We start from the raw sequence: 72,089 nt of genomic DNA on the forward strand, positions 1-72,089 counted from the left end.
GCTAATTTTGTGGGAATATATATAAATTGTTAACAAGACATTGCATTACAAATACTGCCTTGTGCCAACGGTTGGGAGAAGCACCAAAATGCCATCACCTTATAATTTAATCCTTTTCGACAAATTGTCATAACTTTTAAAGCAAAGGATTTTGAGTTTACAAGAACGGGAGGAGAAAGAAGGACAACCTGCCGCCGGCGTCAAGGTACAAGAACAAAAATGTCAACATCATGATGGCAATCTATTAAAAAAGCCAGATTAAATACTTGAATATAGTGCAATGGATAGAACTAAACATCTAGTGCGGGTATCAAAAAAGATGCACACAAAAAACCCTGGCTAGAATATCAAACTTAAACATTTCGATTAATAGGCTCAGGACCTTGCATTGTCTCTCACTGCATTTACTGTTGCCTTCAAGTACAATTCAAACATTCATCATTTAGTAGCACTAAATGCTCCCCTAAATGACATCACAAGTATAAAGTCAACCAGTACCATCATTTTACACAGTTATAAGACATTTGAGATGTTCTGATTGACACATATCAAGTATTTTAACCATGAAAAATGGTTGGCTTTACTAAGCCAATATTTGACTCAATATGTGTATGTTGCGTGTTGCAAATACATTCAGTTTACCATGTACAGTAGCCCTGGCATAATGTGAGGCATTTATTGTCCCTTCCATTATGTAACTTCACAAGCACTGGTTCCACTTGGCCAACTGTCCCATGGCTTTAAATGTTCTTTTACTGTGAGCTCTTGTTTGCAACACTTTACAAACGTATTGCACTTCTATTATGGAAAGTCATAAATGACAAAAATGTCATGGGCATGCCAAGGTGCAACCATGCAGACAACTGTGCATCTTTCTGCGTTAAGTCGTAGGGCACACTAATATCATCAGTGGCCACATGGTATCCTGGTATTTAAGACGTAACTCTTCACTAGGAGTTTATTGTAGTAGGCTTTGACATTTAAAAGCCTTTCGCTACATACCACTAATATTTTGCAAATCATTGTTCTGATACTCCTAGGAAAACATTGCACATAGTGGCTGTTGCAATGGAGTAAACATTTGGTTTCCTTTAATCCAACACATTTTTCTTTGTCATCTTAAAACAATGAATACTGAAGGCACTTTTTCACCAATTGGCCACAAAGATTTTTAGCAATTTTAGTGTAGTGTCAATACTATAATAAATAAGGTTGATGCAGTTTACTTTGCTATAAAGTTTAAGTGAAACAAAAGTTGCCAACAGAGGTATGGGGTTATCGTTGTCCAAGTTGCATAGTGTTGTGTTGTGTGATGTCGGGTTGTTTTGTCATTGTGTTGCAGGGAAGAATTCAAAGCTTCTGACTGCAGTGACCTTGCCCAGTAAATGCCTTCAAGAACATCAAGCGTCTCATATCAGCTTCCCATGCCTGAGAAACAGTCATGGTTCCGGGGCCACGCATCACCCACTTTTATTGCACTGGTTGAAATATCAACTCACAAAATCGTGCTCAAACTGAGCATACCTCTGTTATTACTAAGGACACTACGCCCGGTTGTGGTTTAAAGAGGCAGCAACACAGACTCCATGAGGAATCCAAATGAATTCTCACTTGTAAGGTTAAATCCTCAAGGTGGTTTGTGTTTACAACATAAACACACTGCATGTTGAATGATTGGAAAGTATGTTTTCCAGACATTTATATTTCTTTAATTATCCACAAACAAACCAAAACAACTGAGTTTGAAGGTCATTTTTTAAGGATGCAGCTTGGAACAAGCAATACCACATTTTTTTGTTTTTGTATAAGTGAATAACTGACTAAAGGTGGTTTGTAATCATAGAAACACTTCCCTACTGCTGTAGCTGTGACTTTTACTCAGAATTAAATCAATGCAGATGACGGCTACGCCGAGCTCAAGAGATTTTGCAACAATGAACATAAATCTTATTACCTGTGAAGCTGAACAGTAAAACAACATAAACCAATAAAGATAGCCTGTGGCAGTGAAGTAACGATAAAAACAACAACAATATTAAGAACAGTGACTTCTTAGAGGAAATTATTTTAAAAGTAAAAGTTCAATTGAATGCAATTTAACCTTTGGTTAATACAGTTGAAAATAGCCACCTTTGTGTCTGATGTGATCAGGATTTTCCACATCTTTACATAAAACCAACAGCCATGTGGTTATTGTATTCCTAATTTGTTTTATATTTCTAAATATATTGCCAAAATGGAGGCAGTAAAACCACAGTGTAGTATCTATACGTGTATAACTACTTAATGTAATTTATATTAGTAAAATAAAGCATTAATTCCAAGATGACCAGATATTTTGTAACATTAAAAGACCAAAGAAAGAAAGAAAAAAAGTATGGGCTGACATCTTGTGAGGATCTCACAATGTTGTTAATGTTATAATATTCATCCAAGACTCTTTTGACACCCAATAAACACATTGTATTTTGAGTTGGTTTCAATAAGAATCATTAGTGCATCCAACCATTTATGAAACATTTTGTTGTTCTCATAATTCCATTAGAGTGTCAGCACAAGCATACTTGGTTGTCAACACTAAGCTCTTGTTCCAAGCACGACAAAACTGGCTGACATGACTAACAGCCAAAAGAAAGACCAAACACAAATGGACAAATAAACCCAACCTCCACATCCCTCTGTAGCTTAGGTTTAGCTCGCCTAATTCAGAAAGTTACCTGCAAAAGTTACAAATAGTTAGGCCAAATTATTTGGATATCGAGAAATCTTGAAGATATAAGAAAACAAAGTCAGCTTAAAAATCAATAAGTATACGGGGCAACACAGCATCAATCATGACAAGTATAGGCTTTATTACATTTTTCAGAAGTTATATTTTTATCATCAGACCACTCGTACTGTAAGGAAGCTCACGCATGTGTCAGAAGATCCAAAAGTCATGGTCATCCCACAGTGCGCCTTGAAAGCCTTGGCTTTCTCCCCCTCCCCTTTGCAAGAGGTTATGATTTATGCCAAAAACTAAAATGCAATCCCTTTCTTGGCAGGCACCCTGTCTGACAACGTATGTGCTTGTCGTAGAGTCATTGGCATTCCTCTTAGGATGTAATAGCTTAAAGACCAGGGAGGCAACACTCCCATAATCAGACCGGGAAGCAGCACCACTCAAGGATCACAGGAGTACTGAGGTAAGGGCATCACTCATCGTTTTACAGCACCACTCTCAGATGGAGGTGTTAAGAATTCAGAATTGGCTATAGTTTTGAAAACTAAACTAATCCTCTGGTTTATCGACTTTTAAATCCAAAGATAACATTGAGGAAATGTGGCCTACTGTAGTGTGTAAGGTGTTGCCTTTAAACATTTGCAGCCCTATTTTATTAAATTGGTTACCTATTCCAATTGGTACAGTTTCAGCTTTCGTTCATCAGTCATGATTTATGTTATATAAATGCTTGGTCATATTGCTTTCAGATTTTGCAGCATGAACGCTTACTTAAATGTGTGCATTTTGTATGAGTGTTAGGTATAAACTGTGTGCAAATTTAAATCAGATGTCATAAGGTTAAGTTTAGAAATGCAAATATATGCTAATGTACTATTCAAATATCAACAGTGGCTTCTTACAACAGTTTAAATTAACTGCTTAGTTTGGTGTGGTAACTTTTTATCAAGTTGAGAAATGAAAAGGATGCATTCATATTCATAATTCTATATTCGCATTCCACCACATATATATATATATATATATATATATAAAGTGAGATAATTCACACATAAGCAGTAAAAAAGACATTAACAAGTACAGTCTTTCACTGCTTATCCTGGCTGTGACAGCTTAAAAATCCCTACTTTTTAGGAGCATCATCCTCCTTTTCAAAACTCCTAGCTATCTTTTTATTTAATACAACATTGCCCAGGTCCAGCTTTATGTTTCAATAAAATAAGATCCATAAAATCTTTCTAACACTAAGAAGAAAAGAGAGCTACGTAATGACCCAGATTAAGCAAACCTGTCACGGCACATGCATGCATCAACTTCAACTCCTTAGATAGTCATATCTTTCTGTAAATGGCCTTGGTATGGTCTTGCTTTGAATAATCTTTATGATGCTCTCAGACTATGGGCCACATGCTTTACTCCAGCACTGGTCACATGAGCAGCTGGTAGCGTTAACAGTGGCGTGCAGCACAGGCCACATGAACCCCATAAAAAGACTCTTGCAGCGAGGAAGCTGTTGGCTTATGTCTAAAGTTGAATGCAACACAAACCAAAGATTGGAACAGTCTTAAAGCTTACTGTAAGAGCAACTACCTTTTTGCTGAGCAGGAGAAATCTTCTTCAACTTTATCTTCAATTTCTCACATCAGCATTTAAAAGGGCAATGTGTGGATAAAAAACATATGCAACATTTAGTCATGCCATTAAAAATAGTCATGAGGTATATATATGTTCGAACTTGCTTTACTGAGCAGGTTCACTCATTACGACTCAGTCATAATGTCAACAGTGATTTACAAGCATATTAAGATGTTCAAGATGGGATGTTCGCAGGTTTATGTGGCATGTGACATATCGGGTGTCAATCCAGTTTTCTCATCTTCCAACAGCCGTGGACCACCGACACACGAAAATATCACACGCATTTACTGGGTGATGCTAGATTTGTACAAATACTTTACATGAGAGAGGTCAAACATGTCAGAAATGAAAGGTCAACACTGTGGCCACAGCGCCAACAGTTTTGTAAAACAATAAATTACGCTGGGAAATCTCATGTCATTGTTCAATTCATTTATTTTAAATTGTACGGATGTCAATTAAAGGCCCTCTTTTCTTAAACGTGATGTACCTATTCAATTAACCGGCCTCAATTCCGTTGAATTCAACAAAAGCTTTATGAAACGGCGGCAATAATGTGGTAGGATATTTTATTTTATTATTTATTTTATTTCATATTTTATGAAGTCATGTATTGGAAAGATGTTCAGTTGAATACTTTAGATTGAATTCAAGGTTTAGTTCTGAAATGGTTAGCAGGAAGCTGCAGTAAGTATTATACAGTACAGGTCACACACTGACCTCAGTCAGGTGTGTGTCTTTTCTATTCACTGAGGTATGAGGAGCTTAAAGTGGCTGCTGTTCACACCCTGCTCTGCTGTTAAATCATAGATTCATAACTCATGCTCAGTTCAGCCCTGTCATGCTTTACCTCTAATGTTGATCCAGTTGGAATTCACAGCCTATTTTGCAGATCAGTAGGGCGGGTAGTTTACCGGCTATTGTGACAAGGAGAATTGTTTCAGAACAAAGAGCCACCGAGTTAAGACAGCATCAGCAATATTTGCTGTTAGGACAGAAATGTTTCGAAATGATGACTCAAAATAATCTTAAAGATAGAAGAGTATACTCACGTTGCTATGGATACATAATAGGATTGTTTTAATCAGTTTGCAATCAAATCTATAGTATAACTCTATTAGTGCCTGTGTGTGTGGTGTTGATGTTAGCCATCGGTGCGTTTTACAATCAATATTTGGAAATGTGAGCTTCTTCCCACCAAAGCTATTATCCAAAAAGCTAGGAGAAGAAAGAGTACATGGAATAACAGGAAAAGCTTGTAGTTGAATCAGGAAAATATTTTTCTTGGTCCAGGCAATGCTCTGCCTGTTGTCTTTAACTAAACTTGCATTTGAATATACACTATATTTATGAGTCATGCAATAGAGAATGGTTTTGAAAACATGATAATTCAAGCAGTTAACTGCTGCTCGACCCAGACAAAGCCTTTTTTTTATTCTCTATTGGGAGGTCTACTATATTGATTGACATTCCTAACGATGTAAACATGATTGTCCCGGCAGACAGGCTGGCTAATAGCAATGACTCATCAAAACAGATTGTGTGTATCCTTAAAGGTGGGGTAGGTAAGTTTGAGAAACCGGCTCGAGATACACTTTTTGTTATCTTCCATGGAATGCTCTTAACATCCCGTTAGGAATGAATATCTGAAGTGCTTTGACAAAAAATCCATCAAAAAAGGTCATCAGCCGTAGTGCTGTAAAAAGCACGACCAATCATTTTAGCCGGCTAAAGTAACTGGCCTACCTGCCTGTCAGCCTTCCATCTGTGCACAAACTTATCTCGTGCCCTCATTGGTCATGTGCGCATTCGTGTGTGTTGGAGGAGGGGCTCTGTAAGGAAGTGGCAGATTTTTTTCGGCTGTGTATTTTCAAATTCGAGCGCACTCGAGCTGGTTTCTCCAAAATGACCCACCCCACCTTTAAGGTTTTTAAAAATGTTTGATGTACTGAAGGATACTATTCCTTCTTCATAGAACATAATTATGTAACGCTACCTTTCTTAAAATGTTTGAACCAGAAATGGTAACCAACAGAAAACACTAGACTGACTCATTCACAATTAATGTTCCATCAGTCTATTTTAGTGAAGTGACATTTGTCATCCTACCTACCATGTGGGTGGTAGTAAAGATTGCTATATCCTAGTAGAGACCCCTGCTGCGACTGGATCTGACGGATCATAAAAAATAATGAATTAATAAACAATTCATCCTTGAACATCACTCCCTCATGCTGCCGTTTAAAATGACATCAGAAATTACATGAAGAAAAGTTAAAGAGGAATTTTGGATTCTATTAACTGTGACTTTTCCTAAGGTTTTGCATTTTGGCAGAAAAAGAAGAAATTACTCAGGAAGTGAAGCAATGCTTGATTAAAACTATTGTATATTTTTATTATACAAATAAAGAACAGTTTACAGCCCAAGTTTACATCAAGAAAGACAGACTAGTTATACGCTGACTGAAAACAAATCAGAAGTATCCATTTCAAGCCTGGTAAGAAATTACAAATCACGATGTTGAAGAAATACTAGACTCCAGTCAAATTTAAAGAGGATTTAAATGTTGGGAAATTTGATAACACAGTATTGAAAAAGCAGCTGCATGGCGTGCGGCCACAGATGATCATGTTTTGAGTATTTTACTGTAGTCTGAGTCAGCAGATGAATGAAGGCCAAAGCTAAATGTTAGCCAGTGCAATAAAAAAAACATTTTTGACAGGTTAAACATTTGCTTCCCCGTTTAATTAGTAATCTTAATTCCTGTTTTAGAGAAGCTGTTACTGTACGTTCTTAACTTTATTGAATGTATGCGTTTCCCTTATAAGTCTCTCCAGGTTGTTGCTTATCTTAACAATTAACAAAAAACAAAATAAAATGTAACTAATCCAAGTATAACTCAAAGGAATTTGATGTTTCTATTGTATCCCCAATATCCCGACTAAGAACTGGAAGAGTACATTTGCAAATTCAGCCAAACACTGAATTATTATGCATAAGATGATCGGGAATCAGTGTAAGTCAAACCTCACAAAGTCTAGAGTTGTTCAACGTCAACAAATATTCCTTGACATCAATTGTGACTGCCAGGCAGGGCTTCTGCTGCTGAAGCTGAATACCTAAACAAATACACTCTCTTCCAACAACAACAGCAACTTTAAAGCAAAATAACTCCTGGAGGCTGCCAGTCAATTATTAATGGTGATGTTGTCAATGAGACTTGCCACATTGACTTTAATCGCTTCTATTATCTATTGCAGTTGAGAAAATCTTGCTGAATCTCTCGAGGAACCAAAGGACTCAAGATGTTCAAAAGATCTAAAGTGGCGGATGCGTCGGCCACTGGCCAAGGTATGCATCACATTTTATACAGGAGAAACGTCTTCTATCAAATGTACTTTTTTCTTTTCCTCCTAACTCTGATGATTAGAAGCACAGCGGTGACAGGTTTCAGTGAGATTGATTTCCAACATTCTCGACTAAGTAATAAAATGACATATTCCCAGATCAGAGTCTAACAGAACTGATAGAATGAGGTTGGCGAGGAGATCTACTAATACATCTAAGAAAGGTTCACACTGTTTGCTTATTTTCTATGTCTGTATGATGTCTCGAAACGTAAGTTACTTCCTATTTGCAGGGCTTAAAGTTATGTCTTACTATGTTTTTACCTTGGAGGTTAGGGTAGTATTTCTTTTTTTATTGAATTCTTCTTTTTTGGTTTTGGTTTGTGAAGCACTTTCTGTCACCCTTTGTGCGGGAAAAATACTTTAAAAATAAAGTTTGATTTGATTTAAAGGCTACATCTCAGTCATAAAGACTTCAGGAGCCTTTCCCTGTGATTCTACTCCAATCACAGACTTTATTCAGAAAAACGTTAAGGCTGCAATGTGTCCATTAGCAACTATATTTAAACTCTTCAAGAGTATATGAAGGTCTAACAGTAAAGTAGTTAGATATACACACTGATCATAACACTGTGTACACTGGAGGAGCAGAGCAACTCAACAGGGTTACTAATCCAGTGCACCTGTGAACCAGATATTTATCATATTTGTTTGTGTGCATTGATAAGTAACAGCACACACATCCCATTGTATAACTTTGTAACCTTTGAGCTTGAGTGTTATCTATAATAAAAAGTTATTTCCATTCTGACATGTGATGTATATGCTCTTTAACTTTTGCCTTATCAGATCCTGATGCAGATTTGAATAGAGAAGGTAGGTTAGGAGACAACAGATAAGCTGTCAGCTATCTGTTTCCCCCCTGACTGCTCATGAAGGCATGAAGAACTGATATACAATCAGTTATTTATAAACCGTACATGCATACATATGTACGCTTAGATATGTGGGTGCATCACTGCATATCTGTTCTCAGGTTGAATTTTGGGCATGGATTCACGGATGACAGGATAAAGTTATTGAAATGTATTGAATATTAAAGTATATACACCAGAGCAACGTACGTATATCTCTGAATGATAAACTGATAAAGCGAGTAACACAAAACATTCCAATACATTATATATTAGAAGGGGCTTCAGCATGTTTGGGAAAAGGGTGATGACCTCATTACAAAACATCAATAGATTTTGAAGGTTGGATTTGATCATGTTTTTCATTCTGTTCCCTTTTTGAGTGTCAAATGCGTTGTCACTGACATTTCATTTTGCAAATCTGACAGTGGGGATCAAGAAAAAATCTAGAGTCCCTGGGGTGATGATAACACAGTATATCGAGGAGCTGCCAGAGGGAAAGACCCATCCAGACTTCACCCGCAAACCAATTGCTTTGACCATCCAAGAGGGTAGGACTGATAGTACAATAATTATATTAAAAATGTATATCTCAAAATATAAGGAGGGGAATTTTCCTGAATCTGTACATGAATTAGATCTGCGACTTATGCATCTGTATATTTGCAGATGTATAATTTATTTTATGATTCAACCTTGTTTGTCTTTTTTTTCAGGCAAATTTGCTTATTTTAAAGCAATTGTCACTGGAGACCCACAGCCGACAGTAACATGGAGCAGAAATAATGGAGATGTGTCTGACACAGCAAGATATCAAACTAAATACGACCCCAATACTAATGACCATACATTTGAGGCAAGTAAAATGGGTTTTCAAATTTCAGGAATACTATACAGCAAAATAAAGATGTAAGAGGGGCGTTAAAAATAGCAAATGATTAATAGAAAGAGAGGAAGAGAGGGGAAAAAGAGGAAGCTATTTTGATCATGTCAGTGCCATCCAGTCTTCTTTTGCTTTGACAATTACTTTTTCTATAATAAGGTGATTTCACTCATCCTGAGAGGAGCACACTGAAAAAGATATGTTTCACAAAAATAAAAAAAACAGAGGACCTTTCAACTGACAGCTGTTTGAGATTGAAATGTAAAATAAAAGGTATGCGGCGACGCATCAGGAGGCCATCTACAAATCAAGCAGTGTGCAAAGCCTTTAATTTTTCAACATCATTAGTCTGTCATGCTCACGTTCTCACAAAGGGAAACATATCTATGTATAGCCCTATTAATTGGATTCTGCAAATCAGCGAAGGACAGTTTGGTTAAAAAAAATCCATTTGACATACAGTAGCTGTGAAAGTCTGACATGACTTGATGTGTGAGCACAAACCATAAAAGCATAGGCTAAAATCTACCAAAAAGGATCCAGGAAACCAAAATTCATTATCAATGGATATTTGGTTTGCTCTGATTTCTTTTTGGTTACATAACAAAAGACAAACAGAATGGTAATCACTGTACAGTATAATACACATTTCCCCTAAAGAGTCTTGTATTTGAAGCATGTATTATATCTTCCAGATGCCAAATGTTATGCCGGATCAGGCTGATACCTATAAATGCTTTGCTAAAAATGAATTTGGTCAAGCCGTGGTCACAGTTGTCCTGAATGTGATAGAAGGTGAGCACTGCCTGTTTTCATCATAGTGTATCAAGTAGTATGTGAGAGTCATTCATTCTGGAAAATTACACAGGGACTCTATTTAGTGTACTACAAATTGAGTACACTTGGAATTCAATTTGGACAGTTTATTACTTTATACCCTTGAGTGTAATGTATCGCCCTGCAGTTCCAGTAGTATAATGACTAATTATATGATTGTATTAATAACGTGGTCACCCTCTTTCCTGCTTTCAGTTGGTTTCAATAAGAACGCTGCCCAGAAACCAGCAGCTGAGGCCATCAATGGGAATTTTAAGAATGTACTCAAAAGGAAAAGGTTGTATGACGTGTGTTATAGGTCTTCTGTGTACAGTAGAGTTTTTTTTTTTTTTTAACTAAACGCCCCCCTCATTTTAATTTCCAGTAAGGTCCTTCCGAAATCTGAACAACCTGAGAGAAAAGATGGGGAGATCGATCCTAGATTTTGGGAGCTTTTACTTAGCGCTAAAAAGAAGGACTATGAGGCGGTTTGTGCAGAGTTTGGAATAACTGACTTTCGCTGGATGCTCAAGAAGCTTAATGAAATTAAGAAAGAAAGGGAGGAAGAACAAGCTGAGGTTTGTTTTGGTGTTGTTATTTATTTATTTTCTGATCAAGGAGTTTGAAGCTGTGTAGTTACATTACAAAATTGCATATGAAGCAATTCTGTGACCATGTTAATTTTTCATTTTGTTTTTGTTCCAGTTCGTCAAAAGCTTGTCCAACCTGAAACCAATGCAGTTCAGTTCAGAATCTTCTGCATCCTTTGAGATAGATATGGACCTTATTGATCCAAGCAGCTCCGTATTCATATACAAGGTTAGTGTGTAAACAAATTCAAACTCTCACAGCAAATCTATGAATCCTAGAAGCCATACTCTAAAGGAATTAAGGAATTATTCATCCAATTATTAAACAGCAATCTGGCCAAAACTTGTAAAGATGAATCAAATATGTTGCTGTAATAACTCATTGATAATTAAACAGATGGACCAACATCATTGGACAAATCTGACAGTAGACTATTTCTTACTAGGATATTTACAGCACAGGAATATGTATAAAGCTTATGGTTGTTGATGAAGTCCGATGATGCTTTCCATTTTAAGTCAAAAAGGGACATTTCTTACAGCTATGTTTTAGAGACACAATAGAGTGGTGCTGGAAAGAGTATAAGACCTGGAAATAAGTTAGCATGTTACCACTTCCGGTCTCAAATTCAACGTTCTTTTGGAAGTGTTTGCTTCGAAACCTTAAATGAGAATTTCATGTTTTGTTATACGACATAAAATGTGTCAGTAAATACACCATTTGTGAATGGTGGGAGCTTTTATGTGACTTGACAACACGGCTGTTGCTAACAAGTTCCTAAATGAGACTACTTGACACCATGACAGCGAGTCAGCCTTAAGCCTTAAGCTTAGTGGTGTTGCAGTGAAGTCTTGTTCATAGCCTACGTGAGCTTTTTACTGCGGCGATTGCATTTACGATTGAAATATCGGCAGTTAATATGCTGTACAAAACGTGTAAGTATGATAAACTTGTTTTTGCCATGGATCTTATTTTCTGCAATTTTCCAAATCCTATGGAAGAATCCCCTTGCATTTTGGCTGGTGCTAGTTTTTGCCTTGTGCTAACTTCCGGGTCAGCCTACAAAAATACGTTATCAAGCACAACTCTTTTTAAAGCATTCCAAAAGGATATTATGTTAATCGTATATTTGCCCCGCAGGATGGCGTAATGATTCCGTACACAAAGGACATGGGAGAACAGATGAAGCACACCCTCAAACAAGTGGGGAGAAAGTTTATTTTCAGCATGAAGGACCTTTTGCCAGACGATGCTGGACTGTACCAGTTGGATGTAGAGGGGGTGAATATGTTTTCCACAGATTTTAAAAGTAAGTTTCACACACAACACATTTGTATCCCTAATTAAAACAAAGGAAGACAACTGTGTTTGATGTTTCCCTTGAAATAGCCATGATTGAAACGTTTTAATTAGGCAGATTTAACGTAAGAGTTTTAATCTAAAATACTTTGCTTCTTGTTTTTCAGTCCCCATGGTGGATTTCTTGTTGAAAATTCAGGAAGTGAAGGCAGTAGAGAGACAAGATGCTGTTTTTGAGTGTGTCCTGTCAAATCCCTTCTCCAAGACATTGTGGTTTGGCAAGAATTTGCCACTGGAACAGGGGGATAAATATGATATCCTGGTTTCAGATGACAAGCTCATTCACACACTGGTGGTCAAAGACTGCATGATTGTAGACAAAGGAATTTATTCAGTCTGCGCGGGAATCAAGTCTTGCAATGCCTGGCTTGTTGTTGAAGGTAAGGTATTATACATCACCGAACTCTTCATAATATTGAATAACGCTAATAGTTTTTAGTGGAATAATAACAAGAAAGAATAAGATGCCTGATGTATCCTGTCTATTATTGCTTTTCATATCATAGTATGGCATTTCAAGGTCAAACTAACAGCAGATCTATATTATTTCTTTTTTAATTCAGCCGATAAAGATGCTCAAAAGGGAAAGAAATCAGTAAGGAAAACAACAAAGGCAGGAGGATCAGGGATGGACCTGAAGAAGTTAGCCGAAGAGCAGCAGACGAAATTAGTAAAGGACAGAGAGGAAATAAAAGAACAGATTAAAGCTGCTGCACCTCCACCTCCACCTGCACCTGAACCAGAGCCTGAACCTGAGGCACCCAAAGACCCGGGTAAGAAAGCTGACCACAAGGTTTATGGAAATCAGTGTTGAATTCACAAACATGGGCGCCATGTTAGAAATCTTGAATTGTAGGCTTAGTCTCTGTGTGTTTCCTTTCTGTTATTTATTTTTCATCTTCATTAATTGCAATATCTTTATTTCACAAAATGGTACCTTTCGCAGAAACAGCATTTGTATTTCATTTTAGTTGAAATAATTTGAGAAGTTGAAATGGTCTCAGGGAATTACAATAATGGGCGCATTTGCTGTAGACATTTGCATATAACACTTGCTGTGATCATCATTTGTTGATATGGCAACCACTAACTAGTTTTGATGGTTGATAGAAATCGTGAAGGAACCAGATCCACCCGTGGTAGAGGAAGTAAAACCTGGTAAGAAGCCTGAATGTCTGTGACAACCCCTGCATGCAATATGAACATTCATGGCATTTTGAAATACAAAACTCCCGTAAAAGGGTTCTAATCCTGATATACTTCGACATATAAAATCTGTTTCGCAAAGTTGTTTACTCCGTTGCTGAGGTCACTGTAATGTTTTGGCTTTTTTTTTTCTGTTGTGTTGTCTGCTCATTATGTGATTGCCTGTCTCCTTAAGGTCAGGTTTTGCCTGATTGTATTTAGCTCATTTAGATTAACTGCCAATATGCTAAGCATGTCTTGTTTCTACATAGCTGTATACTGTGGTCTTTAGTGTACTGAGAAATGCTCAAATGAACTAAATACTGCAACACGGATGAATAGATGCAGATTTGGTATACCTCGTTACAACTTACTCTCTAAAGCTTGCATCCATTCGCTTTATGAGATATAAGGTTTTCCCTTTAGCAACCACACCACACTGTAGCTTACGGATGTTTTAGCTCAATTTCTTTACTTTTTTTTCCTAGTTTTTAAAGCACGCTTTATTTTGTATTTTTGTATTAATTAACTCAATATTGCTAGTGATAGCTGATCGGTGTCAGTATTATGTTTGTTCTTATATTAATGCTATTATTACTTTAGTGCCTGTGTATGTGCAGACCTGTTGAAAGTTATTCATACAGACATGATCTTTACATTCAAAAGTAAGGTCTCTGCGACACAATAAAACATGAAGAAATGTAACTACTTGAAATGGATCAAAAATCAACCCCTCTCTCTCAAGCCCACAACACTGTTTGAAAACTATAAAAAGACAATTTTCAAAGGAGCATATCCTAGAATCAGCCAGCTCCACAAGCCTATGGCCTGCTGTAATTACAAAAACATTGAATATAGTTTGCCACAGGGGTATGCTTTGCAATATGGTAAGGAGTAATTATGACTGTACGAGATTTGTAGAAAGTTTCCTGTGTTACAACATTCATGAACACAAATTAAAAGGTACAAATCTCAAATGTTCTTTAGGTCATTCTGTCAAAACATCACCAGCACCAGCTGGAGAGTCGGGAAGTGGTAAGACACACAACAGTCGTTCAAAAATAATCAGTAAATTTACAATATCAAGTTAAATTGACTTACTAATGTTATTGCTGTCAGACTGCTCAGCTGAAAAAGCCACTTGCGCTGAAAGACTCGATCCAGTAGAGGATGTGGGAGTTGGTATGCCAGATAGTGAATACTGTAAGAAGATATTAACATATGTATTAAAAAGACTAATTAAATAAATTATTTTAACAAAGCGTGCAAATGTTTATGTTTGTTGCTATGGCAAGCTGCGGAAAAGAAGAGTAAGTGTAAATGATCTGTCGAAAATGCACTAAAACATTCTAAAGACTATGACCCTAAAACATAACAAGCTTTATGTGTCTAAATGAAATTAATTAATGAAAAAACTCAAATGTTGGATACAATGTTTTAATGTCTGTGATCGCTGATAGGACATTCAGACAAAACATCACCAGCACCAGCTGGAGACTCTGGAAGTGGTAAGAGAGACACAGCCGAGCATATGAAATTCGAAGGAGTCATTTTTTGAAATTGAGTTTAATAGACCTACTGTACTAATATTATTATTGTTATGCCGCTCAGCTGAAGAAGACATTGTCGATAAAAGACGTGACCCACCACTCGCAGATGCAGGAGCTGGTATGCCAGACAGTGAATACTGAAAGAACAAAAGTAACACATTTAAAAAAAAAAAACTAATTGTTTGCATTAAATCATGCAGAAAATTACGGTTTGCACTAGTAACAAAATATAGTTTCAAAGTTAACACATTTATATCTAATCAATTTATTGTATTCTCTTTAACATCTTGGTTGTGTACATTTAAAAAATGTTCTCTAATTTAGACTGCAAAATTAGAACTGAGAGGGAATGAAATAATAAATAACACATGGATTTATTTTTTATATATAATACTTACTTATACTAATTTAAGATGTCTTCTTAAAAAGTTGTGAGCTCACTGTTATTCTGTTAACAAAGCTTTCACAGTTTGCTGCTTGTAATCATGTTTGCTTTTGATGTGTGTCTTGTATATCTAACCAGATCACCCTAATGTAACAATTGAACATTGCACTAGGTTGGTTATTTGAATGTGTCAAGACATATTTTGTAAAAGTGTCTCACTTTTTATACAGTGGTAGAATTCACAAACCTTTAAACGAATGCTATATAGTTACATTAACTTTTTTTCTTAGTGTTAAGAACTATGATTTTATTTATTGTAGGGAATTGATTTTGACGTAACATTTACAGAACCTATTTTTATTTTTAAGTTTATTTATAAGTAAGGATTTGAAGCATATGTGTAGGTAATTGATTTATTGGATTGTAAATGTGTCGTTTTATCAGTATATATGTAGTCATAAACTGAAAGCTTCTGCACACTAATTTGCGTGCAGCAGAGGAGAGTAACTTTATTTTCAATGTTTCCCAGAGCCTGTAATTACCTGCAAGCTGTCTGACGTCTATGTTCTTCGTGGAAATCCGGTTGACTTAACAGTGAAGATCGACATTGACTGCGACAGCTCCTGGTTCAAAGATGGAGAGCAGGTACTGTAGAGCCCTTTGATAACAACACACTTACAATATGAAAACTATAGAGATTGATATTTTCCCTGACTTAGTAATTAAAGTAGTTTGGGACTATAAGCAGTACAATATATTTTTAAGGGATTTTTTTGCATATTTGATAATGTAACAAACAAATAAAGTTTCCTTTTCACCTTTAATGTGCTAGTTAAACTCAAGTTCTGAGGTCAAAATAACCAAAGCTGGAACCTCTCACAACCTGTCGATTCGAAGCTGCAGTGAGGACGACTCTGGACTTTATCGTTTTGAAACAGGGAGTGTCAGTACACAAGGAAAAGTCACTGTTGGAGGTAGAAATAACATCCCTCGGTAGCAGAACATATAGTAACTGCCACAATATTTTCTGTGGCGTAAACTGAATTACTCTTTGTGCTTCATAGTCGTACCTGAATTTGACCCAGATGACCTTCACAAATTCTCCAAACCTGTGATCGTAAGAGTGGGGCAGAACGCTGCCTTCAAGATGCCCTTGACTCCTCAGGAGGGTTTGGTGGTTAGTTGGTTCAAGGATGGCGCTGAGCTCAATGACGGAGGAGGAGTAAAGATCGTGAGGGAGCCCAATCACAGCCGGCTGCTTCTCAGAGACTGCCTGCGGACAGACGCGGGGGAAATAAAGATCCAGCTCAAAAACCCATTTGGGGCTGTGGAGGCCACATCTAGGCTTATTGTGCTTGGTAAGAAAAAAAAGGGATCCAACAAGAAAAGTGAGAAATACTGACGGATAAATATATCACATTTGCTGTAATCGTTTGCCCCTACACTCACAGCCAACACATAACACATCAAATGTGAACGTACTAATCATCAGGGTAAGCATTTAGACTGCAAAAATGCAGTCAGAAGCGGGTTCGACTTTTATTCTCAAACCTACATAAAGTACATTACATTTATTCTTGTGTTTACACTAAAAAATAAACCAGCCATTTTACCTAAATAGGAAATGTGAATAATTTGACAAACATATTTTTTGGTGCCTTTTACTCAGATATACAACTTCTCTTGGCCGTTTAGATTTTATTCCAAAAGCTAAACCAATTGAGCTCATCTTTCACAATGGAGATTATGAATTACCAGGGACCCTTCAGCTAAAGGTTGAAAGTCGGAAAAATTCTCACACAAATCGATCAGAAGTCAGCAGGACTCGCTAAACATTGTATCTATAGAGATAGGGATAGTGGTGGTCTAATGGATAGTGAGGTGGGCTGAAGATCGGAAGGTTGTGAGTTCAAATCCCTCCAGGAACACCACCACTAGTGTGCCCTGGAGTAAGGCACTTAGCCCTTAGTTACTCCAGGGAGAATGTCCCTGTAATTTGTCATTGTAAGTCGCTTTGGATAAAAGCGTCAGCTAAATGTAATGTAATTTACCGATCCTGCAAGCGATCAATGCACCGAGGAGCAAGCCTTTCATCATGTGCTTTTTTCCAAATGACAGACATGCGTCAAATAAAAAACGTGTCATCGTTGAAGATATCGATGAAAATAGCTACCTCAGATAAGCATCATATTACTATACTTTATATAATTACATTTTAAATGTTGCCCCATCTTTTTGTCACAGATAAACCAGGTCCACCGGAGGGTCCAGTGGAAGTTGTTGAAAGCACGTCAACCATGATTGAGATTCAATGGAACCCTCCCAAAGACGATGGCTGCTCCCCTGTCACCAACTATGTTATAGAGCGTCAGCAGGAAAGACAAAGTCACTGGATGAAACTTGGCGATGTCTTAGCTGACAAGACCTCCTTCAGAGATAGGAATGTGGCTCATGGGAAGATATACAACTACCGCATCTACGCAGAAAACCCACAGGGCGTCAGCGACTCCCTGGAGACGGCTGATAGCATTATGGCTGGAATATTGAGTGAGAAAAGAAAAAAACCAGTCTCATTTAGCATTCCTCAGCGAATACCATGTTAATCTCCCTCAGGGTGTAATACATGAAAATGCCTCTGTATAGTTGCACTACATTGTCACTGTAGAAAGCCCACATTGTAGCATTGATGTAAACGTTGCCCTATGTACTAAGTAAATGCCCTTTAGTGATGTGGATGTCATTAATGTATTCAATGTCTTTAATTAATTCTTAATTATTAATAATGAACTTACTTGATTAATTAGACTTCTTGTTATTCCTTAGTTCTCTCAGGTCCACCCGGTGCCCCCACACTGGTGAGTGCCACCAAGACCTGCATCACGTTGACATGGACCCCTCCTGAGGACGACAGAGGAGTACCAATCATCGGTTACCAATTGGAGAAACGAAAGAAGGATACAAATAAGTGGATTGCCCTGAATGCAGTTAATGAACCTATTGAAGGTTGGTCAGACAAAAATACGATTATGTTTTTGATTGAATAAAAATGTGCTTAATGTCATTGTGTCCTGCACGGCTATAATTGTGTTTTCAGGTGTGAACTATGCAGTGAAAGATGTTACTGAGGGAGCAGAGTATGAGTTCAGGGTCGCAGCGATCAATGAGTCAGGAGCGGGAGATCCAAGTCCCCCCTCTGAAATGGTGTGTGCAAAGAATCCCAACAGTAAGTTGTTAACTGTCTCTGTTGTGTCTATTAATTATTTAACTATCCAGAACAATTTGTTTGTTTCCATCAGCATGTCATGTTTAATGTGTTTTCTTCCAGGGAGACCTTGTTTTAAAGACCCAGAGGACTTCATTGTTGTCAGAGCAGGAAACTCTGTACGTGTGAACATTTGCTTTGAGGTAAGGACAAGCCTAAAAGCTGGTATGTATACAGCTTCTTTCTTCCATGGTGTGAATCCTAAATCTATATTTTTTCACTCATTTAATAACCCATTAACCAATTGCAGGAATGTCATATTCTTGAGTGATGAGTTTACTATAGTGTGATGTGACTGCATATTGAAGGTCTCACACTTTATCAAATGTATCCAATATTGATATTTCCAGGCTGAACCTCCACCTCAGATCACTTGGTTGAGGAATGATGAGCCAATATCCCCGTGGATTAGTGTCATCAATACAGAGGGAATGTCTCAGCTTGTTATTCCCTCATCAAAGCGCTCAGATTCAGCCATCTACACTATCCATGCCAAAAACTCAGTTGGTGAAGCTTCATTTGACATTGAGGTTAGAGTCACAGGTAAGGACAAATAATGATACACTTTTAAGCGCAGATCAATTTTTGTACTGAAACTACTCATAGGAATTATTTTGAGCTGATATTAACTGCATGTAAGTCTCATGTCTTCTAATGAGGAATTCATGTCTCATTTGCCTGCATTTCGTTCCCCTGGTCAGAGGAAAACCTCATTAATATTGACACCCGACAATATTCATTGAGTAATGTTTAGCCAATTAAACCTCAATGACACACTGATGTATTAGTAAACCAATGCCAAACCCTAATTAACTGTGAACAACTTCTAAATAGAATGAGAAACATAATTCTTACTGTGTAGCATGCAGTAATAGGATATGATTAATTTAAAAACAGCTGTTTTTGCAAATGTTATACAAAAACCCAAGGGGAAAGGAAATGCCTCTTGAGTAAGATTATAAGCCTAGAGCAATTGATCTTGGCTTCTCTTAGTCAATAATCAGATTGTTATATGTTTTGTTATTAGATGAACCCAAGTCTCCAGGGCCAGTGGAGCTGGAGCAAACAGTCCAGGACAAAGTGATGATTTCATGGGCTCCATCTCCAGACCAGGAGCTGGACGACCGCCTGTACTACATGGTGTCTCAACACGACTCTAACACCAGAGTGTGGCGGAATATAGCAGATCGCCTCTTCACTAACACATACACAGCCAGCAAAATCTATCCTGGGAGAGAGTACCATTTCCGGGTCTACGCCAAGAATGACGTGGGACTCTCAGATCCATCCGAGTCTCCCACATGGGGTGCAAACAGCAACAGAGGTGGGTATTACTAGCTGTTCCAGTTTAGGATGTTTGACAAGGTTTGAAAAATGTAAATGTTATCGTAAAAAGTTGTATTTTACTTAACAAATGTTGCATTCTCTGCACTAGATAAGAATATAAATATATTTTCCAACTTAATTATTGATTTTTGTTTGTTTACTATTGGCTTGATCATGACTCCATTACACATTAGCTAACTTCAATGCTAGAAGAATATTCTAGTACATTAACTACGAAAACGACCAAAAACTAACTAGACTTCAGAACAATCAAGCCCTTCCAACAGTTTATGTTCCCATATAGCCTAAAGTGTGGTTTAAGTACTGTATAAGCTTCCTAACAGCTCTGGTGCACAAATAATATGCCAAACAGTTTAAAAGAGATTCAATATATTGTGGTGGTTATAGATGTATAGAGCTTTTACACCAACAAGGACATGTCAGTCAGCCAATCGATCAAAACATCTACAGAACATCGGATGGATTGCCATGAATCTTTTTCATTGCATATTGTTGAGATAAGACTAAATAAAACCTACTAAAGTTGCTAGTATCGCTGTAGACAGTCTTATTTTTACTTCCAAAGTATAATCACAATAATGGAGCACTGAAAGAAGATTGCAAAAACCCTACATGTTTATTTATTTCAAACTTGGGTTATGCAAGCAAAAGTCTGAAACAATCTTCCTCTTTTCATGTTTCTCATCAAGTTCCAATATCTTCATATGGAGTTGTTTCGTCAGAGATCAGCTTTGAGAGGCCTCCATCTATCTTGGTTCCTCTGAAAGTCCACACACCACCTAAAGGCTACCAACTTTACATGACATGTGCCGTCAGAGGATGCCCTCGACCCACTGTAGCCTGGTACCTGAACGACGTCTGCATCAACTCAGATAAAAACTACTACATCACCAACTCATGTGGTGTGTGCTCCATTTACATTCTCAGAGTAAGATCAATAGACAGCGGAGATTACAGAGTTGTTGCACTCAACTCACTTGGACAGGCAGAGTGTTCTACGAAACTTATTGTGAGAGGTAAGGTTTAACTCAAGAGTTTCAATTGTTTCAGAAAACCCAGTTTTGTTTATTCTTATAATGACTATTGTTGTCTGCTTTTTCTTTACAGAATGAAATGGCATCAAGACAATGCAGCTGTTCGTCTTTTTGAGATATTCTGGATAAGGGTGTGGAATGCTTTGTTTGACTACATAGAATACATTAAACGTGTGTTTCACTAGCACTAGCTTTCAAGTGCTAGTTTCACTATAACTTATTACAAAACAATATAACCAGAATTGTAATGGTTTAACTTATTTTATTTATTTTGAAATATAACTGATTTACAATTGTTATCTTGTCATCAGAAATTATTATTATTTAGCATGATTGAAGTGACAAACTTTGATGACAAAGACATCCGTCAACATTTTTTCTCTTGTAGCAACTGAAATAAATCAACAAAAAGAAAACTTTGTGTAACGTTTTTTTGGTCTTCTATTGTCACTAGATTATTCTTCTTGTGTGCAGTAAGATGATTGGTCATTATATTTCTGATGATCTCATAGATGACAAAGACATCCATAGACAACGCTGCAAACTGTATGCCCAGGCAAACATATTAATGCGGACATTTCACAAGTGCTCTGTAGATGTCAAGGTATCACTTTTTAAAGCTTTCTGTACACCATTGTACACGGCTCACCTGTGGAGTAACTACAAGGCTAGAAGCATACACAAACTAAAAGTTGCATACAATGAGGCTTTACGGTTGCTGCTGAGGGTACCAAGATGGCACAGTGCCAGCCAGCTGTTTGTTAACTTGGGGGTACCTACTTGTCAAGCCCTTTTAAGAAAGTTAATGTACAAATTCATGTGTCGCCTAGAAGACTCGGACAATCATGTAATCTCGATTTTAACGAACCCTGTGAAGAGTTCTACTGGGTTCTCTTCCATGATTTGGAGACATTGGCGCAATAGCCTATACTAACAGTGAGCATGTGTGGCTGGCTGTGATTGGTCTGATTTTAGGTTTTTTATCTGTTTGTTTTTATCTGTTTTGTGTTTAGCTTTTTATCTTATTTATTGATGTGTGTATTGTCTTTTTATATGTGATATGGACCTTGAGTCTGAAATAAAGATTGAAATATTCCTTTATCTATAACTTTTCTTACATTCTAGACAGATTTTGCTGACAGAAAAAAACTTGGCCATCGTTAAAGCATCAGAGGTTTCCAGCATGTGTTTTCAGTAACACAAGGCTCAAATATCTCAGTCAGTGACGTCAAGCACATCACTGAAACACATTAAACCCCCATGAACCGAGTGCATTTCCATATACAGTATATTTATATATACCTAAGCTCCCCAGTAAATTGTCTAGGACGAGTTCCTTAGCTGCAAACCTTAAATTAGTCCTTGTTAAATCTACAGTTGAACAGTCCAACAGCTCAAGACTGTAAATAACAAACCATTGAAGGAAGCGTTTGAGGAAGAAAACCATGTTAACCTGCTCGTACTTATATTTTCAAAATAAAAACTGAACAGATACATTCACAATACATACTATATTATACAAGGCCATTCTGAAAAGGCTAACAGAAATTAATGTGATATTTAAAAAACATTGCTGCTTACATTTTGATCCACATATAGCCATGATGCCTGTTTTATTTTTCAAGGAATTATACTTACCCCTAAGAGCAAACATTTTAAATAATTCCAATTGGTTTTTCCTGAAATATTTAGCGTTTTTTGAATGTACTTGTACTTACCTCTTTCCTCTGCCAGGTCAGAGGTGATATCTGTGTTTATTTTCCACTCGTGCCTTAAGGCTTTTCTTGCAGTTAAGTCTCTTTTATGAGGTCGGGTGACGATTCAAACTCTCTGCATAAGTCATGCTTGTTTAACCTCTGACAATGTGAACACAAAAACCTGCTCAGTGCATGGCGCACGGTGCACACTATGAGCAACATCTTTTTATAATGCTACCACAGGACCAGTTTGACTCACCGAACCACAGGCATGCTGTGAGGATTCTCGTTGATACCTTTGGAATCTAATTGGAAAGCCAATTCATTCATATCAACCATAGATTATTTTACCAAGTAAAATGTCTCATGTTAAAGTTTATTGGCCAATAAAGTCAATAGTAAAGTGATCCAATTACTAGAGACCTTGTAGGGCATCCAAAGGAAGATGCTTTGACCCTTGCAACGCTATTGTGCATCAATAAATCATATGCCTCAACTATCAACAAATACATCCATCTAAAATTAATCTTTGTTACAATTTGAATCTCGATATTGGTATATAATGCACCTGTTGTTTTTATATTGTCAACAGTATTGCCGAAAACTGTTGACTGGATATGTCCAATACCAGATTGAATGAACAGTCATAATGTATTTCCAGTGCCAACTGAAAGTGATCGCTTTTATAGGGATGGGTAAGAGGAAACTCCACCCTTTAGTACTGCTGTAATATGGGTTTTTCGCAACTGCATTTCACCCATGTATGGGTTTTTATGCGCCCCAAACTTTTATCACCGAACAAAAAGGGGTGTCACTTTTAAAATATTGGACAGTGAGAACTGTTCTAGCGGAAGAAGGATAGAGGAAGATAGACAACGAAGAACTGAAAGTGAGTACGATTTATTTTTTTAACTCCCTTCTGTGTGAATAATTACCATTAAATGAATCTTCTTTACAATAACTTGTGTAGTGTCACAGGTACAGGATTGATATCTTTAAAAGCAAACCCTAAAATAATGTGTTTCCAGAACTGCAAAGTGATCGCTTTCATAGAAATGGGTAAGAGGAACCTCTACCTTTAATACTGCTGTAATATGGGTTTTTAGCACTGCACTTCAAACTTTTATCACCGATCAAATTGGGGTGTCACCTTTAAAATATTGTACAGGCTTTGAAAAGGATAGTTGACGATAGAAACAAAGAACTGAAAGTCAGTCCGATTGATTTTTTTAATTACTGTCAAAATAGTGTATTTAATTAAAATGATCTACTGACCAAAAGGTCACACGGTGTGTTTGAAACCCTAATACAGGACAGCTTTAGTCTACAAAAGGTACAATATGGGACAACAGGAATGCATCACTTGTTGAGAGGACAATATGACAAACAGTACAAACCATATCAAATACATTTTTAAATTCTAAATATTTTTTATTTATTACACTAGGTTACTTCAAGACAAATAGAATAATAAGTTATTAAAGTGGGTTTATGAATACCATCAATTATGTACACCATTAGATGGGGTTTATCGGCCTTTTATAGAGTTTTTGATATATATATTTAAAGCCCTGCATAATTCTTTTTTATTTTACTCTTAAAAATTGTAAGTGGATTGTATGATAGCACAGCCTCACTTCTTACCTGGGCCACAACATCCAGAATCAGCTAAATATACTATACTGTATGTAGTGCTACAGGCTCAGTAGCAGGAAATGTGATGTAAAGTAAACCCTAAAATTGTGCTTACTTTGTGTCGTTTAAGAATGATTGCAGTGGAAATGGCAGAATTGGTATGCCCTGTAAAAGCAGTAAAATAATGTATGGACCTCTTGAAAACATCCTGTTATACTGATGTTTAGGATCTGTTGTGACATATTTCACCAATGAATGTGACCTTTAAAGCTAGCTGCCCATGACTAACAAGGGATTGAGCAGGAGACTATGATCAGTTTTCACGACAGGATGTATTACACATTAAAACCTTGATTATTTTTACTCTGGCTTATAGGTGTTCAAGGTCACGTATCCTTTTTCACAATTTTAATGTTCCTCTTGTGGTCCTTTAAATTAAAGGGCAATGAAAAAAACCTTATGGTCATTATTTTTGATGTACAGCCAAATAAAATTCCATTCAGCACTATGATAAATAAAAAATAATTTTACTTTTAAATTTAAATGACCATAAACAGTTGTTTGGTCATTGCTATCCACTGATACTTGACATAACAGTCTCATTAGCGACAGTCAAAGTAGGTCTAAGTAATCTCTAGAATCTTTCTAAAGCCCCGTTAAAAAAATATACTGTATCTCTTATTAACTATGCGGAGGTTTTGTTTTTAAATGTCACAGTTCACAATTAGTGCTTTTCATCTACCAACTCAAATAACAACAACATAAACATTCAGGACAAGAAGTTTGAGGTTACATTTTCAGTCTTTTGCTGGTAGTAAACAACCAGACACCCGACTGGGCAAATCATAATGTTTAATTGGTGGCATAAAAGAGATTTACAGATATGTGCGTTGGCTTAGCAGTTTGATTTCGAAGACGTTCTGCTCGTGTCTAAGTTTGGGTCCTGAGCAGTTAAATTGTTGGCACAGCCACGAGTCTCCATATGCAGTCGGTCAACCACTAGGTGGGATTTCACATTCCCGATTTACTGTGTCCCAGAATGTTTCAGAGTGTCTGCACGAATCACGTTGGAGTCAGGCATCCCCACTTTGACAGGCTGATGTCATATGGTAACATACTGTAGATGACACATGAGGAGAACTCCAAAGGCATGGTGTCTCAACCTTTACTGGGTTGCCCCCATGCCCCCATGTTTGGGTCCGCCAGGTTCTTGTGACCACAGCACCAAAGTTGAGTCATGGGACTGTAAGGGACATGGGAGTATACTTGTGACTGTGTGGGGAGCTCATCTTACATGAGTTTGATATTACTACATTTTAGCTGAAACAATAGTTGAATGATCAATTAGACAAATGTTATCATAATGGATTCATTCTCCAAGTAATTTTCTAAGCTAAAATGCATATAATTCCATTTTATAAAATGTGAATATGTTTGTCTTAACTCATTATCTAAGTATCATTATCAGCTTCCGATCTTACTTAGTGTTTACAAAAGTTTAAAGTAATAAGAATTTTAAAAGAAGAGACATCCATGTAGACTAAGAAAGACTTTTCTTTACCAATTTCACCAAAGTTGTCTCTTAAGGAGAACAACATTTAAGAAAATTCAAAATGTAACTCTAATTCAAGTTTATTAACATTTGGAATAAAACTCAAATGTAAATAATTATTTGTCTTCATCAGAGTGTATTGCAGAGTTCCACTGGATCAGATCAACATGGAACAACCGTTCTCTATTACGATTAAATGTCAACTTTGTAAAAACTGTAAACAATGAAAAAACTGGTATAGCTACATACAATTGTGATTCTGGTGTGTTCCAGGCTGGTGTGTTTCCACTACAAAGTGATCAAATCTGTGAGTTGAGAAACATCAGACGTCGCTGCAATGAGTTTGAAAACTAACCAGGGCCCAAATGCCCAGGGTAAGTTTGCAAAATGTGTTGTGTGTTTTGTTTATTGTAGAAGGAAATATGGAGTGGTTGTTATAGACTACCATTTTGTTTAAATGGCCTATACTTTACACACATTGGCATAAACCTAACCAAAAGATAAGAAAAGTAATAAACATGCATTTGAACTTCATTTGACATCAGGCATAGTACTTCTTCAGTACTTCTGAATAAGAAAATAACTCTATAATGGAATGAAGGAAAACAAGTTTACCAATTTCCTTTTTACCTCCAAGAAAAACGATCCCAGACTGTCTGAAACCATTCACACGTGTTGTAGAGGCCTAGTGTTGGTGGCTGAATGTGCTTTATGAACAGCCACAGGTACATCAGCTCTAGAATGCCGACACATTTATACTGAAGGTGTCCTGAGAACTGCTGGTGCCCAAATCTAACATTTCCTCAGCAGTGATTGGTATGCAACGCCTGACTGCTTCCCTACCAGACTTGGATTAGGTGTGGACCAATGCCAGAAGAGCAGGAATCCTGCCTGCATTCAGATGATATACTGTAAGAGTGTAAGCCAATCCCCTGGGAGATGACGCATACAGTATGATGAATATGCAATATATGCCCTCTATTTGGAGAAGGGCTGCTGTTTAAATGGGATGAAGGATGGGTAACCAAAACATAACTCACTTGGAAGTATTAAAATAATAAGTAAATCCTTGGCTTTCTGTGTGTTCGTGCCGATGATTTACTCAAGAGAGAGCAGGATATGGTTTCACTTTAAAAACACTTTGTTGTTGCATTCCTATATTGACAAAATAACTTATTTCATACAGTATGTTTGTTTGGGAACTGAAAAGTTGTGATTTTTTATTTTTTTCATTTTGTCTTTCCATAACATGTTCACTTGCCTCTTACATATGTTTCCATGTGAATTGGTGCAACTACAGCAGTTTTCATAGCAGAATATTAACATATTAATTCTAAAGTGAATATATAGCTTGAAGAGTCATTTTATAATCATAAGTTGTCTAAATAACTTTTCTCTAAAAATGGCTCACTGGCCACTGACTCCTTTTGAAAACCAGATTGTCATTTCTTATAGATATATATATATATATATATATATATATATATATATATATATATAGATCTATAGATCTATATATAACTACCGGTATATCTGAACGTTTTGCTGTGGTATGTAGTATAAGAGATATTTCCAAAAAGTCTAAATCCGTAGACTACAATAGTGCCATATGGCTCAAGATTTTACAGTTAACAACAGCTGTGGGAAACATTAGATTCTGCACACAGTAATTAGCTGTTTGTCCTTTCTGTGTTATGCAGCAGTAAAGTCATGCTCTAAGGCCTCATTGCGAACGAAGAAGCTCTGAGTCATTGCTAGTTGTGATGCTGCTTAAGGAAAAGCAGTAACAGATGGCAGGTCAGAGTTTCTGATTTTAAAAGCTGTTTGATGAACTCACTTGTCTGTGCTGAGTCATCCTATGGTTGAATATTAAAAAGGAATGAGGATTACAAAATGTGTCACCCATATCTGTAATACTGTTTCCACTGACACAGGAGGAAATGTAATGGTTTCCAAGGATGACAGTGCACTTCAAATACTTTTTTAAATAATTAATACACGTTAGTCTGGTGGTAATTTACGTCATGATGATTATTATATTATTAGTTTACATAATTGTGACAATGATAATTTGGCTATATTATCAATGTGTTGTCATATTGTTTTATAATAATATTTGTATACTGATACTGCTATCTGTCACACAACGCTAAACTAACTCCTCACTCCACACACTAACCAGAACTTTAAAAAGGATACCCAGACATTATGTAAACAACCTACTGTAATCTGTAAGCACAGACTGTTGTTATATCATCAAATACATCACCTTAAATGCTCCATCCATACTGCTTTATCCAGACAACTGCTTTTATAATAAAATGGAGTGTTGCTTGATTAAGGACAATTCTTAATGATCAAAGTAGACATTTCAGACCTTGTCATGATGCAACTGAAATAGTTGACAAAGTGAAAGGAAATACTGACCCCTTGTGAAATTGTAAATTAACTGCAGCAATAAGTAAAAGCACAAATAATGTCTTCTGATGTGACCATGACTGTTTGTGACTGTACAGATAATATAACTGTTATTTTAACACAAATAATATAAATGAAGAAAGAGTCATAATGCTTAACACATATTTATAACCATATTCAGTTACATGGTTTTCCCCGGCATGTTTTAACGGTAGACTCTGAATAAAGGTTTCAAGTCATGACGTGATTTTCCAAGTATTTAAAAACATTTGCTTTACTTTTTTTGTTGCTATGTTTTGTTCAAAAACCTCACACTTTCTGATCCTAACAGTGGCTATAAAGAAAAGGTCCAGAGTTCCCGGGGTGATGATCGATCAGTATCTGGAGATATTACCTGCAGGAAAGACCACACCTGATTTTACCCGCAAGCCAATGGCTGTGACTGCTCCAGAGGGTAAATAACAGACAACCACAACATTGTATCTTCATCAAACACCATCTCTACAAATCTATCACTGTTGTTTGGATTTTTCAGGTAAAAAAGGAATGTTCAAAGCCATTGTTAGTGGTGAGCCGGCACCCACTGTAACATGGGCGCGGAATAACGGCGAGCTCAATGAGCCAGAAAAGTACACGACCAGATATGATCAAAGATCTCACGAGCACATTCTGGAGGTGAGAAAACAGCATTTACATAAATCACTACACGTCTAGTAAAACACAAAACCCCTTTCCTGTTATTCCAAACTTAGTGATTTTGTAAAACATTTGTAATTTAATGTAATTGCCAACTCAAGTTTACTAACTTTGATTTGTTCTCAGAGAACTTCGAAGTACTCAATTACAAAAGCTTATTATTCATCACAATGTGAGACATTACCAAATATTCAGCATTAAAGATGTAATCCAACTATGAAGATATTGCTTTATCAGATCATCAATATCAAACCGGATCAAGCTGGCGCGTACAAATGCCTCGCCACCAATGAGTATGGACAGGCTGTCTGCACTGCAAATCTCAATGTTATTGAAGGTAAAAGACAGATTATTACCATGCCATGTTCAATGTAAATCAATGAAATGAAGGTAATATATTGTGAAGCTAATATTTACCTATGATTTCTTGTTTTTGTTTTCATGTTTTTATTTCAGTTGGTGTTAAGAAGAAAGCTCCGGCGGGTATGAAACTATGCTTTGTATGCGTGATTAGGCATTCATATTTTTTGAATTACAGAGATTACATAATTGTGTCGTTTACTGAATTCTAGCTTCAATAGAAATGTTGGTGGACATGCTAATATACTAACACCTATGCCTTGATTAAAAGAAGTGTAGAGCGAGATGCTGTAGATTTAAAGAAGTACAAAGTAAGAAAAACTGTTTGTTCTAGGGTTTACATAGATTCATAAAGGACAGTTTATTGTTTGAATAAATATTATGAGAATTATATATGTTGAATTATTTGCCATCACAAAAACCTGCGTCTTATTTTTCATTTTCTTTCAGCAAATGGAGATGCACCATTAGATTTCAGAAAGATGCTTAAGAAAACGTAAGTTCAAGTTCAATGATTTGTTATTGCTTTTCAAATATCTCCAAATATATGTCCCTCTCTTCTTCTCTTTTCAGTGTTGTTGTCACCAGAAAAAAAAAACTCCCACCAAAAAAAGATGGAGAAATTGATCCAAAGCTCCTTGAACTGCTTATCTCTGCACCAAAGAAGGACTATGAAAAGATCTGTGCAGAATTTGGTGTGTTTGACTTTCGCTGGTTGCTGAAGAGACTCAACCAGCTGAAAAAGGAAAGGGCAGATGAGCAGGCTAAGGTACTGAGCTGTTGGCAGGTTATAAAATATGTAAATGTATTCTGGATTATGTATTTTTTGTGGAGTCTTAAACAAGTTTCAATACTAAATTAAACATTTTAGGTGGGTGTTAGGCTACTTTTGGCTCATGAAAAATATTTGAAGTAGTTTTTTCCATGTTCTGAATGTATTAATATGCCTGAGGCAAATACGTCCTATGCATCTTATAAAGTAAGCATCCATGCTCCGTTCAAGGTCGCTTCAATTTAAAATGTCATTTATTATGTCAGAGCATCATTTTCAAACATAAAAATACAGAACATTTCGTTTTTCTTTTGTAGGTTGTAGAGCAACTGGACAATGTGAAACAAATAGAAGTAAAACCCAATGGGACAGCTGAATTTAGCCTCGACATGAAACTTCAGGATCCCAACAGTTCAATTAACTTATATAAGGTGAGTTATCAGTATTTGAAGATCAACAATTTGAATAAAATGATTGCCAAAAACAAAAAAAAGCAATACAAAAAGAGAAATTGAACCTGTTTTCTCCTTACAGGATGGGACACTGATTCCATATGGTGATGATGACAATTCAAAGCATAGCCTTAAGCAAACGGGGACAAATTATGTTTTCAGCATCAAAAATCCTCAACCAGAAGATGCTGGATTTTACCAGCTTGATGTTGAAGATGCAAATGTCTTAGCAACTGACTTTAAAGGTGGGGTCTTATTACTGTAACTGTACTCAAAAGCATGATTGTACTAGGAGTTTGCAAAACAATTGAATGAACATTCAGAAATGAGAATACGGCCAGTTAATCCACACTTTTTTCCTCTCTTAGTGCCTCCAGTGGGTTTCATAGCCAAGATCAAGGATGTGAAGACGTTTGAAAGTGAAGAAGCCGTCTTTCAGTGTGTCTTGTCAACACCCCTCAACAGGATTACCTGGTCAAATAAGGACTTGACACTTGAACATGGGGACAAATATGAGATCACTGTCTCAGAGGACAAGCTAATCCACACATTGAAAGTTAAAGACTGTAAATTGGCAGATACTGGAGCATATTATGCAATTGCTGGAATAGCTTCTAGCAGTGCCTCTCTTACAGTAGAAGGTGGGAAATCATTTGATAAACACAATAATATATACAATTTCTAGTCTTGATAGATTGATACCTGGATGAGCACTTTCTGAAGCGCTCGTTTTAAAAATGTAAGAAAAGGTCATGATTATTTCTCCATACAATGCGTTTTCTGAAATTCAGTTGATCCAAATGGTAAAGGCCAAAAGGGCACCCAAACTGGGAATGAAGAAGACCTGACTAAACTGGCGTTGGATCAGCAGGCCAAGCTACCAAAACACACTGAACAGTTGGAGGCAGATGGCACTGGAGATGGCAGTGGAGATGGGACTGGTGGGAAGGGTGATGGAGACGGCACAGATAAGGACCTTCAGACAGGTGGAGATGACGGAAATAAAGGGGATGATGCAGATGATAAGAACAAGAAGCGAGTACGAAGCGGCCCTTTGGTTCCTGACACTGTTATAGGTAAAATCCTTATATATTAATTGTCAAGGCTATTTGGAGTCCGTATTTATCAAGGGTCTCAGAATTAATCCTAGGTATAGCACTGAAAGTTTCACTAAAAATAGTACTATAGTGACTGCACAGCAGGAAGCGTTCTACTCCAGGGAAGAAAGAACAGGAAAAAGGTATAATGACAAATGTGATGTTTATCATTAAGACCTATACATTAAATTAAACATCTTCAAAATGTTCAATATGGAGTGTTTAATGTCAGAATTCGGAATCTTTAATAAAACTGAATTCAGGGATAGAAATTAGTCAGAAATCAGTAGTCAAGGATGTGGAGTTGAAATTATGAATTATAATAAAAGTACTTTAGGAGTAAATAGCTTTTGGTATTCCAATATTATATAACTCACTACAGCTAGACATTTTATGGCTCATCGGACAAACTAATAACTCAAATAAATGATATAGGTAATGGACCCTCGGTTATGATCTGCCTCACGAAAAATATTCTGTATTGCTGCATGTTGACCACTAGAGTGAGACATTCTGTAAAAAAATAAAACCAGCATGTTCTGGTCTTTGCTTTCCATGCCCAAGAGGTTACAGGAATACAATGCATACAGTTACATATGGACGAATACAACGCATAGAATTACATAGGGATAAATACAATGCACACAGTAATTAAGATCATGTTCTAAATGTCTTTTTTTTTTACTGTTGCAGATACTGGCGTTCAGTTTGTCAGTGGGCTGTCAGATACGCTTGCTAATGTTGGTGACCGGGCAGAGCTTTCTTGCAAACTAAGCAGTGAGACCGCTGTGGGACGTTGGTATAAAAATGGGAAGCTGGTAAGTCAACTTCGATTTTAGAGAACTACATTGACCACTGCTATTTGCCATACATATCGACCATTTCCTAGCTTGCATAACCGTATAGATCCATCATACACACAAGTGTTATAGTGCATTGCATACCCTTATTAGTCCAAATGTGTTCTGATAAATATGAAATCTTATGTGACAAGCTAACCGAGGAGGATGGGGTTACAATTATCAAAGATGGAGCCTGTCATAGGTTGATAATTGATTGCTGTAATAAAGATGATGGAGCTGTGTACCGCTTTGAAGCTGAAGGCCGTAAATCTGAGGCAACACTCAATATTCAAGGTCAGCATGAAAAGTATTAACATGGTATCAATTTATAAATTACCCAATGGTTTAAAAAGGTTTGCGGTTTTGACAAGACTTTTCTCTCTAAAATTGAAGATCCACCAAAAATCGATGCCGATGCACTAAGAAAATTCTCAGAGCCAGTCATTATAAGGGCAGGTGAAAATGCAGAATGGAAACTGCCATTCTCAGGTGGGGCGCCAATGACCATACAGTGGTACAAGGATGGTGACGAGCTGTTCCCCGCTCTCAATGTGAAAATTGAAACATCAGATACTGAGAGCAAACTACGCCTTCTTAAGTGTCAAAGGAAAGACTGTGGAGAGGTCAAAATCAAAATCAAAAATGAATACGGTATAATTGAGGCAATATCCAAACTTATTGTGCTGGGTAAGTTGCCAATAAGAGACTTAATGCCATGTGTTCCACATTGTACTGTAGGTAAGGAGATAAAGGTTAGTATGATTTATTTTATTTTTATCAACAGACAAACCCACACCACCACAAGGACCTGTGGACATTATGGAAAGCGCTGTTACATCTGTTGAGTTCAAATGGAAACCGCCAAAAGACGATGGTGGATGCCCGGTCACAAACTATATTTTAGAGCGGCAACAAGTAGGACGCAATAAATGGACAAATCTCGGTGAGATTCCTGGAAGCAACCCAAATTACAGAGATTCAGATGTGACACCCGGAAGGAGATACTGTTACAGGATCAGAGCCAAGAATGCAGAAGGCATCAGTGAATACCTGCAGACTGAGGACATACCAGCTGGTGTATTACGTAAGTAACATAATTTAGGCTTTGTAATGGCTGCAGCTGAATAATGAAAAACTCCCAACTTCTCGGGAAGCAGGTAAAGTTAAGAATGAAACAAGAAAAAAATGTGATTTATTTTTTGTATTTTGTAGGACCATTAATCACAGAATTAAAATTACAGAAAAAGGATGACCAAAATGTCATGTTCCCCTCACAGGTTACCCTGGACCCCCAGCAGCACCTAAAGTAGTCAGTGCCATTAAAGACTGCATTAATCTGACATGGTGTCCTCCATGTGACACTGGAGGAACCAAAATAGTGGGATACAATTTGGAAAAAAACAAGAAAGGCACCAATTACTGGAGCCTTGTAAACCAAGGAGGGCCGATTCCAGGTATACAACTTATGGCTAGCTGCAGGAAGAATCCAGTGTAAATGTAATGCCTGATATGATTCGCCAAAAGTAAATGAACATTCCCTATCAACAAGATAACGATTTCTTCTTTTTTCCACAGATACAAAATATGCAGTGAAAGATGTATTTGAAGGGGCGGCATATGTATTTAGGGTGTCTGCTATCAACCTATCTGGTGCTGGAGACCCAAGTCTTCCATCTGGCACAGTAATTGCAAGAGATCCAAAGAGTAAGCCAGTAACACTGAACTCTTGTTTTCTAACACAGTTCTCTCCACTGAAAATTATTCCAGTCATGCTTAATGGTGAACTGACATTCTGCTCAACATTATGCTCTATGTCGCCTTTTAAGTTATTATAAAAGCATTGTAATGCTCAGCCAATAACGTCTCATTACTGTAATTGCAGAACCACCAGGCAAAGTGACAGACCTGAAGTTAACATCCTCCAATTACACCACATTTTCTTTGGCTTGGATAAAACCCAAAGAAATAAAAGGAGTAGAGGATGAGGCCGAAGGCTACTATGTGGAGATCAGACCAATTGAAATCCTTGAATGGACTCGGTGTAATGCTACCCCAATTACTATAACTTCCTACACTGTGCTTGGCCTGAAGGCAATGGCCACATACTGGGTGAGAGTTATTGCCACCAATTATGGAGGTGATGGAGAACCTCAGGGCTTTGACAATTACATCATTGCCATGCCTCCTCCTGGTAAGAAAATGTGAATTATCAACAGTTTCTATCGTTCTCTATATTATTTTGGAATACAGAAGGCTATATCAAAAGTGATATTGCCACTGCTTTATTACTGCAAGAATGCAAAAGACGAGGAATGTGTTTTATTGACAGTTCTTTGAAACCCAGAGTTCAAGGGTATAATTGTTGCGACAAGACAGTTTCAACACAATTTTGGGGAGACCAGTATGAACAAAATACCTTAATTCAATTGAATCTTTGTACCAACAACAGTGATCATTTTAAGGCATGATGCTACATCAAAACACTGTATTACAGGCAAAGCAACATGTTGTTTAATACCAAAGGCATTTCATGCCCATAATGGATACTTAACTGAAGCATGCATACAATGGATTACAGTAAACAAAATATTTGAAAGGGACCTAGCTGGATACAGACAATGCTCAACTTTTAAATATGCTTTAATCCCAAATCTGTACAATGTCCTAAAGAAATTAATATCCATGCCTTAAAGGTTGGGTAGGTAAGTTTGAGAAACCGGCTTGAGATACACTTTTTGTTATATTCCATGGAATGCTCTTATTATCCCGATAGCAATGAATATCTTAAGTGCTTTGACAAAAAATCCATTAAAAAATGTCATCTTTGGAAGCCGTAGTACTGTAAAAAGTAGGGATGCACCGAATATTCGGCAACCGAAAATTATCTGCCGAAAATGGTTAAAAAGGCGCTTTCGGCTTTCGGCCGAAAGGGTTTAAGCACCGAAAAAATATCACCGAATGTCAGAGAACAGGGTTACGTTGATCATACTCCGCATATTTGTCCGGGTGTTTTGATTTCAAGTGGTGGAGTAATCCCGAAGTGGTGAAAGTCTTTGCAGTTACACCCCCCCGAGAAATGTCAGCTGAACACGTTTTACAAATCGTAATCCGCGCCTCTCTCTCTGATATTTTGAAATATCTCCAAGTGGCAGACATGTTGGCTGTGAGCCAGCCGCGAGCATGGTCGCGCGCCGTGCTTGTCGCGTTTTGATTACATCATCACAACAACACGTTAGGTTCAGTGGCGTTTTCTCCCGGAGGCCAAGGTAAGCCAGGCTTCCCCTGTTTTTTCTGATTGTAGTTATAATTTAAATAAATAAATAAAAACACTTTGTTTTGTTTCGGTAATTCTCCTTTGCTGTGTGTTCCTGCCGGACCGTCTCTCCGTCTCTCTCCCATTCTCATTGAGTATTTTACAAAGAGTGAAACAGCGCCCCTCTAGATGTTATGGTGAAACAGTAGATTGCATTCAGTGTTGCGAGAGGAGGCCAGCCAAATCTGGCTTCCCTTGGTGAAAACAAATGGAGGAATTGACCAATCAGATGAGGCCCACGTCATGCCCCTGCCAATCTGTGATTGGTCAGGGCCATGCCAAGGGAAGCAGGCCGCCTCCGGCTTCCCATGGAGGCTGGTGATTTGATTGGATTGTGAGGCAAAATCCCTTTCCTCACAATCCAATCAAATCGCATCGACATCAGTTTTACTACGTAGTACTGTAACTGTCATCACCGCCGTTAGAAATGATCAAGCAAATGAAGCATGATGGAGGGAGGAGATTTGGCATACTTAATTAAGCATAACTTCACTAAACTTCCGCTACAGCAGCAACTAAAAATTAAAGCAGATGAAACTCCATACAAAATGACATCATTGAGAGCATAGCTCGTTGTATCCAGGATGAGACTGATAAAGAAATAAAGATTTGTCCTTTCATTGCTGTACAAGTGGATGACACATCAGACATCTCCAATAAGTGCCAACTCACTATCATAATCAGATACAGAATGAAAAAGGCAGTGTGTGTGAACGTTTCCTCTGCTTTTTTGATGTCGGCTTAGAAAGAGACGCAAAAGCTGTAACATCAGTTGTCATGAGAGCCATCGGGAACTACAGTCCAACAAACAAATTGATTTGTCAGACTTATGACGGAGCTCATGTCTGCATGAGCGGACAGCACGGTGGCGTTCAGGCTTTAGTGAAAGCACACTGCCCCAATGCGCTATTCATCCACTGTTATGCTAAGGCACAAACAACATTCAAGCAGCCAAACTGTTTTTTGCCAATCTCGATGCCTTCCACAATTTTTTCTCACGTTCATGTAAGAGATCAGCACTACTGTCTGAAGTTGATCGAGCTGTGCGTGTACCAGGGGGTTCTGCTGTGAGGTGGAACTTTAAAAGCCGCGCAGTACAGGCCATCCATGAAGGACGCGGGTCGCTCTGTATCGCTTTTGACAGGATAATGACAGAGCAGGGATGGGACAAAGAGACCATTGCACAGAGTGCTTCCTTGAAGCAGAAACTTGAGGATTTTGACTGCATACATTAATAAGAAATGCTTAAATTAATAAGACGAGAGAGTTTCAGCTGGAGAGTGCGTGCGGACCTGTCGGTCAGATAACAGGCGTGTAAAAGTCCTGCATCTGTATGATACAAATGTGTGTAAAATGTTACCCGGCGCTGAAATCACTCATCTGGTTACGTTATTGACCACCCCCCCCCCCCCCTCCAAAAAAATTGGCTTCCCCTACATTTTTCCCCACGCCACGCTACTGGTTAGGTTACCAAACTTATAGGTGCATTTGTTGTTGTTGAAGGCCTGGCTGTTACAGTCTTTATTTACACTATTTTGTTGTAGGCCTACTGGCCTAGATGTTTATGCAGTTTTAAAGCACCTTGGCTTTGTTCTGAATGCACTTTGTTGTAGTTATCCTACAGAGAAAAGAAAATGCATTTGACTTGGAATTAATGTACTGTATGCATTCAAAAGTGCTGAATAAATGTTTTATGGACCCATAATAGTGATTATTATTTAAGTTAAGGTAGCTGAACAACATTGGTAAAAAATGTATACATTATATATATATATTTCTATTAATCATTTTCGGCCTTTCGGCATTCGGTCAACTGTTTCCTATTTTCGGTATCGGTTTCGGCCAAGAATTTCCCATTCGGTGCACCCCTAGTAAAAAGCATGGACAATCATTTTAGCCGGCCCGGCTAAAATAACTGGATGGCCTACCTGCCTGTCAGCCTTCCATCTGTGCACAAACTTATCTCGTGCCCTCATTGGTCATGTAGGGAATATGGAGGAGGGGCTCTATAAGGAAGTGTATTTTCAAATTCTAGCGCACTCGAGCTGGTTTCTCCAAAATTGCCTACCCCACCTTTAAGGTTCAGAAATATTATATTTTAAACAAAGCTGTGTTTTCTTAAAATATATCAAGTATAAAACACGGTCTTTTTTGTCTTTAGACAGAATGAGAAAATTATGTATAGAAAAAGGACTAGTTTGTTGAATTGTTTACAAAAATAATCTAAACTAAATATCTTTATTTCAACCTCACAGTAAAGCCAAAGTTTAACGATCGCAACATGAAGACCTTTGTGGTGGTAAGGTCTGGAAACACAGTCCGTCTGAACATCAACTTTGAGGTATTGTGCTGGAAGTTTTCTTCCCAATGGGATGACTGTACAATCAACAAATCAACAAATGTAATATCTTTCTTTATCTTTACAGGCCTGTCCCCTGCCAGAAATTACTTGGCAAAAAGATGGTATTCCAGTGCCCAAACATGTAACTATTACCAACTCTGATAAAGGCTCTCAGCTATGGATCCCCACATCTGATCGGCCCGACAGTGGCATCTACACCATAACTGTCAAAAACATTGTCGGCCAAGCAAGCTTCAATGTTGAAATCAGAGTTACAGGTAAACTTATGTGCGCACTCCACAAACTACAGTTCAGGATAATACAAAAACAGTGACAATACAGACACTGAATGCATGCTTTGTCATGTCTTCCTTCTATGTTCCCTTCAAACATTTAACACAATATACAGTTGACCCAATAAACCCCAGTTGGAATAATCAAATCCAAGTGTAAAATGCAAACAGACTAACAGCAATGAGAAACTGAACTGGATGCAGATTGTTTGTATGTACTGCTTGTGAATATAAATATACACTTTTGTAACTTTGACCTCTGTATTTGTGTGCCTCTAAATTTGGTTTTAGATGATCCCAAGCCCCCAGGTCCTGTGGAGCTGGATCAGAATATCCCAGGAACAGTGACCCTGTCCTGGACTCCCTCTCCAGATGAGAAGAGAGATGACAGACTACACTACATGGTAGCTAAGAAGGACTCCTTCAAACGCAGTTGGAGGACAGTCGCAGACAACCTCTTCAACAATAAATGCACAGTAGTCAATATTTTGTCTGGACGGGAGTATCACTTCAGGGTGTTTGCTAAAAATGACATTGGTCCTTCACCACCTTCTGAATCCCCTGTGTTTGGAACCATAAAGGAAAAAGGTGTGTGCCTCTGACTCAATCACAAAAACATTGGAATTCATTCTCATTATCCTGTGTACACAATGCTGAATTTTGGTTTGTATTCTTAAGATATAGGTTCCTGCAAAATCCAGCGCATTTTGTAATAGGTTTAGAGGACTAAGAAAATAGCGGAAAAAAAGATGCTCAAAATCGAAGCAACACAGACCGATACTGTTTATTTCTACTTCTAGTCACTTCTACTTGATGCAGATAAAGAGAACCAATGGCAGGACGATTAAAAAGCATAGACACATAGGGGATATAGATTACAGCAAAGTTATAATGTAAACATTAGAAGAAATGTTCAATTTGATGGTTAAGGGAGAACAAGATATAGGATTATAATAATCTAAAAGTGTCAACTTGATACATTTCTTGTGTTTCAGGAAAGTTCAAAGTAGACATGCCAGAGAGAAAATCTTTGGATTTCCAGTCCCCTCCATCGTTCATTGTTCCACTAAAGAGGCGTACAACTCCACAGGGTTATGAGTGCTACATGAGCTGTGCAGTTAAGGGGGATCCAGCTCCACGTGTGACATGGTACCGCAACGATATGAGCCTGAACACAAACACCAACTACTACATCACAAATGTTTGTGGCGTCTGCTCCCTGCTCATACTACGGGTGGGGCCCAAAGACAACGGGGAATACAAAGTGGTCATTGAGAACAAACTGGGGACAGCCGAGTGCTCAATGATGCTGAATGTCAGAGGTATTTACACTTAATTCAAGTTTGAGAATGTAACCGTTTTTCATAAAGAGACTGATGATAGATTTGAGAGTACAGTACGATAATAAAACAAAGTTATACCACCAATGTTTTTCTTTACAGAGTGAAGAAGAACTTCAGCTGCTGGAGAGAAGCTAGACGAGCAGAAGTCTTAACATGTTTTAAATCAATTCAATTAAATAAAACTAAATGTAACTACAGATTGAATACATTTTAAGTTAATCTATCTCCCACCTTTGTGAAACACAAATATAAAAAAAACAAGCTCGAGAAAACATGAATTGTGCCATTGGAAGAATGTCACACGCTGTGCTTTGTAGAGATATTAAACTATCATGCTATTATTTACTTGATGAAGTCAGACACACTGTAATAGTAGTAGTTCTATTGGGCAATGTTTTTGCTTGTTTCTTATGCGTTAGGACACACTAGTGCATGACTTTGTACTAGTACAGGGCGTTACATTACATTACATTACATGCTTACGCTTTTATCCAAAGCAACTTACATACACTTGATACATGGCGATGGATATCATTTGGGGTTAAGTCTCAGGCCCAAAGACACATTGAAATGTTGACTATAGGGGTTCAGCCATACATGTGTTCATTCATGTAAAGTCTTGCATGTTAGAAAGAGACTGCACTGTTTTATTGTGTTGCCTATGATCTGTTCTTCACTGTGCTATGCAAGTTATTGTAACACAATCATTTCAGCATTCAAATGAGTGTTTGAAAATGGACAGTTATGTTACAGGGATGCAAACTCATCAGGTATGAAAAAGGTGACAAGGATCCGAGCCCCCGGCTCCCCCACCCCATCTAATAGAAATATATAAAAGCATTTATTTTATTTGTGTAGCAATCAGTTTATAATTTTGGCAGCAATGTTGAGCATTTTGAAAATGTATTTTCATGCCTCTGTGCAAGGCTTAGTCTTTCTATCTGTATAGCCACATGGTGTAAAGTAACTAAGTTCATAAACTCAACAAGTACTATACTTGGGCACAATTTTGAGATACTTGTACTTTATTTAAGTATTTCAATGTTTTGCTACTTTTTTCTTCTACTCCACTACAGTTCAGAGGTACATGGTGTACTTCTACTCCCCTACATGTATTTAATACCTTTAGTTACTTCACAGATGTGGATGAATGATGTGAAATATAATCAAGTGTTAAATCAGACTTTAGTTCCACCTGGAGTAAATCCACAAGCTACCCTGCAGTATACAAAGTCATTCAAACTAGCTGCACCTTTACCAGCTTTGAGAACACTTTCATGATCAATCATTATAAAAAATATCATATATATTATTCTGAAATGGACTAATCTGCACAATGACTACTTTTACTGTCGCTACTTTAACTATATTTTGATGATAATACTTTTCTACTTTTACTTGAGGAACATTTTGAGTGCAGGACTTTTACTGTAACAGAGTATTCCTACACTCTGGTACTATTACTTTTACTCAATTACAAGATCTGAGTACTTCTACTTTTACTCAAGTACAAGACCTGAGTACTTCTACTTTTACTCAAGTACAAGATCTGAGTACTTCTACTTTTACTCAAGTACAAGATCTGTGTGCTTCTACTTTTACTCAAGTACAAGATCTGAGTACTTCTACTTTTACTCAAGTACAAAACCTGACTACTTCTACTTTTACTCAAGTACAAGATCTGTGTGCTTCTACTTTTACTCAAGTACAAGACCTGAGTGCTTCTACTTTTACTCAAGTACAAGACCTGACTACTTCTACTTTTACTCAAGTACAAGATCTGTGTGCTTCTACTTTTACTCAAGTACAAGACCTGAGTGCTTCTACTTTTACTCAAGTACAAGATATGTGTGCTTCTACTTTTACTCAAGTACAAGACCTGAGTGCTTCTACTTTTACTCAAGTACAAGACCTGACTACTTCTACTTTTACTCAAGTACAAGATCTGTGTGCTTCTACTTTTACTCAAGTATAAGACCTGAGTGCTTTTACTTGTAGGGGAGACCAGGGACAGTTGCAACACTTTTTGGGCTTTTCCCCAATAAGTAAAAAAACCTTTACAATAGGATAGCCATTTTGCTATATTATACATTATCAATATGTCAGCTACTGAAACAATGTATTTAAGATGTTTTTATGAAATGAGTACAGGTTGGAAAATGTATTTTCTTTTTTTAAACTCAACTGTTACAACTGTCCTTGTGTACCTCCAACAAACAATGAACAATGAACAGGATAACAGATAACACACACAGCATCATCCTCTGTGAAGGATTAAACTGTTCTCTGAGAGGTGCTTCTACCTTAATTATGTAGACCTACCTCCTTTGAGCTGAGACCATAATATAAATCAGCTGCCTCCATCAGATAGTCTCCCAAAAGCATCTCCTGCTCTGTTGAGAACATTTTTTTTGGTGTCCAGTAGCCTACTCTTGGGGGTGTTTGTGATCCGTGACTCTCCAACCTCAGCCTCTTTGTATGGAACTGGTACAGGGTGACATGGCATATATCCAGGGACTTTGCCACTTCCCTGAATGATTTGCCTTTCTCAACTTCATTTGAGGCCCTCTGCAGCAGAGCAAGTGGCACTCCCCTGTCTGTCTTCCTCTTTCTGACATTTGGCATACTGTAAACACACACACACACACACACACACACTTTAGGCCTACTGTACAGTATTTTATTCTGTTTATTTTTACAGTGACAATGCACACCAATCAACAATACAACTGTATGCTTGAATGAACAATTGATCATTCAAGCAAATGAGCCATCATTGTAAATGTGCCATGTTACAACCGTCCCGTTACAACCGTCCCTGGACCAGTCTTGCTTCCACCCCCTGTTAACCTGCCTGGTTGCTAGCTTTACCCATATTTAGCAAGTTATATTTGTAGCTTACAAAACAGTGATTCTAATAATACTAGTTTGGATTCCTAGACATTTGAGCTCAAGACAGTATCCAAAAAATACATCATATAATTTTAGTTAATATTTTACCTCAGAAACACACTTTTGCTGATATCTTACGCGAGAAATTCAAACGTGGCTCCTTTTTTTCTCAGCGATCTTACCATCTAACTGCGCATGTGCAGAGTGAGTTTCATCACTCTAGCTTGTTTGTGATCGGAGATATTGAAGGTGTTACAACCGACCCGTGTTACTATGGAATGCCATTTAAGCCAAAATTAAATAAATAAATAAATACATCAATAATTAAATAAATACATATATATATAAATATGCCTATGAAATAAATTATGAAATAAATAAATGAGGCAATAAATATGTATACATGTACATTTAAATACACATTTATCAATCAATCAATGTTTATTTATATAGCCCAATATCACAAATGTTACATTTGTCTCAGTGGACTTCACAGTTTGTACAGAATATCAGTATAACAATACGACACCCTCTGTCCTTAGACCCTCACATCGTACAAGGAAAAACTTCCAGAGAAAACCCCACAGTTTAAAGGGAAAAATGGGAGAAACCTCAGGGAGAGCAACAGAGGAGGGATCCCTCTCCCAGGACGGACAGACGTGCAATAGATGCCGTGTGTAAATTGAAAAGATAATACATTTGCAACATAGGTAGTCCAAATGTTTGGAAATGCATGTGTGTATAATAAGAAGATGAATCCACGAGGATATCCATCCAGGACTTATGATCCAGGACCACAGCCACGACTCAAGATCCAGGACTCGCAATCCATGACACAGGACCGCAGGATCATCCATGACTCCGGATCCCGGCGTATATAGACACCAAAAAGAAAGACATTTGGGGAAGCTGGGTTAATCGGAACATGAGAGTACACAGGTATAGACAGAGAGAAGGAAGAAGTAAGATGTCCCCCGACAAACTAAGCCTATATCAGCAAAACTAGGGGCTGAATCTAATCAGCCCTAACTATAAGCTTTATCAAAAAGGAAGGTCTTAAGCGCACTCTTAAAAACGGATAGGGTGTCTGCCGTCCGAACACAAACTGGAAGCTGATTCCACAAAAGTGGAGCTTGATAAGAAAAGGCTCTGGCTCCCATTGTACTTTTAGAGACTCTAGGAACAACCAACAACCCTGCATTCTTGGAACGCAATGCCCTAGTAGGACAATAGGGTATAATGAGTTCTTTAAGGTAAGATGGCGCCTGCCCATTAAGGGCTTTGTAGGCGAGAAGAAGAATTTTAAATTCTATCCTGTGTTCTATAGGGAGCCAGTGTAAGGCAGCCAGAACAGGAGTAATGTGGTCCCTTTTCCTAACTCTGGTTAGTACACGAGCTACAGCATTTTGAATCAGCTGAAGCGACTTGACTGACTTCTTGGTACACCCTGCTAATAAGGAGTTACAATAATCCAGCCTTGAAGTAACAAATGCATGGACTAGTTTCTCTGCATCGTTTTGAGGCAAGATATGCCTGATTTTTGCAATGTTACGTAGATGGAAGTAGGCGGTCCTTGAAATTGATTTTATGTGGGTGTTAAAGGATAAATCCTGATCAAATATAACACCAAGATTCCTTACAGTCTCACTGGAGGCCAAATTAATGCCATCCATAGTTAATATATCTTTAGATAATTTGTTTCGTAGATTCTTCGGGCCAAGTACAATAACTTCAGTTTTGGTCGTGTTTAACATCAAAAAATGTAAGGTCATCCACGTTTTTAAGTCCTTGAGGCAGTCTTGAATTTTATTTAGATGATTAATTTCATCAGGCTTGATTGATAAATATAGTTGAGTATCATCCGCATAACAATGAAAGTTTACAGAATGATTCCTTATAATATTGCCTAACGGAAGCATATAGGGTGAACAAAATAGGTCCAAGCACTGAGCCCTGTGGCACTCCATGGCTAACTTTGGTTTGCATGGAAGATTCATCGTTGACACGTACAAACTGAGAGCGTTCAGATAGATAGGACCTAAACCAGCCTAAAGCAGTTCCCTGTATGCCAACTAAGTGCTCTAGTCTTTGCAATAGGATATCATGGTCGATAGTATCAAATGCAGCACTAAGATCGACCAAGACAAGAATAGAGACAAGTCCCTTGTCAGAGGCTATTAGAATGTCATTTGTGACTTTAACCAGAGCTGTCTCTGTGCTATGTTGTGTTCTAAAGCCAGACTGAAAATCTTCAAATAAATCATAGTTTCTTAAGTAATCACACAGCTGTTTTGCGACTGCTTTCTCAAGAATTTTTGAGAGGAACGGAAGATTAGAAATAGGTCTATAGTTGGCTAAAACCTCTGGATCGAGGTTTTGCTTTTTAAGAAGCGGTTTTATCACTGCTACTTTGAATGATTTTGGAACATAGCCTGATAATAAAGACATATTCATAATATTTAATAAAGAAGTGCTAATTAATGGAAAAACCTCTTTTAACAGCTTAGTTGGAATCGGGTCTAAGATACACGTTGATGGTTTAGAAGAGAGAATCATTGAATTTAATTGTTCAAGGTTTATGGCTGAAAAGCATTCTAGTTTACTATCTAGTGTAATATTATTAGAACTTACGTTTCCGGGAGCTGTTGATAACACTATACTGGTCAAAGGCAAGAGGTCATTGATTTTGTTTCTAAGAGTAACAATTTTATCGTTAAAAAAGCACATAAAATCATTACTACTGAGTGCTATGGGAATAGAAGGCTCAGTCGAGCTGTGGCTCTCTGTCAGCCTGGCTACAGTGCTGAAAAGAAATCTTGCATTATTCTTATTCTCATCTATTAATGAAGAGTAGTATGCTGCTCTCGCTTTACGCAGTGCTTTCTTATATTCATTGAGAGTAATATGCCAAATTAAACGAGATTCTTCAAGTTTAGTGGAACGCCATATCCTTTCAAGTTGTCTCGACTTTTGCTTTATTTTGCGGGTTTCGGCATTATGCCATGGAGCTAATCTATGTTGTTTTATTTTCTTCTTTTTCAAAGGAGCAACAGAGTCTAATTTTATTCGCAGCGCATCTGTAGCACTATCAACAACATGATCAATTTGGGGTGGTGTACATTTTGTATAAGTTTCCTCCCCTACATGCAGACATGCTATCGAGTTAAGTATTGGTGGAATCTCTTCCTTAAATTTGGCTATAGCACTAACAGATAGGTTTCTGCTGCAGGAGCTTTTGGCTAATGCTTTGTAGTCTAGTAACAGTACTTCAAAAGTTACTAAGAAATGGTCGGATAAAGCAGGTTTATGCGGTTCGACTAATAGTTGCTCAATTTCAATACCATAAGTCAGAACAAGTTCAAGAGTGTGATTATAGCAGTGGGTTGGTTTATTTACACTGACAGAAACCAACAGAATCTAATATAGAGTTAAATGCAACAGTAAGGCTATTTTTTATCATCGTCAACATGAATATTAAAGTCACCTACGATAATTACTTTATCTGTTTTAAGTACCAAAGCTGATAAAAACTCAGAGAATTCTGATAAGAATTCTGAATAAGGACCTGGTGCACAGTACACTGTAACAAATAAGATTGGCTGCAAAGTTTTCCAGGTCGGATGCGTAAGACTGAAAATGAGGCTTTCAAAGGAGGTATAATTTAATTTTTGTTTAGTATTGATAAGTAAACTTGAGTCAAAGATTGCTGCAACTCCACCTCCTCGGCCCGTGCCTCGGGCAATATGAGTATTGATATGCTGGGTGGAGTGGCCTCATTTATGCTGACATATTCTTCATGTCTCAACCAAGTTTCAGTGAGACAGCATATATCAATATTATAATCTGATATTAAATCATTTACCAGTATTGCTTTAGATGCTAGAGATCTTATGTTTAAGAGACCACATTTAATCTTCCTGTTTTGTTGCACTGTAGTAGTTGTTACATTTACTTTTATTAGGTTATTATGTATGACACCTCTATTAGGTTTTACCTTAAATTGTCCTTGGGCAGACACACACACCGTTAATATTGGGTATTTTATTGGGGTCGGGATTCCTATGGATGACTGCCTAGGAGAGAGCGCAGAGAAGCGTGTAAGACTGCGACTCTGCCTCCTGGTCTCAACTCCAGTTTGTCATGGATTAAGTCCACAGAGCCCTGAAATGTTTGCCGAAATGAGATTTGCACCTTCCAAAGTAGGATGAATGCCGTCTCTCTTAATCAGACCAGGTTTTCCCCAGAAGGCTGTCCAATTATTCACGAAGCCCACATTGTTTGCTGGGCACCACCAAGACAACCAGCGCTGAAATGATGACATGCGGCTATACATGTCATCATTGATCAGATTGGGGAGGGGACCAGAGAAGATTACGGTGTCCGACATTGTTTTAGCATAACTACACACCGACGCCACATTAAGTTTGGTGCATTCTGATTGGCGTAAACGAACATCATTACCACCGACGTGAATAACAATCCTACTGTATTTACGTTTATTTTTAGCCAGCAGTCTAAGATGCGCCTCAACGTCGCCCGCTCTGGCCCCCGGAATGCATGTGACTGTGGACGCTTCGGTCTCTAAATTCACGTGTCTCATAATAGAGCTACCAATAACCAGAGTTGGCTTCTCAGCGGGTGTCTCGCTGAGTGGGGAATATCTGTTAGATACGTGAACGGGTTGGTGGGGACCTGCGGGTTTCGCGTTATGCCCCTTCTGAACAGTCACCCATTCTCCCTGCTGCTCGGGAGTTGCCGGGGGACGGCTAAGAGGAGCTACCTTTTGCCGGTCCGCACCGGCTAACATGGGCTTTACTGTAGCTGAGTTATTTTCTAAGATGCGGAGCCGGGCTTCTATGGCTATGATTCCCGCCTCCAACCTAACAACTATACTACATTTAACACATGTATCGGTACCAGTAAAGGAGGTAGGGGAGTAACCAAACATGAGACAGTTAGAGCAGGAAATAGCACCCGAGGGTGGGGAAAGAGCCATGGCTAGCTATCAAGCTAAAGTAGCTACCGTTAGCAAACCCGAAAAGAGTGTAGGCAACTGTGGAGTTACAGTCGCTAAGAGAAGGAGAGTTTGTGAGTGCTTAAGCTGTAGTAACGTGTGATTACAACGTCAGGCAGTTGCCGTGATCAAGAGTTTTAAAACGATCGATTAAGTTAAGATAACAAGCTATCAGCAACAGAACAGGCACACGGGATACCCGGAGATGACAACAACAACCGGAAGTTACAACATGCTTACCGCAATAGTGGTCCGTGTAGCACATACGCACAACAACATGAAAGATAGGATGGGAGCAATGACTTAAAGGTGGGGTAGGTAATTCACTTCAGAAACACTTTTTGTTATATTCCATGGAATGCTCTTAACATCCCGATAGCAATGAATACATTCATTTATTTATTTCATGGGACTTTTATTTCATAATGAGACATTTATTTCAAGAGACTTTTATTTCATAATGACACATTTATTTATTTCAAGAGACTTGTATTTCATAATGACACATTTATTTATTTCAAGAGAATCGTATTTCATAATGACATATTTATTTATTTCAGATGACTTGTATTTCATAATGACGCATTTATTTATTTCAGGTGACTTGTATTTCATGATGAGACATTTCATGATGAGACATTTCCATTCCTTATATGCAAATGAACGGGGCGTGGTTAGCTCACAGATCCAGAGACCCAGACCAAAGCAACAACACCACAACACTGACTACTCGAGAAGAGGAAGAAAATGGAGGAGAAGGACTTAACATTTTTTTTATAAACTATATAATAACTACTAAATGAAAATAAGGCGGGGCAGACAACATGGAAGACGTCGATGGGCTCCAAGATGCTATGCTATCCTTAGCAGATCAAATTGATCAACACGGTTTACCAACAGATACTGTGTTGGCCCATATTGAAGACTTTATCGAAGTACTCGGGCGGATAAGCGCTCTTCGAGATATCGACACGGATGACGAAGTTGTAAATACTTTGACACTGATTGAGCACCGTGTTCGTGTGGAAGATGTCCAAGAAGTTGGTTCAAGCACAGGTGCAGGACGCCCGCCTCTGGATATTCCATGCTATATGCTCGCTACCTATGTGCTGTCCGGTCTATCAACCCGAGAAATCGCGGATCTGTTTGGTGTGTCATCCCGCACAATTCAGAGGAGATCGGTCGAAGAAAGCCTAAGGTGAATTACTTGAGCTAACGTAAAATCAAATTATTGCTCTATCTAGCTAACGTCATACAAATAACGAGCCCATAGAAATAGAATACGAGTATACTACTATACTCATATTCTATTTATATGGTCAGCCCGCTACAACTGTCACTATGGCAACGGTACACATACAAATGGCCGCCGCTCTGACCATCCTGCATTATCTTAAAATATAATACATCCATTATCCTGCTACGTTGATTTGAATGGGAATGTCCGTTCTACTCCTATTTTATTTCTATGGACGACACTGGTGGGCAAAAACGTGTATAATACAGTTAACAAAATTAAAACATGATTGACAAACAATTATTTAGTATTGTGTAGCAATATGATACGAAGAGATGTTTGAAATGGAGTATATATGTTAGACTGGTGGATGTTCCTCAACGTTAGCCAAAACGTTTATGTTGACGTTGCACACAAGTTAGGTCAGCTATTATTAACTCTGTCAGATATGACTATTGTTACACCGAAATCTGTTTGTATCGTGAAATTGCGGTTTTTGTTTATTCATCAAAAATGACTAAAGTCAGAGATGTTTCCTGATACACGTGAAGTTGCAGCCACTGTATAAATGAATGTTAAGATAACTGGAGTTGTGTTCATGCTAACTGTTACACCTAACTAACGTTGCTGTCGCTTATGTAATAAATATATAATTGAAGTGACATTACACATATATATGTTTTATGTTTTTCTACTGTAGAAAATCAGACCTATACTCTTCAATTAACGATGACGATGTAGATGCCTTGGTGATGGAGATTCAGCGCACTAATCCGAATGCCGGATATAAAATGATGCTGGGACATCTACGGTCCAGAGGCATACACATTCAAAGTAAAAATTAACAGTTTTTGTTTAACCTCAATGTTCAACCCAATTCCAAATGACGTGGGTTTAGCCAGTCGCCAATTTGAATAAACAAATAAATCTCCTTTTTCAATCAGGGCATCGAGTAAGGGCGTCAATGCAGAGAGTGGATCCAGGAGCAATCTTGATGCGAAGGTTAACCCTCCAGACTACAAGGCGTCGTCAGTACAATGTTCCTGCACCAAATAGTCTATGGCATATAGATGGTAATCACAAGCTGATCAGGTCAGTTTTTCCTGCTGCTTTTTGAGCTGTGTCCATCATAATCTAGTAGGCTACTGCTCTTGAACTCCTGCCCTCAAATCCTGCAGTCCTGCAGTTCTTTGTTCCAAGCCTGTACCACACCACCTGAAATCACTAAATAGTAACATCATGTGAGAAAACAGAGGTGAAGGTGTGATTGCTGAAATAAGTGGGCCTATCTACAGACATTGCACCCTTGGAAGTATTGAGTTTGAGACCAATTTGAAGGCTGAGGAAAATGTAACATTACAAGATATACGGCCAGGTCATTAATACTTAAAGATGCCTTTATCCTTTTTTAATACAAAATATAACAATGAGGGTTCTGTATGTTAGTTAGTTGAGGATATGAATTGAACTCCTTGTCTACTCATTAGATAATAATTGAGTTTGAATTTCAAACAAAAACACAATTAGATGCTACTAAAGGTACAGTCCTTGCATGGGGGCAAGCCCTCTACCACATACATCCTAGCTAAATATGAGCTCTTCTGATAGTACCATAATGTCAGTGGTGTCCAATTTTATCCGCAAAGGGTTGGTGTGAATGTGTTCCAACAAAGCAGTGACACATGAACTCACAACTAGTTGGTGCACTGGAATCGGGTGTTTCTCTGCTTGGTTGAAATGCACCCACACTGACCCTTAGTTGGGACATCCATGATGTATTTTAACAAATGTGTGTAAGCTTTGACATACAAAATTATTTATAAGCATTTTCAAAGGTATGAACATGATCCAGAATATGTCTCAATTCCAAACAGTACCATGAAATCATATGTTCACATGTTCACATGAAATCACATGTTTCCTTTTCATATTTACTCTGTTAGGGCACTGTATTAGCACCTGAGGTGGTCAAATCAGTTTTAGCCTACTAACAATCTCAGGACCCATTGGCAAAGTCCTTTTACGGAGATTAGCCTACCGGAAACCAACATTTTAGCACCTTGTGTGATTCCATCTTTAGTAGAGATGAGAGGTTAGATGTTGGAAAAAGGTACTTTAAAATATAAATGTTGTTCACCCAGCTGACAAATCTGCTTGCCTTGGTAAAGTAAATTAAGCCATTGAATTTGCTTATTTATGTACAACTTTTTTTAACTTAAAGAAGGTTAACATGCAATGTACGATAATGTTGGATATTGCAATGGCAATAATGTTTTGTGATATTGCAGGACATGTTGCTATTGCAATATCCAACGTTATCACCCAACCTGCCACAACCATACCCCTCCAACCCTATTCCTAACATAGCTTAATGAACAAGATGTGCCTTTATCAACTGTGATTTGGACATGAGGCCCCAATTCAATAACCAATTAATCCTGTTATATTTCACACAGATGGAGGATTGTTGTTCATGGTGGCATTGATGGATTCTCCAGGCTAATTGTGTACTTAAGTAGTCCCACCAACAACAGAGCTACAACTGTTCTTGAAGGCTTCTTGTCTGCTGTTGGCCAATATGCCGTGCCACCTCGAATTCGGTATGTAATGTCCTACAAATGTCTAATAAATGAAGTACAATGAGATTTATTTGACTAAAATGTATTTTAATAGCATTTGTAACACAGGTACAATTATCAAAAAGAAAATGAGTGTTCGGAATTTCAAACAAGTGTAATGAAGGTGCTCTTCGGTAATCTTAAAACAGAGCTGGGTTACAACCCACGCAGAACGGCACAAACAGCCTTCTTCAGGGTATGCTTAGACCCTGAAGAAGGCTTTCCGAGAGAAGACCTTTCTTTTGAAGGTACAATTATGTTGGATAGTCATCTTCAGATAAATGTACTTTTTTCCCCTTACAGATCTGACAAGGGGGGTGAGAATGTTAGGGTTGCTCATTTCATGGTCCAAACACAAGGGGAGAACAGGAGCTCTCATATTACTGGACGGAGTGTTCATAACCAAAGGTATGGAGGATTTAAAAAATATAAATTATTAAAGTACAATGAAACCGAGAGAAAAAGCATGTCTGTCCACCCTCACAAAACAATACTTACATTCAGGCGGGGCAGGGGGTGATAGCGGGGCGTTTTACTGGCAGTTCATAACAAGTTCATTGGTCACTACCTAAAATTCAGCTCTCACTTCGCTCATCATTGTGTTCACACTCCAGTCTGAACATAAGTGTCAATCAGCCATTACTAGTAGAACCTTGTACAACTTTTCCATCCTGCTAACTGTTGAATAATGTGACCTGCCAAAAATACAATATAAAGGCTGTATTTTATTCTTTCTATAACAGAATTGAGCGCCTTTGGAGAGATGTGTATGAAAATGTTCTTGATCTGTTCTACACAATAGTCATCCAGCTGGAGGCCCAAGGATTACTCAATCCTGACCAAGAGATTGACCTGTATGCACTACACAGGTGCTTCATGCCACATATTCAGCATCATCTTCAGTGTTTCAAGGAGGCATGAAATCACCATGGGCTGAGGACTGCAAGCCACCGTTCACCTTTACAGTTGTGGTTACTAAACAACAGAGAGGGACAAGATTTCTCACAGGTAAACAACGTTTTTTAGATGATGTAATGTATGCCATCTTATTCCCTGGCTCAATTATTTATTTACAATACATGCAAAATGACCCACATTGTAATTGATTACACATTCTGAACGGCTTTATTCCTTTCGTATGTCCGGTTGGTGAGGATTATGGTGTGGACTGGGAAGGACCACATACCCCCTGTGCATCTAATGTCTTTGTTCCTGAGATCCAGCTCCTGCGCCCATTGAGTGAACAAGATCTTGTGGCCCTACCAAACCCCCATGTTCCTTTCAGTCAGGCATTGGCAGTTTATCTTGAAACTGTTCAAACCCTCAGAGTTATGTTGAACCCAGAACCTTAGGTCAGGCAACATTTTCTTCGCACGATTTCAGCAGTGGTGGAAGAAGTACTTAAAACCATTACTTACGCAAAAGTACCAATACAACAATGTAAATTACAAGTCAAAGTAGACATACTATCAACAAAAATGTACCTTAAGTATCAGCAGTAAAAGTACATGTTGTGCAATAAAATGTAAATAATAATAAATTCTGATGCAGCATGTTACTGTTGGAGCTGCTCTCATTCCTTTAGCTGTGTATTCCTCTCTACTCCTTCTTTTACATGCAAAAGCACACTTGCATGCACATACTGAAGGATATGAAAATGAAGGATTGAAGAGCGACACGATGGAAGGAAGCCGAGAGCAGGGAACAGAGAGATGGTTGTGTGGTGACGTTGAAGGGAAATCATAAAGGTGGATGACCATTAATCCTTCAGTCCTACAGATCTTTTGTTGTACAGATCTTTAGCAGCAAACCTTTTGTTTCCAAAATACCAACCACACTCCATTCCCTCTCTGCCTCTAAAACGTTATCCTTTAGTTTTTCTCTTTCAGCTTTATAGATGTTCCACATTTTCTTTAACTCCACAGTTCCTACACTTTTCACTGTTACTTTTCCCCATGACATGCAGCGTACCATTCAATGCTGTGTGATTTATTCTGAGTCTAGCTATCATCATTTCCTCCCTTCTGTTTCTGTCTTTATAAATATGTGTCTGCTGGCAGACCAGCAGACCAGCATTTATCTATCACCAGCTTATGTTAGTATTAAATATACAATGTACTCTGGTAACTATCAAAATAAAGACATTGTATAGTGTTCATAACAGTATTTTTATTTAATAAATTATACCTAATACAATAATATTACAAAAAAAACTTACATCTAAATAAATATATCATCTAAAATAGATTCATTTGATTTAAAAATAACAAATATAATTCAAAATGTAAACAGCAACAAAGAAATTATAAACATTATTTTTCTTGTTAATATCCATTATCTTCTCTGTTATGTATCTTCCGGTCTTTGCCAATCTGGACAGAATTTCTTGGTCCTCCACGTCTTTCTCGTACAGCCACTGCTTGAAGCAAACTGAAAATAAGAAACAACAATGTTTTAACAAATCGTATTAAATTATGTGATGATAGAACTGCAAACAGAATAGCTGTAACTTTAACTAAATAAATAACTCAGTTACCTCTAATCATTAACCCATGTTTGTATCATTGAGTTAACATACATACATACATACATGCTAAACTCTTATTGCACTTTTGGCAACGAGCATTTTCCACCTCAAGACCAAGCCCCCAGGAAGTGCGCCGGACTCTGAGGAAAATATTCGTTGTGTCCAAACGGCGGTACTACAATTTCCTTATCAGTCTGTGACGTCCACCGGCCCAGAAATACTTTTTCCCCTTGACTAACATTGGGAAAGAGACGTCTGTAAATCGGTGGATAATTTTTTTGAAACTAAATAAACTACCCAGTATGAACTATTGTATAGCCCTAGAATCATTAAGTCCTTAAAGTTGTAAAATGCACTAAAAGCCGAATCTAGATTTATTCTCTCTCTCCATTCATTCTAGTGAGCCGAGAGTGTGTGCTCGGGGGGGCGGGGCTTAAGGGGCGCATGCTCTGTGAGCGCACAAACGGGTTCTTCTGCTCTGACAGCCAGGCATGCTGGGTAATCTGTGACGTTTCGCTCTCTCAAAAGTTGGGCCATTTTGACTTCATGCGCCAATGAGCAGCTCTCATAGGAAAGAACGAGACCCCGCCTCCCACGCTGTATCCAGTTCTTATTATACATCCATGCTCAAGACGGGTAACATAACTACCCTCGGGGCGCTTAGTTCTCTCCGCCACGTGTGTGTGTGTGTGTGTGTGTGTGTGTGTGTGTGTGTGTGTGTGTGTGTGTGTGTGTGTGTGTGTGTGTGTGTGTGTGTGTGTGTGTGTGTGTGTGTGTGTGTGTGTGTGTGTGTGTGTGTGTGTGTGTGTGTGTGTGTGTGTGTGTGTGTGTGTGTGTGTGTGTGTGTGTGTGTGTGTGTGTGTGTGTGTGTGTGTGTGTGTTGCATGCATGTAGCAGGTTCTGTGTGTAAACTGCCCCACCCCCTCGCACACCGACAGGGGAGAGAGATCTCTCGTCTGGATTGGAAAGATCGAAAATAAATCATAGACGCACTTCGTAGTCTTTTTGCATATTAGAAACGGAGTTGGCGACAGTAAGACTGCGATATAATGTTGGTGTAGATATAATACATATGACATCTATTTTTTAAATGTCTCCAGTACCGATAAAAAGATCGATAACGTTGGACGTTAACGGTACCACGGTCTTTAATAATTCAGCCCCGGGCCCCGTTAATACAGGGGCTCGGTATCCATCCCTAGTTTTAATTATTACATCATCAATATTACATTTCAAATAACCAAGTACTTGGTATCTCACAAAGCGCAAGTGGCTAGTGCTGCTAAGAACATACCTGGTGATGGTGGCTCTTCGCTGCAGGATCTGGTCGATGTCCTCCTAACAGAAGCGATTGCCTTCGTCGTTCTCGTCCATGATGGCGGCGTAGGCTCCTTTCCTTAGGAGGTCCTCGATCTCCTTCTTGGAGAACTGCTGGACCGGCTAAAGGCGACGCAGAGAGACATTTACACAAGTGGATTTAGAAAACTTTTTTTGAAATTAAACTAAGCGTACTGCAACAGCGACTGACCCAAAAATGACTTGGCATCTAGAAATATGACAGATTTTTTTTTTCTCACCCCGTTGTTGTTGCCTTCTTTGTTCTCACTCGTGCTCTGCAGGACAGCACGGTCCAGCCCGAGCTTCAGACTAGCTTTATCCAGCTTTTCCCTCTCATAGTTTCTAGTGATCAGACGGTACACCTTCACCGCCTTAGACTGGCCAAAACGATGACACCGAGCTTGAGCCTGAAATAAAAAATTAAAAGAGGGGTCAAAAGAGCAAAGTTTTTAAGCATTAAATGGGAAAATATACACTTAAAGAACCGAGGGAATAAACGGAAAGACTGTTGTTGTTGTAGCCCTATTGAACTATCTTTAGGACAGACAGAGCAGATATATATATCGTACCTGCAGGTCATTTTGAGGGTTCCAGTCAGAGTCGAATATCACACAGGTGTCCGCAGCAGTGAGGTTCACAAGCTCTTGATCAGGTGTTTCATGTGGGCTGGCATGATCCTTTCTGCAGCGATAAATAAAGAAAACAAAGAAGACATTATTAATAATAGTAATGATGGTAACAACAATTATATCAGTATAACTATTTATATAGCACTTACACAATAATTGCAAAGTGATTCTCACAACAAAAATAAAGAACAAAACAATGTCAACAATAAAAAAAAAAAAATTATAGGAATGTTAAGAGACAAAGAAATGATAAACATTCTGAGAGGCCGAGTACAAAAAGGTAGACTCAATGGCTCTTGATGACATCAATGAGCAGTCCCTAAACATGCTGCTGTAACAAAAGAAATAGGTCCAGATTTCTTCTATTTAGTGTTGGATGATTTGTTGTATTGATTGCTGATGGATGTTAAGATATGTTTTACAATTATAACTTATTGTAATTGGAATCAAAAAGTTTAAAATCGTAGTTTTAATAAAATGACTAGCAATATAGGGTTTATTCAACAGCGGTAAAGCATTAAGTTGCTAAATGAACGTACACTGAACTGTAAAACTTACCACTATTTAGGAAATGACCTGATCAGAAGGATTGACTAGTAAGACAGCAAAGAGGTGGAGGAGGTCTCTGTCATGTACCATTGGTAGATGTTACACCTGAAAGAAAGATAAGGAAATAAGACAACAAAGGAGGACAAACATCCTCTTAAGTAAAAGACGAAATCATGTCAAGCTTTACATCTTTCAGTCTTTATAATGCACTGTTGGAAATGACATTCCAAATGCAAAACTCAAACTCAATACCATAAATAACTGGGTAGGCCTACCAAAGTGCTTTAACTGATAGAACACGTTCCACACGGAGCAGCAACCATCCAGCTGGGCCTTTTGCTGCATATCATCTCCTCCCTCTCTACTGTTTCCAGTAGATATCTACTGCCTCTGTCCAATAAAACTGAAATGCCCCAAAACAATCATATTTAAAAAGTTAAAACAATAACTTGCTTTTGGCATTCAAATGTATTAGAATCTCACCTTTTTCCTGGATGTCAGGAAGGCGTTCCCTTCAAGTCCGTAACCAGTCATAGGAGTTCAAATGCAAAGCCTGAACGATGACAAGAGCGAGACTTACATTTTACAAGATAAGTAATACCAGAGCAGTGTGTACGACATGCAGAGAGCAGATCAAATCCCCTGACAGACTCACACACTTTGGTGATGTCCTCATCTGATAATGATGTTTCATTTTTAGCAGCAAAGTAACATTACTCAAGGTATATGTTGGACCCAACTCATGTAGAGTATGTTTTGCATCTCCTCAACAATTGTCTGTATAGTTGAGTAGAAACAAACTGTCCCTAGAGTTTCAGGTAGATTAACAAAGAAAAGTTTGCAATGAAGCACAAAACCCCTCTTTGTATTACGCTAGCTGCCACAGAAAGTACAGCTTAATATGCTAACCTGGTAGAGTTAGCTAACGTTAGCTAACTTCATGTCAAACTAAAAACCTCTAACGTGCATTACATTGACGATTTTAAACACAACTTAACTCTTTCAACTTGTAAAATAACGTTAATTTAACATACCCTTAAATAACTACATCACGTTTTTCAGAACAACACAAACTGCAGAAAACGTTAGCTGCTAACTGTTGTTAGCTAAGACAGCTAGCTCGTAACAATAGCCTCCTAGCAAACTTAAGGTTACGTTAACATTAACTTAACGTTGTAAGAAAGCAAAACGAGCCTTCGAGAAATATTTTACTCTCAGACTGGGTGTAATTGTGTTGCATTTCTTACCTCCAGAAGGACTTTTAGCTGGTTCCCAGTAGAGACTAGAGAGAGCTGTCAGAGTGGTTGCTCTCAGAAGAGCAGCATTGGGCGGACCAGATAACAACCAGTTAGTGTCAATGTTGTGGTGCTGTTGCTTTGGTCTGGGTCTCTGGATCTGTGAGCTAACCACGCCCCGTTCATTTGCATATAAGGAATGGAAATGTCTCATCATGAAATGTCTCATCATGAAATACAAGTCACCTGAAATAAATAAATGCGTCATTATGAAATACAAGTCATCTGAAATAAATAAATATGTCATTATGAAATACGATTCTCTTGAAATAAATAAATGTGTCATTATGAAATACAAGTCTCTTGAAATAAATAAATGTGTCATTATGAAATAAAAGTCTCTTGAAATAAATGTCTCATTATGAAATAAAAGTCCCATGAAATAAATAAATGTGTATTTAAATGTACATGTATACATATTTATTGCCTCATTTATTTATTTCATAATTTATTTCATAGGCATATTTATATATATATGTATTTATTTAATTATTGATGTATTTATTTATTTATTTAATTTTGGCTTAAATGGCATTCCATATGTTACAACTGTCCCATGGTCTCCCCTGTTAAATGTTGTACAATTATGTGCGCCCTTGTTCATTGTTTCCTGCAGAGGGCAATGTTGTCTGCAGTGCATCCAGGACGTGACGTCACTGACTATACCTTGCACTACATGTGGCCTCTACCTTATCCGTTTAGATGTTGTTTGGATCGAGAGCTGAGCGGCAGCACAACCGCATCTCTCCTACCACGATAAATAAATATGCCTAATGAAGGCTAAAGGAAGCTGTCTACTACTGAGTTCTATTAAATCTCCACCGCAACGCACTCCGCATAACATCCCCTACTCAAGTACAAGACCTGAGTACTCCTACTTTTACTCAGGTACAAGACCTGAGTACTTCTACTTTTACTCAAGTACAAGACCTGAGTACTTCTACTTTTACTCAAGTACAATATCTGAGTACTTCTACTTTTACTCTAGTACAAGACCTGACTTCTACTTTTACTCTAGTACAATATCTGAGTACTTCTACTTTTATTCTAGTACAAGATCTGAGTGCTGCTACTTTTACTCAATTACAACATATATATATACTCATACCACCTCTGTTTATAGCCTATGAAAAAAACTATTAGAAATAGAAGGCTAAAGCTAACGTTAGCAGATAGTGACAATGTATGCTAGCTAGCTAGCTCAACGAGCCACAGAAAAAAGATTCAGTTCACATCACGCTCTGCCGCTCCGACAGGGAGCTCTGCTCTGAACACCTGAACGGCCCGTTCTAACAGCTGTTCACCAGCGGTCCAGTCTGTGCCACAGTGACTCCGGACGCGCAGTTATATTAACGAACGCACCCGTAGGTAATGTAGCTGCTGAAGCTAGACCGTCATCTCGGAACAGCAGAGCCTTATTATACATCCATGAGCAGAGCCGAAAGGCAGGAAGACTCGAGCACACAGCTCGCACTTCATTATAATATATAAAAAAAGAACACCATGCGTGTCATGATGGCACATAACAGCTCACGGCCGCAGATTACTCCGGGTCCCAGGCCCCCCCATACCCCAAAAATATTTTTATTGCAGATCTACATGAATCACACAAACGACCTATTTTGGATTCAAAACGATGAATTTCGCCGTAAGGTGACAAGTTTGCATCACTGAGTGTTAGATTTACTTTGCCTAAGGTTTCAATGTATTTATGTTGGATTAAATGGGATACATTTTCTTGAAGAAATCTGACAGCTTTAAATAAAAAAAGAAATATGTTGTATTATAGGTGCTTAATGTTAGACGTTCTATATCTCTCTCTCCCTTGCAACACACAACTGCAGAAATTGTTGGTGCGTAACGTTAAATTAATAAAGACAGCTCTGACAACTGTGTTTTTTACCCTGTATAGTGTACACAATCAGATAGATTACACACGAAAGCAATGTGGGTCACATTCCTGCCAATGGTGTTACACTACTCAACCAACCAGTCTCTCTCAATTACATTTGGGTACTATCTCTGATGCCACAGGGATGCCATTTTGAAGGTATAGAGCTGTACCTTTAAAAAAAAGCGCTTAGTAAACAAGTTAACACAAGTGAAGTTATCCTACCCATTAAATGGTCAAACTGAAGGAACAGAAGCAAAGTAAAAGAATACCATACCAAGACAAACTCATCACGCACACCAAGGACCGTTCTTTTTCTAAATTGTCATCTAGTCAGATAACAACATTAATTCATATGACCCGAAAGCAAAAAACATAAGCACTGAATGACACTGTAAAAGAAGACCGTAGCAATCAGCATATCTTTTTTTGTATACTAGCCATTCTGGTTGTAATTGTTATCTTCTTGTTGATGCTTCTCATGTTATTTATAAATGGTTAACTCATTCACACTAGTAGGCTACAGCAACCACAATCACATCCCAAATGATAGTGCCAACCCGGTATCACGGCAAGAGGTGAACATGTGACGATTTACCATGCTGGGAGACGTGAAGATGTCACAATTTCGTCCCTTCAAACGTGACAGTTGCACGCTATTGTTAACCCATGTTAACCAGGGGAGAAATAACCGGAAATGCCAAGCAAATGCTACCCCGACGTAATGATTTATCTTGTAATAGTCACACTCAATTACGCCGATTTTCTTGTTGCCCCAGCTGGTCGACACCTCTTTTAGCAGAAACAAAGGCTACATTAATGTATTAAATCGATGTTAATCCATGCGTGTGGATCGTGTGGATGTGGAATTAATGGACGAGACGTTGTGTGATTGAGTTGCCAGGCAACAGCTTCGGTTCATGTTAATTTACAAACTCTTCAACTACAACCGTAGTTATATTTAAAAACATGTTAGAAGGCCTCACAAAATACTAATGCAAATTAAAATGTAAACGTGAAGGAATGTGTGTATAACAAAATACATCGGTCATAAACTAAACCGGAAACAGACGTAGGCAAGATCCTCAGCTCGATGATTGGATGGTTTAGCCTCAATGCATGCTGGGATTTGGTGTTCATGTGATGTGAAATCTGAAAACGTTTTTTTTTAAATAAAATAATAGTTTATTCCAAGTGTGCTTGCTTTTCTCTTTGAAAGTCATCACATAACGGCATTGTAATACACGGTTCGGCCGCATTAAATATTACATATCTGCCGTAATTCTCTATTTACAAAGCCCTGATGAGAAGCAGGTCTGCCAACATTTGAGTTCAGCTTGGAGTGAGATTTTTTTTTTTGGTGATCCGAAAAAAGAAACGTTCATGTGTACAGTGTTACAAATGTATTGAACATGTACAAACTAGGGTTTCCCATTAATGTACCGGGCGCTACAGTGGAATACGCACATACAGTGTACCCGCGACTCTTACAATGAAGGCTCGATAATAAGCTCACAGCATATAAAATGGCATATAGGTGTAAGCAGAGGTAAACTTAAGTGCTATTTTACAAGTGTGTGTGTGTGTGTGTGTGTGTGGGGGGGGGGGTCCTCACCTCCGGGGGGTCCGGGGGCATGCTCCCCCAGGAAGACTTTTTTTTTAAATATTGAAGTTAAATGCATCCACCTGGTGCACTTCGAGAGCAAAATGAACCCTCTGGAGTCAAAGGGGTATTTTCTCGATTTTTAGATGTTTTCTTAAATCACCTTTTAAATGTATTTCTTCAAACATGGCACCCCATGTGTTGAATATCGAAATGTTCAGGACAATCTCTGGTATTGCTATATATGCAAATGACTCACCTTAGAGCACTGTGTGATGAGAAAAGTAGCTCAAAAGCTTAAAATGTGATATCCGATTTTCGGAAAATCGTCAAAACTCTTGTGAAAACACAAATTTACTCATGTGATCGAATTATTTTGGTGTTTTAGATTTGGTTACCAAAGTCTTAGGATCACAAAAGTAGTGAAATATTTGAATTACACTGTATATAAATGTGTAATTCATGTCTAAAATGAAAATAAATTAATTCGAATTTTGAGTAAAACAGGTGTTTATCACTCTACTTTCACCACAGCAGGGACTGAGATACATTAGGACTGACTAATGATTTTATATTACATACCAAGGTTCATGTGATGTGTACAAATACAAATTGAGCATTCAAACTTTTTATTCAACCAACAATTTATTATAAATATGTTTTTTTCAACCAACTATTTATATAAATATAAGAAACTGGAAAATCTCACTATTTACAATATTGAACATCAGAACTTTCAACCAACTCTTCATTATAAATGTCAAGACAGTGTCAGGATCTTTGTCTGTCTTCCAAAACAGTGGGTCTGGCTGCTGTGAAGATGGGGGTGATGGTGCATGGGCTGCTGTGTAGGTGAGGTGTACAAGTGCTATACGAGACCTCCACGAGACCTCCTTGCTGGCTGGGTTGAAGGTGATGGCTGTGGTGGAGCGTTTGTGCTGAGGTGTATCTTGACCTGGTGGCAGCCGCAGATGGAGGTGGAGGCAGCTGTAGTGATGCTGGTCTGCTGGTCCTTGGTGGTGATGGCTCTGGTGAAGGCCCTTGAGCAACGGTAGATCTTGACCTGGGGGCCGGCACAGATGGATGTTCTGGCTCCTGGATAAACGCCGCCTGTGGGCCACTAGGCCCAGGCAGCTGTGAAACCTTTCTGTAAAACAAATAAAAATGTAGGACAATAATTACTGCATTGAAATAAAGTTCAAATAAAATGTTGCTCAAGCACAAATAACAATGCACACATAAAAAGAAAGATTGGGAGGTTGGACAGGAGTCTCTCTCTGTCTCTCTCTCACTCACACAGGTATTTCCAGTTACTTTACATTCAGTATAAAATCACAGACACACATATACATAGGCTACATCTGATTACAAAGTCTCATCTGTACAGGACGGTAAAATAATCACTGGCACACATATAAATAAATCTATGACAAAGTCTCATCTGAACAGAACATTATGATAAAATAATCACAGGCACACATATATAAACAAATCTATGACAGCCTACAGAAAAGTATGAAACAATAATCGATGGCAAAAACATGTCTATAGCAACTGTAAATGTCTCCATTGTTGGACGAATAAACGATTAATTTAATCATCTACACATGTAATCTCACTTTTACACACCAAAATAACGTTAACACAGAGTAAACGTTTGCTAATGGAGAGTCTATTTTGTCCCAAGAAAAAGTTCATGACTATCGATAAAAAATATATCAATAAACCTATTGTTACTTTTCGCGGTATTCCACACACATTGCCAGTACACTATTACTGTAATATTTACACTTACTTACCAATGTCCAAATGGATCTTTGTTGTTGTCTTTGTATTCTTCTTCTTCAGAAGAGTCGAAGACTTCAGGTTCTGAGGCTCTATCTTCGCTACTGCTAGCGAAAAAATCTCTAGCGAAGTCGGCGACTGTAAAGTTTTAAGCCATTTTCTGTCTCTCTCTTTCTCTTCACAGACGTAAACTGATGGGAGACATGTGATTTATGTTTTTTTTTACTTGTTGGGTAGGTCCTTAGTGATTTCTCGATGTCCATTGGTCATTTCAGAACATGATGGCTGCAGGCCGAGATTTCCTTGACGGACACACGAATCCACCAATCCCACACAGTGTAAAGTCAAGCTGCTTTGAGCGGCCATATTGCCTGCTGTGCCCTGGCTACAGTCTCACAGGAGATACCGCTGGAAAGCAACACTTTCAGCGATTCCGCGGATGTCTGAATCATATTTGTACTCCTTGTAATCGAAAATATATGGTTAATTTATGTAAATTATGCGCACTTGGACGCGCCTGCGCGTCCACCGACTCCAGAGGGTTGGAATACAGCTCTTAACACCCATATGAAACAGAACTGTAAACAGATTTTCTTTTTCTTTATGGATATTTTACAAATCACTCATTTAAACTTTATTCTTGTTTTACTGTCATAGTATTTCATAACTGTTTTTCATTTATTCTCATAAATGGTGACCAAAACGTTTAAGAACCACTGAGATAACTAGACTAAAGTTAACTATCAAACAATGAGAGCTCTCCCTCTCATTGTTTGAGAAACAGCTTCTAATATCCGTTAGTGCAGCTAGCTACCCAGATGCTAACAACAACAATTCAAATAGTGAGTTTGGTAGAAATATACTAGTAAAGTTATTTAAGATGATGCCATATTTATTGAAGATTTACATTATAAATATTCCCCACAATTATTCAAAAGCATATTCTTCAAAACTCTCTGCTGTAGTATAACCAACACAGAAGACTATTGATGTGTGTATAGTGAGTTTGGCAGTAATAAGCTGTATAATAGTGATTGAATATTATTGTATTCTCTTTTTTCGGAATTGCACTTTGCAGACGGTCCCTGAGCACTCGTTTCTTCTCCGGCTGCAGATAGAGACCAATGTAATGTGTCCAGCTCGGAGGGCGACGCGTATTGGCTTTTTTTTTTATAAAAATGTGATTGTAGCTCGTTGTCAACCTTACCACAGTACTTAGGAGACGTCATTTGTGTCTGGATAACGTTTTGTTCATGAGTTATTGATCCGTGAAATCAGAATCTCCCAATATCGTTCCAACTTTACTGAAGCCAGAAGACCGTCTCATTTCGTAGACCGCTCGGTTTGCTGTTCCTTCACTTTATTTTTATATACATTTATTTGGGACGAAAACTTAGCGTGAGAAAAGGCAAGTGTGGCGTGAGTGCGTGAGATATGGGTTAATTGCGTGACTCTCACGCTCAATGCGTGAGTGTTGGCAGCCCTGTGAGAAGACTTCTAGACAAACAGGAGAACTGCCGCCAAACTGAAAAAGTGACGTGGATCATAAATATATAAGCGATTAAACAACATCTTACATTTCTTTTCACACAATACGTCTCCTCGCAGTATCAACACTAATTCGGCTGACTTTTATATTTGATCCAATTGGTAGATTGGCTGTATTTACACAATAAGAGTGCAGAGCTGATAGAAAGGGACACCTGGTGGTTGAAGAACGTTCAACGTGCAACAAGAAAATCGGCGTAATCGAGTGTGACTATTACAAAATAAATCATTATTATATTAATATTGACAATAACAACCGACCGTCGGGGTAGCATTTGCTTGGCATTTCTGGTTATTTCTCCACTGGTTAACATGGGTTAACAATAGCGTGTAACTGTCACGGTTGAAGGGACGAAATCGTGACATCTTCACGTCTCCCAGCATGGTAAATCGTCACCTGTTCACGTCTTGCCGTGATATCGGGTTGGATAGTGCATACCTCCTCAGAAAGCCACTAATGTCAATTTCTGACACAAAAAAGTCTCATGGAGCAACAATTTAACATGTCCATACCAATATACCTTTTGGCGCATTTCCACCATGGCACGGAGCGCGGTTTAAGCGTGCCGTGTCATGCCAGACCCGTTTTTTGCTGCGTTTTCACTAGGTCTAGTTCCGGCCCGGGGCTACTTTTTCACCTTTTTCTGGCCCGATAAAATCATGATTTTATCGGGGCCAACAAGCAGGCCAACAACCGGGTTGAATATGCTAAACTAGTGAAAGAATTGCTGGCAAGTGGGGCTACAACTACAACAAGATGAACATATTTGACCGTGATTTAATTGTAATACACTTCTCAAAATGATGCCGAAGTAACAACATGTTGATACCGGTTAGTAAAAACCATGAATTAATGCTTTGACAAGTCTGTAGACAGACTGCAGGCGAAAAACCTTTTAAAATGAGTGTTTTCTAAATGAAGATCGGCTAAGCTAACGCACTATATGCTCCGACCGTCCACACTCACAACAACGGCCTATACAGACATAAATAAACCAGCGACTGTATTTGCCATGACACAGACAGTCTGTGGTTTGTACTTGTTTAACTTTTGTCTAGTTTCTGAACAGATATGAGGAGCTGTGAGCTTGAGTGCTAACAGCTAACGGCTGATGTTGTTTTTCTGAAGATGACGTCACCGCTCCGCCTAAACTGCGTTACTATAGATACTACCCCAGTTCCTAAACTGTAATAGAAGCGCAGCATTAAAGTGAGCCGGGCCTAACAAGGCCTAACAAGTCCTAACAAAACCGTACTAAGTTGAGCGAGGCCTGCGGTGGAAATGCGCCATTTGTCTCATTAGAAACATGTCTGTTTCAAAACATAGGGTGTTAGAAAGGTGAGCGACATTAAAGTTGTATTTGCAGATAATGTACAGATATTTAAACTCTACGGTCTGTACTTGAAAACATTTGTTTTGGTTATCATCATCTGACTTAAATAACCATTTAACCTTACCCTTAGGTGTAACACCTATATCTAAGAAACTCAAAGTGTGTTTTGCTTGTTGCAGGAGAACTTTATGGCTTTCGTTTTTTAAGTTGGATAGTTTGGAAGTTATGGTACTGTCAAAAATCCTCAACAAAAAGGTGAGGCATTATTCTGTGCAAAGCGCACAACTTCATTAAATGCTTGGAAAACACATTGATGGTTGATGGCCATAAACTAGTATGTGAAGGACTGCTAAAGGAGAGTAAGTTGAGTAAGTTTGTTAAGGACTTTCATCCTACAAACCCAGCATCATGGATGTGCTCGGCATCATAAGAAACACCAGAAGTGGGAAGTAAATAGGTGTTCACAAATGCTTTCCTTAAAGGTCCCATGTCATGCTTTTCTGGTTATTACCCGTCCCCTTGTGTGTTATGAAGGTTTTTATGCATGTAAACCAGTGGTCGCCAACCAGTCGATCGCGATCGACCGGTCGATCGCGAGTGCGGTGCGGGTAGATCGCAGACCGTTAAAAAAAAAGTAACAAAAGAAAGAAAAAGAAAATTAAAATAATAATGTTTGAAAAATACGTTTTTAGATGTAAACCTATCATCCACCACCCCGTTAGCAGGTGCCACTTGATTGACGTATATTTGAGACACCTCAATAATATAATACATTAACCGTGCTTTACGTGAACCTCATCATGACACAAAAGACAACGGCAGGACTGTAATTTCCCGTGTTCAGTGAACGCAACAGAGGCAACACACCAGACCAATCAGAGAGTTGCATGGAAATACACGTGTGCTTGTGTAATTCAAGCTCGGCTCTGTGTGTGTGTGGCGATAGCGCATTTAGTGTGATAGAGAAGGAGAGAGGGAGTGAGGGAGGGAGAGAGAGAGTGAGGGAGAGAGGGAGTGAGGGAGAGAGAGGGACCGGTGCTAGCGGGGACCGTGATGTTAGCATCTGGTTAGCTGGCTGCACTAACGGACATAAGGAGCTGTTTCCACAACAAGCTGGAGGAGAGTCCTCTCCTGTCAGACTGAGGGGCTCAGGTGAGCTAAAGGACTCTGAGTGTTTAGAACGATTTTGTCACAAATTATTCAAAACATTATTTCCACGGCACACCTGATCATTTTTATACAAACAATAAGAGAATAAATGAAAAACAGGTATGAAATAGCCTACTATATGGCAGTAAAACAAGAATACAGTTTAAAAGGGGAGTGATTTGTAAAATATTCATAAAGAAAAAGAAAATCTGTTTACAGTTCTGTTTCATATGGGTGCTGAGAGAGTTATCCATAGACCTCTTCATGTTGCTCTCAAAGTGCACCAGATTGATGCTTTCAACTTCAATGTTTAAAAAAAAATCTTCCCGGGGGAGCATCCCCCCGGTCCCCCCTTGAGGAGGTGAGGTCCGCCCTCCAATAGCACTTTACCCCTGCCTATATGCCGTGAGCTGATTATGGAGCCTTCATTGTAATTCAGACGCAATTAGCCTATAAAAAAGGCCTCAAATTGGAAGCATTGTCTGGGCCGTCTTTTTCACTCAATTCTTCAATAGGTAGATCTCGCCTTTCACCTAGAACGAGGTCGGTGATCTTGGGCTTAAAAAGGTTGGTGTCCACTGATGTAAACGGTCTGCAAAGTCACAAACCCTCAAAGTACACCCTGTAGAGCAGTGGTCGCCAACCAGTCGATCGCGATCGACCGGTCGATCGCGAGTGTGGTGCGGGTAGATCACGGACCGTTAAAAAAAAAAGTAACAAAAGAAAGACAAATTAAATTAAAATAATAATGTTTGAAAAATACGTTTTTAGATGTAACCCTATCATCCACCACCCCGTTAGCAGGTGCCACTTGATTGACGTATATTTGAGACACCTCAATAATATAATACATTAACCGTGCTTTACTTGAACCTCATCATGACACAAGAGACAACGGCAGGACTGTAATTTCCCGTGTTCAGTGAACGCAACAGAGGCAAGACACTACACCAATCAGAGATTGCATGGAAATACACGTGTGCTTGTGTCATTCAAGCTCGGCTCTGTGTGTGTGTGGCAATAGCGCATTTAGTGTGATAGAGAGGGAGAGAGAGAGGGAGAGAGGGAGAGAGAGAGGGAGAGTGGGAGAGAGGGACCGGTGCTAGCGGGGACCGTGATGTTAGCATCTGGTTAGCTAGCTGCACTAACGGACATAAGGAGCTGTTTCCACAACAAGCTGGAGGAGAGTCCTCTCCTGTCAGACTGAGGGGCTCAGGTGAGCTAAAGGACTCTGAGTGTTTAGAACGGTTTTGTCACAAATTATTCAAAAGATTATTTCCGCGGCACACCTTCATATGATCATTATAGTTATACAAACAATAAGAGAATAAATGAAAAACAGGTATGAAATAGCCTACTATATGGCAGTAAAACAAGAATACAGTTTAAAAGTAATGTAATTTAATGTAAAAAGGAGAGTGATTTATAAAATATCCATAAAGAAAAAGAAAATCTGTTTACAGTTCTGTTTCATATGGGTGCTGAGAGAGGTATCCATAGATCTCTTCATGTTTCTCTCAAAGTGCACCAGATTGATGCTTTTAACTTCAATATTTAAAAAAAAATCTTCCCGGGGGAAAATCCCCCCGGACCCCCCTAGAGGAGGTGAGGTCCGCCCCCAAATAGCACTTTACCCCTGCCTATATGCCGTGAGCTGATTATGGAGCCTTCATTTTAACAGTAATTCAGATGCAATTAGCCAATATAAAAGGCCTCAAATTGGAAGCATTGTCTGGGCCGTCTTTTTACTCAATTCTGCAATAGGTAGATCTCGCCTTTCACCTAGACCGAGGTCGGTGATCTTGGGCTTAAAAAGGTTGGTGACCACTGCTGTAGAGAGTAAAACTCTAACACAGAAAAGACCTGTCTATGCTGCCCCAGAACACCTCGTTGGAGATTTTTCTTTTTCTTCCTTGGTACATTGACGTGCCCATACCCAAATGGACCAATCCGTGGAGCCTTTACGTTACGTCCGCGAAGCCGTTACGTTAAGTCCGTGGATTGGTCCAAATTGACCAATTTGCGGACTTCCTCACACACACACATTCAATCTTTTCTCAGCTGCAGCTCCGCCGATTTCTCCTCCCTGAGACGGCGGGACGCGGCGAGGCTGTGAGTCGGTGTGTGAGGACACACACAAACTCCCAGCCAGGCTGCAGGTGTGTATGTGAATGTATTGTGCTCTCAGTATAACTACGCCCCCTGCTGTATACCAGCGACGTGCGACGCCACGTGCGGTATGACAATGTAACAGAAAAACAACTAAAGAAAAACTAAATAGTAATAATAATAAAATGTCTCCACTGATCTGTGTTGTAAATGTGCTTTATGTATGATTCCAATCGCTTTTTAAAGTCAAAATCAGCAAATTTGCCGAGCTCCGCTACAACTACGGGTAGCGATGAGAAGTGAGGCAGGGACGGGCTCTGCCTCAGGTAAGCCTACAGTAACTGGCTGGAGCGCGGGCACTAATTTAACGCAGGCACTTATTTTCTGCCCGCGCTCAAGCCAGTTACTGTGGGGTGAGGTGAGGCACAGATGAGCTCTGCCTCACCTCAGAATGCGTCACCCCACAGAAACTGGCTGGAGCGCGGGCACTAAGCGCATGCCTGTTAACATCTCACTGTATGTCACCAATGTAATGTTTGTAGATCCCTTTATTACATTTATCCTCGCCATCCATAGTCTCTAAATAACTTATTTCACGTATATATGATATTTAGGCTCGCTGGTCTCATCATACAACGGCAATGAAAAAAGCACAAGGGGAGGCAGCCATAACCTCTGCCGCACTGAAGGCGGCGCACATGTTATTCTACGCAGAGACGGTAGACACAAACAACAAGCTAGACTTTTCAAATTACAGGAAGATAAGGAGGACTTTTACAAAAACTAATAGAGATTGTTGTCCAGAAGGATAGCATGGACTTCATCTTCAAGTCAAGGTAAGACCACAATTGTAATGAAAATGGGATCTTACTAAGAAAGAACAATCCAATATTTAGATGTTGGGTATCCTTTTGTTGAACGGTCTGTTTAAAATGAATTGAAGCATCAGACTAAAAGAGCTTTTGAAAATAGCCGAATATTTCGATTAAGGTCAAAATATAATATTTGTAAATCTGACTCTGAAAGAGTCAGTGCCTCACCAACCATGAACCTCACCGCACGTCACTGGCACAGTAAGCATTTATAACGTGTGTGAGCCAGCACTGGTTAATAAACCCTGTTAACGTCCAGCAAGTTGAGTCTTTCATGTCCAATCACAACATGGAAACATTACATTGGCGACGAGGAGGCGAAAGGACACACGAAGGATAAATACGGACTTCATTGAGTTTTCCGGAAAAGAAAAGGAAGAAAGACGGACTAAGTGAGGCTAAGCTAACTACGCTAAGCTAAAAACGAAAACTTGGTAGTCGACGCATCGCAGCAGCAATGGCCGTGAATACCGCTTCTCTCCCACCGATTGACACAGAAACGGACCTTGGCTCTGTTGGACCTCGATGGATGGAATGGATGCAAAGGTTTGAAAACTACACCACTGCTATGACCATGAATGGCGATGCTAGGCTAAAGGCATTAATGCTGCACTTAGCGGGAGAACGTGTGCATGATATCTACGACACACTACATGTAGCAGGACAAGATGACAAATATGCAGACGCTAAGCAGAAGCTATCTACATACTTCTCACCAAAGAAAAACGTCCAATATCAAGTGTACATCTTCAGAAAACCTAAGCAAGATCTAGGTGAAACTTTGGACAGTTATCACACAAGGTTGAGGATGTTAGCTAGGAACTGTGAGTTTACCAGCATGGATGCGGAGATTAAAACCCAAATCATACAAAGCTGTTCATCATCCAGACTGCTCAGAAAGGCACTGAGAGAACCAGATTCAAGCCTAGATGCACTTGTAGACCATGGGAGAACAATGGAGCTGTCCGAACTGCAAGCAAGTGGCATAGAAAAGGGCACAACAGCTACAGTCAACAGGCTGGATCAAAAGACTGCAGAGAAGCATCCAAGCAGCAGTAATTGGTCGGAGAAACACTTTTCAAGCAACCACTGCAGAAACTATGGAGGTAAACATCCCCATGATGGTGAATGCCCTGCTAAAAGCAAACAATGTAGAGCCTGTGGTAAACTAAATCATTTTGCAAAACAATGTCGCTCAAGATCTAAAGACAGTGACACAAAAGGACAGGCACAAAGCAGAGCTAACACGCATGCTACTGTAAGAAGATTCATCATAAGAGGGGCAGCACCACATGAGAAAACAGAGCATAACTCATCCAGCAGTGACGATGCTTATGTTTTTGCAGCTGAAGCTGACAATATTTCAGAGCTGCCACAGACTCCTATCAAGCTAAATGAAAATAGCATGTTTGTTTTAATCGATTCAGGAGCTACAGCAAACTGTGTCAGTGAATCAAGCTTCAGAGACCTGGCGCCTCTTCCACAACTCAGCCCCACAACTAAGCCTGTCACGATAAATAATTTTTTTGGACGATAAATGTTCCTGGAAATTATTGCGATAAACGATAATATTGTCGGCACTATTGTAAGACCATTTTAGACCACTGACATACTGATAATATATCATAATAATTCTAGTACATCCTTTCAAACAGAACTTTTTATTGAACATTCAACATTGCAAATGAAATTTCAAATAATATTAAAATATATAAATGATATATAATAAATAAAACAAATTAATTAAATTATAATAAATTAATTAAATCACACACAACCAAAACAATAAACTAAATAGACTCAGGCTGGAAAACAGAGCTCTCAATCCATCTATCTATCCATCTCTATATAGAT

The 72,089-nt window shown here is 38.5% G+C and overlaps 2 protein-coding genes and 3 long non-coding RNA genes across 13 annotated transcripts; 3 read left to right on the forward strand and 2 right to left on the reverse strand.

Moving 5' to 3' along the window:
* Positions 1–3,109: 3,109 nt before the first annotated feature.
* Positions 3,110–21,395, forward strand: igfn1.4 (immunoglobulin like and fibronectin type III domain containing 1, tandem duplicate 4). Its single transcript, XM_079682974.1, has 23 exons — positions 3,110–3,185; positions 7,622–7,712; positions 9,051–9,173; positions 9,339–9,478; positions 10,201–10,300; positions 10,538–10,619; positions 10,707–10,899; positions 11,027–11,140; positions 12,053–12,221; positions 12,379–12,651; positions 12,835–13,044; positions 13,382–13,429; positions 15,921–16,036; positions 16,224–16,365; positions 16,456–16,749; positions 17,636–17,938; positions 18,215–18,394; positions 18,486–18,614; positions 18,717–18,796; positions 19,004–19,196; positions 19,681–19,977; positions 20,690–21,016; positions 21,108–21,395. The coding sequence occupies exons 2-23, from the start codon at positions 7,667–7,669 to the stop codon at positions 21,110–21,112; spliced, it is 3,564 nt and encodes a 1,187-aa protein (XP_079539100.1). The 5' UTR covers positions 3,110–3,185; positions 7,622–7,666; the 3' UTR covers positions 21,113–21,395.
* Positions 16,532–42,290, reverse strand: LOC307040287. The gene is made up of 3 exons (XR_013808478.1): positions 42,168–42,290; positions 18,184–18,289; positions 16,532–16,664 (listed from the first exon to the last, which is right to left on the reverse strand). It is a non-coding gene; the product is annotated as an uncharacterized lncRNA (long non-coding RNA).
* Positions 26,192–40,118, forward strand: LOC307040279 (immunoglobulin-like and fibronectin type III domain-containing protein 1). Its single transcript, XM_079682963.1, has 23 exons — positions 26,192–26,292; positions 28,668–28,790; positions 28,872–29,011; positions 29,270–29,369; positions 29,489–29,515; positions 29,843–29,888; positions 29,966–30,161; positions 30,482–30,595; positions 30,699–30,861; positions 30,985–31,257; positions 31,408–31,692; positions 32,407–32,531; positions 32,708–32,849; positions 32,949–33,242; positions 33,340–33,639; positions 33,833–34,009; positions 34,131–34,259; positions 34,438–34,746; positions 38,124–38,209; positions 38,295–38,487; positions 38,794–39,090; positions 39,498–39,824; positions 39,945–40,118. The coding sequence occupies exons 1-23, from the start codon at positions 26,256–26,258 to the stop codon at positions 39,947–39,949; spliced, it is 3,888 nt and encodes a 1,295-aa protein (XP_079539089.1). The 5' UTR covers positions 26,192–26,255; the 3' UTR covers positions 39,950–40,118.
* Positions 42,291–42,643: 353 nt separating the features above from the next.
* LOC307039728 lies at positions 42,644–53,059 on the forward strand. 5 transcript variants are annotated; one of them, XR_013808330.1, is made up of 6 exons: positions 42,644–48,060; positions 48,351–48,949; positions 49,689–49,822; positions 49,933–50,080; positions 51,445–52,014; positions 52,350–53,059. It is a non-coding gene; the product is annotated as an uncharacterized lncRNA (long non-coding RNA). The 5 variants fall into 5 exon arrangements; XR_013808332.1 differs by lacking the exon at positions 42,644–48,060 and having other exon boundaries at positions 48,133–48,949; positions 52,350–52,614; positions 52,761–53,059; XR_013808331.1 differs by lacking the exon at positions 48,351–48,949 and having other exon boundaries at positions 43,148–48,065.
* Positions 53,060–53,750: 691 nt separating this feature from the next.
* Positions 53,751–59,165, reverse strand: LOC307040017. 5 transcript variants are annotated; one of them, XR_013808404.1, is made up of 8 exons: positions 57,897–59,164; positions 57,133–57,202; positions 56,925–57,039; positions 56,659–56,754; positions 56,041–56,152; positions 55,711–55,878; positions 55,428–55,573; positions 53,751–54,036 (listed from the first exon to the last, which is right to left on the reverse strand). It is a non-coding gene; the product is annotated as an uncharacterized lncRNA (long non-coding RNA). The 5 variants fall into 5 exon arrangements; XR_013808405.1 differs by having other exon boundaries at positions 56,925–57,052; positions 57,897–59,163; XR_013808407.1 differs by lacking the exon at positions 57,897–59,164 and adding an exon at positions 57,684–57,854 and having other exon boundaries at positions 56,925–57,052.
* Between the last annotated feature and the right edge of the window lie 12,924 nt (positions 59,166–72,089).

This window comes from Notothenia rossii (genome assembly GCF_949606895.1).
Source record: "Notothenia rossii genome assembly, chromosome: 5".
Classification (NCBI taxonomy): domain Eukaryota; kingdom Metazoa; phylum Chordata; class Actinopteri; order Perciformes; family Nototheniidae; genus Notothenia; species Notothenia rossii.

Coding starts and splice junctions, on each gene's coding strand:
- igfn1.4 (XM_079682974.1), top strand. CDS start 7,667: ATGTTCAAAAGATCTAAAGTGGCGGATGCGTCGGCCACTGGCCAAG. Junction 18,395..18,485: donor AGTTAATGAACCTATTGAAG/GTTGGTCAGACA, acceptor TTGTGTTTTCAG/GTGTGAACTATGCAGTGAAA. Junction 18,615..18,716: donor GTGTGCAAAGAATCCCAACA/GTAAGTTGTTAA, acceptor GTTTTCTTCCAG/GGAGACCTTGTTTTAAAGAC.
- LOC307040279 (XM_079682963.1), top strand. CDS start 26,256: ATGAGTTTGAAAACTAACCAGGGCCCAAATGCCCAGG. Junction 30,596..30,698: donor GTTCAATTAACTTATATAAG/GTGAGTTATCAG, acceptor TTCTCCTTACAG/GATGGGACACTGATTCCATA. Junction 34,010..34,130: donor CCAAGGAGGGCCGATTCCAG/GTATACAACTTA, acceptor TTTTTTCCACAG/ATACAAAATATGCAGTGAAA.